The 66,312-nt window shown below is 40.6% G+C and overlaps 1 protein-coding gene across 2 annotated transcripts; it reads left to right on the top strand.

Annotated features, from left to right (window-relative positions):
* Window positions 1–7,595: 7,595 nt before the first annotated feature.
* Window positions 7,596–65,306, top strand: tec (tec protein tyrosine kinase). 2 transcript variants are annotated; one of them, XM_007892721.2, is made up of 18 exons: window positions 7,596–7,745; window positions 17,205–17,402; window positions 27,649–27,753; window positions 35,799–35,880; window positions 36,579–36,707; window positions 37,563–37,600; window positions 38,809–39,038; window positions 46,036–46,101; window positions 51,423–51,477; window positions 55,818–55,897; window positions 57,178–57,308; window positions 57,639–57,713; window positions 58,864–59,035; window positions 59,328–59,544; window positions 60,762–60,826; window positions 61,653–61,771; window positions 62,768–62,925; window positions 63,897–65,306. In XM_007892721.2, exons 2-18 carry the CDS (start codon window positions 17,265–17,267, stop codon window positions 63,966–63,968), a joined length of 1,932 nt encoding a protein of 643 aa, XP_007890912.1. In that variant the 5' UTR covers window positions 7,596–7,745; window positions 17,205–17,264; the 3' UTR covers window positions 63,969–65,306. The 2 variants fall into 2 exon arrangements, with proteins under 2 accessions (XP_007890912.1, XP_007890911.1); XM_007892720.2 differs by lacking the exon at window positions 7,596–7,745 and adding an exon at window positions 13,527–13,825.
* Window positions 65,307–66,312: the final 1,006 nt, after the last annotated feature.

The raw sequence follows: 66,312 nt of genomic DNA, 5'->3' as shown, positions 1-66,312 counted from the left end.
GCAACACTTAATGTTGGGCTACTTTTAGGCTAATATTTGGTGGATTTTGGGGCTACAAACGTAGCTCAATTTCTGGCCACACTGGTGATTGAGGGCAGCAGTGAATGAATAATAATGATAATCCTTGCATTTGATATAGCACCTTACGACGTCGCTGGACGCCTCAAAGTGCTTCACAGAATATACTGTATATTTTGTGGGCGAAACACGGCAGCCAATTGCGCACAGCGGTAACCCACAAACTGCCTGCTCCTGCCACAATCTCAGCTCAACGTCTGCAGTGTTCAGTTGGCTGTTAAAGACTGAAAGGCAACTACGGTGTAGTGTTTGGAAAAAAAAGTTTCCTGTTCGTACATTTTCCACTTCGCGGCATGAAGGTTTAAAATAATAATCCTTGCAATTTGATTCAGTGCTTTTCACGTCAAAGGGATGCCTCACATCTCTTCATAGCAGTTACTGTAAAGTGTCGGCACAGCAATTTGCAAGCAAATAATGCAGTTCATTTTGCACTTAGTAATGTTTCACAAACAGTCATGAAATTAATGACTAATTTTATTTGAGAGATTGTTGGAGACCAGGAGACACTCCCTTCTCTTTCATTTCCACCCTGAATAGGCAAGTGGCAACTTGGCTTAATGCCTTATGCAAAGGAAAGCACCTCTGGTAATGCAGCACTTCCCCAGCATTGCATTGGCGTGTAAGCCAACACTATGAACACAAAGTCTTGATGTAAACATAACCTTCTCGCTCAGAGGTGAGAGAGAGCTACAAGCCAAGCCAGGATGAAACCTAAAAATGATAAAATGATGTACAGTTTTCTGCAATCTGGCAAAATGTACCTTGTGCATTTGGGGAGCTTCAGTGCTTTTTTTCCAGTTTCCCACAAAATGAAAACTCTTAAATTTAATGCCCGATTAGTTTTAATAGACTGTTTTCACTCAGTGTTTGCACCTTTGAATATTCCAACTCCATAGTGGATTTTATCTTCCAAGTAAGGATACCAAGGAAATAATCAATAGACTGGGATAATGTGGAGTCCTGTAGTTAGAGCAATCGCTTTGCAAGTGAGAGACCTGAGTTCAATTCCAGGCAGGGCGAAACCTTGGGCAAGTTTCCTTACTCCACACGCCTAATAATAATCCCTCCAAAACCAAAATCAATAATAAAAATTGGTCATTTTCAATCTACATTTGTGGGACATTGCTGTGCGCAATTGGCTGCTGCGTTCACCCACAAATATACAGTCAATTCACTTTACAGTGTGTTCTGTGAAGCGCTTTGGGACGTCCTCCCGACGTGAAAAGCGTTATATCAAATGCAAGGATTATTATTATATTATTATTATAATGGTAATTGCTGGAATTGTCTGGCAAGCTTTCCCACTGCCTGTCCATCTAGCACCACCCTAGCGAGTGGTCTGCCTCTCCATATCCTACCAATGAGCCAGGCTGACTGGACTTTCATCCCTGGAGTACTGTGGAGCTGAATGGCTCAGGAATCGACAACCAAGACCTCCACAGAGAATTGACTCAAGTCTGACATTCCATCGCCAAACAAGTCACCTTGGTACCAATTCATCTCCAAGAAGATCAGCAGCAGCCAATTGCGCACAGCAGTCTCCCATGAACAGTCGTGGATTGAAGTGACCAATTTTTTTTTAAAAAAGGATTTATTACACCCGGAAAAGCGATCTGCCAATTGACTGATAATTGGGTTCCTACTTACTGCTGGGTAAATAAAGGCATATGGAGTAAAGAAACTTGCCCAACATTTCGCCCTGCCGGGAATCGAACCCAGGCGAGTACCCTAACCACTGAGCTACAGGACTCCACAGTTCATAATAGGTAAAAGGAGCCTATTAGAGGAAACAATGAGAACTGTGGAGTTCTGTATGAGATTGACCTTAATGAGGGTGAGCATTGGAGAAACCTAGTCTCAAAGTGATTAAAGCTTGATGTGGCTTTCACTATGTTTGGGGCAATATAGGGATAATACAACGTGCCTAAATTGCCTAAATATCAATAACAACATGCACTTATATAGTGCCCTCCACGCAGGGTAGTGTCTCAGATCGCTTAACAGTGGTGCAGCCTGACTCCGAGCCGGGGGAGTGGGGAGGTGGCCGTAAGCACTGTCGAACAGGAAAGTCTTCAGGCGGGGCTTGAAATAGTGGAGAGAGGAGGCAATTGGGAGAGGGATTGAGGGAGAGTGTTGCAGAATTTGGGGGCGTAATGCAACATCCGATGATGGGATGGAGGTTGCGAGGGACGAGCAGGAGGCCGCTGCCAGTCGAGCTGAGGTGCCGGGTGGTGGATTAGGGAGTGAGGAGGTTGGAGAGGGAGGGAGGTGTCATGAATGGATCTGAACACGAGTGTGAGGATCTTGAAGTCGATCTGTTCGGTGCTGGGGAGCCATTGAAGTCTGGCCAGACTGGTGAGATGTGGGTATGGAGTTTGGTTCGGGTCAGTATGTGGGCAGCAGAGTTTTGAATGAGCTGGATCTTGTGAATGGTGGAGCTGGGGAGTGTGTTGGAGTAATCCAAGCGGGAGGTGACAAATGCATGCACGAGGGTTTCGGCTGCATTTGGGGTAAGGTACTGTTGGAGGTGGGCAATGTGGCGGAGGTGGAAGAAAGTGGTTCTGGACAGGGATTGGATGTGGGGGAGGAAGGACAGTTGGGGGTCGAACCGGATGCCTAGGTTGAGCATCGGTTCGGTGAGTCTGAGGGATAGCCTGGGAAGGTTGAGGAGTTTAGATCCGCAGGAATGAAGACATTGATGAGAGCCAAGGAGTATGGTTTCCATCTTGTCTATATTCAGCTGCAGGAAGTTTACTTAATTCATCCAGGCCCCGATGTCTGCCAGATAAGCTGATAGAACATCGGCGGACCTGGAGTTGGTACTGGAGGAGGCAAAATAGAGTTGTGTGTCATCCTCATACATGTGGAAGTTTTCCCCGTATCTGCAGATGACATCACCCAGAGGGAGCATTTAGATAAGGAAAAGAAGAGGGCCAAGAATGGAGCCCTGGGGTACCCCGCAGGTGACCGGGTGGGGGTGGGAGGAGAAACCATTTGCTGAGATGAAATGGAGGTGGTTGGTTAAGTAGGACTCGAACCATGTGATTGTGGTCCCACTAAGGTAGATGAGGGAGGAGAGGCGGTGGAGGAGGATGGAGTGTTCAACTGTGTCAAACATGACAGAGGTATCCAGGAGGACGAGGAGGCAGAGGGAGCCCTGGTCACAGATAGAGAGAATGTCATTTGTGACTTTGACAAACGCTGTCTCTGTGCTGTGGGCAGGGCGAAAACCAGACTACAGGGGCTCAAGGAGGGAGTGGGGGGAAAGGTGTGACCGAAGTTGACCTGCAACAATGCGTTGCAGGACTTTGGCAAGGACCTAAGGAACAATTACTTAAATAACTGTAGTGGAATCAGAAAAAAAGCCAGGAACAAAGTTGGCTGATATTTTGTTGCACCTCCCAAAACCTGCTCCTGTTATAGAAATGATGTCAAGTGAGGGAAACACTATGCCAAAAATTTGTGTGGAACAAAAACAGCTAAGGTTTTTAAAGTCTGATGGTAAAAGATTCATAACAGATACCGTTTAACCATCTTTTCATTCCTTGTATTCATCATAAAGTTAAACAAACTATACTATTGGGCTCATTCCCTCCTCCATCACATCACACGATACACAATCACTTCTAACCGATTTGCTTTCATTGAAGCATTTCTTGTTAAAACATCAGTCTCTCAACATATCATTGAATGTTGCAAAGCTTAACGGGAGAGCACCAACAAGTCACATATTGAATCAAGCTGTTTTTGTTTTAAGTGTTGTTTACTGCTCTTAAAATGCAAGTGGCAGGTGGCTTTTCAGTACACTAGGCTACAGATACTATCAATTTTGCCCCTTAACCAGAGTTGTGCAAAATCCACAGCAGAAGCAGCAAGTCAGGCAAATAATATAAAAATAATCTCACTCTTCTGGATGAACAGGCCGAGTTCCCAGCGCCCCAGAGCCAAAAACTAATGTGGCGCCCCTTGTTGGAGGAATCATTTACCTTGCTGCCTCTGGAATTGGGAAGAAAGCCAATCTCTCAATTGTAATTCAATTTGTTTGTATTACTGTTAAAGGGAAAGTTACAGTTAACAACACTGAGGCAATGGTGTGACCAAGAATGGAACAGATACCCTGCAGTTTCACTTACAAATAAACAGTTGCTACACTTCACAGATTACATATTGTGAAGTACTTTAAGATTTTGACAATGTAATAAAGCACAATATCAAATTTAAGAATTATTATTAATATTTTGCCCACAAGTGTACAGTCAATTCACTTTACAGTCTATTCTGTGAAGCGCTTTGAGACGTCTAGAAGACATGAAAAGCGCTATATCAAATGCAAGGATTATTATTATTTATAAATGATTTCATAAAAGCATTTCTTCATAATCCCTTAATATTATGTTCTGTCTCTGCATGCTCAGGCTACCCGTAGAGTGGGAAAGTTCAAGATAGAAAATAAAGTTTGCTTTGAAACTATCTTGTAGATATAACAGCTTTATGATGACGCTTTTGTGTAACAGATAAACATACTTAAATCCCAATTAAAATTTGCCCTGTACATATGTAGAACAAAAATAGTTATGTAATGTTCTAGGGTTTATCTGAGCCAAGGCCTCTCTTTTGTATTTTGTTTTATTGGTGTGATGATAATATATTAAAAATGTGATTAACTGCAGAAAATGCAAGTTCAGTTATTACAGAAATATTGAACTAACCACAGAATAATCGACAGCAATTTACATTTACAGAATGCCTTTCACATAGGATTAATGTTGCTAAATACTTCACAGAGACAACAGTAATCATATTACCAAATTAGAATTACCACAGGCAGGATAAGTCAATTCATTGTCTTTTAATAAAAGCACATCATCTTATGTATAGTCATGATGCATGGATTTCTCTGTTTGGCTTGGATACTCTTGAGCACGATGGTGGGTTTCTGCATGTGTCAGCCACCCGGCTGACCNAAAAAAGCTAAATTTCTAAATAAACCAATAAAGAAAAAAAGGCATGGGGCAATTGTAATTAAAACCACACTGAGGAATGTATGTGGTATTGCAGCTTTAAAACAATCTGTACAAATGTAATTTTTTCATGAAATTAGAGATTTAATCTAATACTAAGATTTCATAGTTTGTCATGTGTTATATGGTTGCGTCCAGCTATTGAATAATTATGTACGTGTTCGCTTTTTATTATTGTTTATCATTATTTGTTATAATAATCCTTGCTTTTGATTTAGCACTTTATCACATCTTTGAGGTGCCTCCAAGCACTTCGCACAATATACACTGTAATAAATGCCACGTTTCACCCACAAATATACAGTCAATTCATTTTACAGTATATTCTGTGAAGCACTTTGAGATGTCTAGAAGACATGAAAAGCACTACATCAAATGCAAGGATTATTAATATTATACTGTAAAGTGAATGACTGTATATTTTGCGGGTGAAACACAGCAGCCAATTGCATGGCATTGTACAACAAACAGGATTGAGTGACCAAATTAATATTATTATTATTTTTGGAAGGGATTATTACCCCCAGAAAAGCGATCCACCAATCGACTAACAACCGGGTTCCTATTTACTGCTAGGTAAACAGAGGCGTGTGGAGTAAGGAAACTTACTTAAGATTTCACCCTGACTGGGAATCAAATCTGGGTCCTCTCGCTTGTGATGCGAGTGCTCTAACAACTATGCTACAGTTGAGGACAGGCGACCGGGAACTGAGGAAGCATTTGATATTACAGTGGTAGTGAATTAGGACCACAATTAACCATAGTCAGTTAAAGGCTTTTTGCAGTTTATACTGAAATGCACATTGATGCTTGATTTCAGCCTAATTTAGTTATGAATAATAAAACTAGCATTTGATATACAGTACGTACCTTTTGACTGCACTTTTAGTCATCTTTCCCCTCCCTACCCTGCTTGTCTGTCACCTCCAGCCCATCCAGCATTGTGAAGCACTTTGAGACATCCTCCCAGCATGAAACACACTACATAAATCTAAATTGTTTTGTATGATTACAATTGCTTTTCTCTGTTTCCTTAAAAGTTTCAAATATACCACGTAAGTCTTTCCTCCTGCCAGATCCTCATTCAGTTAAAATTAAAAATCAGTTATCCTACTCTAACTTGTTCTTTTCCAGGACCTTAATATTTGTAGAATTTATCTTCCTCAGTCGGCATATAATCTGCAGTTTTTTAAAACCCAGGTTTGGTGTCTCCAAACCACTTCCTCTCGAATTATTGTGTGTTTTTGTTATTTGCAATCTTGCTGGTGTACTATGCTGTAGGCCTTTGACCTTTTACCAAATAATAAAAATGTCAATTGAAATTTCTGTTCTTTACAAAATCCTTCTTTCTTGATTGGTTATTGCCACAATGTCGGAGTTAATCATCTGAATCCCCTCGATATGAGTATTAAGGCTGAAATGGCAAGAACAAGATTCCATGCCAAACATGGACATGTTACATGTGACAATATTAAAGTGGAGAGCACTGTCCAGGCAACACTTACTCTATTCACTATTGGCGGGCGGGCCTTCCGCCACTCTATCCCCACGCTCTGGAACTCCATTCCCCAGTCCCTCCGCCTTGCATCCTCCCTTGCCTCCTTCAAGACCCATCTCAAGACCCTCTTCTTCAACCGTGCTTTCGATCTCCCTGCTTCACCCCCACCCTCCACCCTCCCCGACCCCCAGTTTGGGTCCGTAACTCTGTCTGTCAGCGCCTTGAGACATCTTTCCGACGTGAAAGGCGCTTTACAAATGTAATGTTGTTGTTGTTATCCTGATCTATCAGCCTGTGATTCTATGACCACATAAATCAAAACAACCGAGGATTTCAAAACTACAATCCATTACTATTTAGTACATTCTGCTCATATACAAGTATCAACTTAGGCAGAAACTTGGACGTTCTGAGCATCTAAATGTCTAGTTTTAAATTCCTTTCTCTGGATCTTTTGAATTTAAGTAATATTTGTTTTCATATAATTCCATTCAATGAGCATGCTTCACTATATCTCAACCAATCCCCTAGATGGAGCCAACGAGTCCCAGGGATGGAAACATTGACAAGCAATGTGAACACATAGTTCAAATATGCATACATGGTGCTGACTAAGGCCATTTTAGGGATTAACCTTTGACGTTTTAGCTCTCCACAATGTTTCTGATTTCTAGAATTGTACAAAAAAATTACATGGTTAAGTTGCATTTTGCTCAAAGCCAGACACTGCAAGCAACAATAAACAGCACCGTGAACCCCACCAACCAATAACATCCACTGCCATAATCACGGTCTGGCAGCTACACATGTAGAATATAGTTAAATGCTTTGCTATTCCACATCTTTGTGAGCAAATCATTACTGAATACATACCACGAGATTAACACCAGTACACACAGTGGGGGAAGTATGGTAATCAAAAGCACGGTCGAAGAGGAGGGTCTGGAGATTGGTCTTGAAGGAGGCAAGGGAGGGGGCGAGGCGGAGGGACTGTGGCATGGAGTTCCAGAGGGTGGAGATAGAGTGGCAGAACGCCCACCAATGGGGGGGGCGAGGTGGGAGACATGAAGCAAGCCAGAGCCTGTGATCGAAAGCACGGTCGAAGAGGAGGGTCATCTCATCTTTAACCTCATTTAACCTCATCTACAGTAAGTTACATTGAAAGTGTTTCACAGGTGTCTTCTCTTGTGCATTTATTACGATACTTCGCTACATAATTGTGTTTCATACACCTCCACCCATCCCCCCATAACTATAACTATACCTGACTCGTCAGCAGGACCTGCAAAGAGCAGATAAGTTAATGGGGTCAGAGATTTGATATTATTAAGAGGGAACCTGATAGAGGTGTTCAAGATTTTGAAAGGCTGTTTCCACGTGTCGGCAAGTCCAAAACAAGAGGACACAAACATAATAATAATAATAATAATAATAATCCTTGCATTTGATATAGCGCTTTTCACGTCGGAAGGACGTCCCAAAGCGCTTCACAGAACACACTGTAAAGTGAATTGACTGTATATTTGTGGGCGAACGCGGCAGCCAATTGCGCACAGCAATGTCCCACAAACAGTCGTAGATTGAAAATGACCAATTTAATTATTGTTTTTGGTTTTTTGGAGGGATATTATTAGGCGTGTGGAGTAAGGAAACTTGCCCAAGGTTTCGCCCTGCCTGGAATTGAACTCAGGTCTCTCACTTGCAAAGCGAGTGCTCTAACCACTGAGCTACAGGACTCCACAATAAGATAGCCAATAGTAAAGATAATAGGAACTTTAGAAGGAATCTCTTCAGGCAGAGTGTGGTTAGTATATGAACCCAATGTTGTATGCTGTGGTTGAAGCAAAACAAATCAATGTATTTAAGAGAAATCTCAATACCTACATTGAAGGAGAAGGCAATAAAGGGGAGAATGGGAGGGCTTGTGTGGAGCACAAACACGAGTATGAGCTAGTTGGACCCAAATGGCCTGGTATTATGTCATATCACTCTACCACCACAGGACTGTGGAGTCCTGTAGCTCAGTGGTTAGAGCACTCGCTTTGCAAGCAAGAGACCTGAGTTCAATTCCAGGCAGAAGGCGAAACCTTGGGCAAGTTTCCTTACTCCACACAGAGCCTAATAATAATCCCTCCAAAACCAAAAACAGTAATAAATTGGTCATTTTCAATCTACGACTCTTTGTGGAACATTGTTGTGGCGCAATTGGCTGCCGCGTTCGCCCACAAATATACAGTCAATTCACTTTACAGTGTGTTCTGTGAAGCGCTATATCAAATGCAAGGATTATTATCAGTTGCTCCTATTTTTACTACTAGTGGGAGGCAGAGATTGACTTATCCAGAAAGTGCTGCACCTCCTAACTTAAAATAAGGAGGCATGAATATCTGAAAAAGAAATCCTGACAGTCACTGTAAAATGCTGTAGATTTCTATGATTTAACTTCTCTTTCTGTCTTTAAGTCCTACCTTAAAATCCTACTTCTCTGAAAGCGCCTATTGCCACCTCCTCTCCCTCTCTGTGTCAAACCCTGCAAAGAGCTCCAAGATATTATCCTACAAGAAGGTCCTATAATAAATACGAGTTGTTGTTGTATAGGTCTATTGACGTAAAGACAGGTAAATGGAAATGAATGGATTGCTCTTTCAAAGAGGTAGCAACTACAAGTTGCTTTTATATAGCGCCCTTCAAGCGGGGTAGTGTCCCGTAGTGCTTGTCTGTGATGGAGTCTAACCCCGAGCCAGGGGGAGAGGGATGGAGGAGGTGACTGTAAGCACCATCAAAAAGGAAGGTCTTTAGGCAGGAGGGAGGGGAAAGGCGGAGGGATTGAGGGAGAGATGTTCCAGAGTTTTGGGGCATAGTGACTCTAGGCACGGCCACCAATGCTAGAGGGGATGAGATAAAATAGGAGGCTGAAAGTAGCTGAGCGGAGGCAAGCATATCGAATTGGGAGGTAGGGAGGCGTGAGGGCATGAAGAGATTTGAAAACAAGTGAAAGGATCTTGAAATTGATCCGTTCGGTAATTGGGAGCCAATGGAGTCTGGCAAGGGCTGATGTGATGGGGATACAGAGTTTTGTGCAGGTGAGTATCCGGGCAGTGGAGTTTTGAATTAGTTGAATTTTGTGTAAGTTGGAGCTGGGGAAACCAGATTGGAGGGCATTGGAATAGTGCAGCTGGGAAGTGACGCAGGAGTGGACGAGGGTTTTGGCTGCTTTGGTTGTGAGGTGGGGACGGAGACTGACAATGTGAGCACAGACATGGTCAGCTGAATGACTTTCTTCTGCATTGTAAATTTCTGTGTTGTAGATTTCTAGAGTTCTAAGTAGATATGGTGAGCTATCATAACTACACATAATTTACTTTTGTTATTTATACTGTAGTTAATTCAATTTGCTTAATTGCAGGAGTGTTTTTCTCTCATTAAATATGTATATATGGATCCAATGGTTCAATAAGTATTTCTTCAGGTTGATTTTGTTCTTTATTATTTATGTTATGATAAAGTTGAGATGAAAAGCCAGACACCACTTTGGATTACAATTTATACATTTCTACTTCTGCAGTGAAGGAAAGCTTCACTGGAATCAACTATGTTCCCACAGACCCAAAGAACATTGTGAGTTTATAAGAGATTTTATTTAGTGTATGATCCCGATTTGCATCTGGTTTGCATTATGGAAATTATGAACGTATACTCCATTACATGTTTGTGCATTTCCCAGTATGTGCATTATTCCTCTTATTGGTAGTGAGAAAAGGAAACAATAGTTTATTAAGCAGGAGTATTGTTTTTACACAAAATTACAATGCAGCTTTCGATTGTTCCAAATGGATTCATAACACAGTACTTGCTAAATTACTTCCTGATACTGTTGCAGAAACATTGATTCTATAGTTTACTATGGTAGTGAAATGCCTTTTTAATAACTTAACAAATTGCTAAAAACGTTCCCTTTTTTACGGTCATTATATGCTTGTAATTACAGAATACATGTTAATTATCCATATGTGTTCGAGTTATTGGCTTCTACATCACAAATGACCATGACCTTAAAAATAACATTTGGCCAAAAAACCCTAGAATTCAATAAGTAATGTCTTGCATCAGCAAAGACTCAAAATTCCATCGATTTCCATTTTGTCTTAAAATTTAAGATCAGACAGAATTGTGGAAGATTCTCAAAATTCAGTGTTAATTTGGAAGCTGTTTCTTCTTCGGAACTGGAGAGGGTAAAAAAAAGTACATGGGAGTTGAATTCATACCTTAAATGGACTTTATTAATAGTATTTTTTGAAAGCAGTGTACTTGTACTCCTGAAATTGAATGTGCTTCTCATGCCATATGCACCATCTTTAATGATGGCAGGCTCATGTGCTGTACAGATGTTGCAATCGGCCAGCACGCATACAGGTGCACTGTCACAAACACTTGAGGGGCTGTGGTACCTTTAAGAGGCCAATTCAACACAATTATACAAAAACAATTCACACATTCCCAAAACCTCTTTCCAGCAGCAGCTTAATGTTAGACTCATGTGGTGTAGGATTGGACAAGTAAAACCAGAGCAGCTGTTCATATCAGATATGTGCAATACTCCCAAACCTCATAAGAGTGCAGAAAGAGATTGAGAACTGAGGGCCCCAAAGAAAGTGAAGAAAACATCATTGTACATTCCGCAATATTCTCATTGAACCATTTGAAACAAGTGTGGGCCCAGTTCTCATTATATATCCTCCAAGCAGCAAACAATGAGAGTTTAAACTATAAATAGGGAGTTACCAGGTAAGGGACTATGCAGAAATTTAACTTCACTTTACCTTATTATCTGAAAAGAGAAAGATCAAAGGAAATGTATGAAGCCATACCAAGTCAGAAATTTACCACTGTTGAGGTTGATATCATGATTGTTCTACTTGAATTACTGCAAAGAGTGCTAGGTCTGTTGTAGCTCCATTCTCAGGACTATGTTTAGCAGAGCACAAAATTAGCAAGTTAAACCAAGCTACTTTTCATTAATCATTACTGGAGGTACAAGATTCAGGGATTATTCTTTGGTGGAAAGGTACCTGAAAACCTTATTGACTGGACCTTTTGTCAGTCTTAGTAACTTAGAACTGGCAGATGCTACAAAATAGAATAGCTTAAAATAACTTTTTGATCAGTTGCAGTTTTGTTTACAAAGCTGATAAGCAGCAATGTGCAGAAGTAATTTTATTTAGTAACCAGTAATGATCTGTCATGCCACAGTGACTCAGAATTCTCCAAGACAAATATTTGTCAAAAGTTTTATCACAATAAATATGTGCAACTTTTGATAACCTGGTCATTGAATGCATGAAGTCTGAAGGTCGTTGAATTTTAAGGCACAAGTCTTACGACTAACATCATTAAAAATTTGGGGTCTCTGGTGGTGAACTCAGCCTTGCGCAATAACAAATGCAAAATAAGACAGTCACAATTTTGTATAGTAGTTCCTGAGAAGTGACATGTTGGTACAAATTCCACATGGCTTTAGATTTAGTCTATTGAGGTAGCATTTAATAGTGTGCAGAATTTGGCAAATTCTAACTTACAGTGTTTAACATTTTCAGTAGGTCTTAAAAGAATTGATGCAAAACACTTCAAAATTAAACTGGCTCCACGTTGCCATGTTTGACAACGGAATGTTGGAATCGAGTAAACCCTCCGTAGTCATCTCAACAGTCTGGTTGTTTGAGCGATGTGGGTCCACAATACTGTAGGGCATTTCTGATGACAGGCCAGCCAACCTGGCTTATCACCATGATTTGGGGGTGCAGACCAGTCACCGGGAGTATGGATTATTTCCACCCAGCGCTCGATAATCCTGCAAGACAAAGTCGGATTGGACAGTATGGCCCTAGATGGATAAGCAGTGGGAAGTTTGCCAGACAGTGCTCTCAATGACAAGAGGTGCAATTTTGGTTGGCAGCAGTACAATCTGGCATTCCCAATCCCTCTCCTTTGCCAACATGTGCCTAATTCTCTTGGGATTAGGTACGCTGGGTGTATTTCCTCCACACACAGGTACATTTCAATGTGTAAGTGGCATACACACGTGGACCTCTCTGTGGTATGGGTACTTAATTATTATTGTTATTAATACCAATTAATACTCACATTTGATATACAGTAGCAACCTTTCACGTCAGGATATCTCAAAGCGCGCTTCCTAGCATTTACTGTAGATTGTAGTTACTATGCATTTTGTAGTGAATATGTCAGCCATTGTGTGCACAGCAATTTCCCACAAACAACCATGAGGTTAATGATCATTTTTTTTTTATCTGGGGATTTTTAGCCAAAACATCGAAAGTGCCATGGGTCTTTAATGTCTACCTGAAGCCCCTAATTATGACCTTGGTTAAAGCGTCTCATCTGAGTTACGGCATTTCCGATTGTGCAACACTCCGCAACACCGCACTGAAATATGTCAGCCTGGACTGAGTTCAAAATTCCTGGTGGTGGTGGTGGTGGGGTTGAACTCACAACCTTTCAACCCTGAGGGAAGAGTGCTACCAACTGAACCGAGCTGATACCTGAGAATCCCAAAACATACACACAGGCAGCTGATGAAACAAGTTCACAAATGTTAAGCATTGGGGAGGGGGTGGGGTGGGGGGGGGGTTCCTCTTGTGTCAGCCCAGCTGACAAAATATAAATAAACTTGACTAATTCTGGATGCTCTGAAGTGCTGCTTTAATGGAATAGGCACAGGTGCAATTTCTACCCACAAGTTTGCATAGCCCTACACACACACACACACACATACACACACACACACACACATACACACACACACACATACATACAACATGTTACGATGGGAAAGCAAACGGTCACCAGATCACAAGAGCTTTAACCGATAGCAATTCCTGTGTAGGTGGCGGTGCATTCACTTTCCATTAGCGATGCTCAGCCACTGCGTGTCCAGCAGGACCTGATGTCGAGCTGAACCGATCTTGCTGCAGGTACAGTGCGGACTCGGCTTCTGTCCGCTCCAGTCCCAGTCTGCTCCACTGGGGCTGCGCAGCGCAGTGTGTGTGTGTGTGTGTATGTGTGTGTGTGTGTAGTAGCTGTCAACGAGGAGCCAGACAGCCACAGACTGAGCCAGTGCGGTGCTTGTGTGTCCCGTTGCTGTGAAGTTTGCGGGTTGCTCAGAGCGAGGAGGTGGGGGGTGAGCAGCAGGTGCGGGCTGGACAGACAGGTGAGTGGTCAGTGCCTCCTGAGCGCTGCTGAGAGAGGCAGTAACCCCCCACCCACCCTCTCCCCCCACCCCCACCCACCCTCTCCCCCCACCCCCACCCACCCTCTCCCCCACCCCACCCACCCTCTCCCCCCACCCCGGGGGCACCAACCCTCCAGGGCTCCCCGTCCCTTCACTTAGACCAGAGCAGCGTCCAGCCTTTAAATACACTGCCGCACAGTACACACATATATATATATATACATAGAGAGAGAGAGAGAGAGTACTTTGCAAAAGCACTTTACATTGATACCGAAAGTGTAAAAGGCAATGAATTGATCTGGTGCTGCAGGAAGTTAGGTTTGGCTGCAGAGCAACAGTGGGCAAGAGAGGGAGAGAGGAGCAAATGGTGCAGACTTGCTCTCTGCTGCTCTTTTCGTTCGCAAAGGAGGGCTGTGAAAGCGGACAGGGTGGGAGGTTTGGTGTGAAATCGGATCAGCAACACCGGCTTTGTTAGGACAGAGTAAGAGAGAGGAGAGAGAAAGGGCTTGTGGCTGCAGGAAGTCTGCCTCTCCCTCCCCATTACAAGCAGCAGCGACGTGAAGGGGAATAGACTGATGTCAAGTGACTGCACATAACCAGCAGCACAATGACTCCTGATATTTCTGGTTCCTTGTTGCGAAAGACCGGTTGCTGGTTTTGAGTTCAAATGGTTAACACTGGCTTCTCAGTGTTGTTAAATAAGCTGTTAAATACTAAAACTGCTTTTGCTTTTTTTTACACACACGCACGCACGCAATAATAATCCTTGCATTTCGCGTAGTGCCTTGTCGCGTTGTTTGAGACGCCTCAAAAGCGCTTCACGGAATGTACTGTAAAGTGAATTGACCGTATCTTTTGTGGGGCGAAACGCGGCAGCCCATTGAGCACAGCAGTGTCCCACAAACAGTCGTGGGTTGACTGACCACATTTTATACAGGTATTACTTTAGCCGATCTGCCATAACGTTTTGTTCATATTAGTTTGAATTGTTCTGGAAACCTTAAGGATACTCGAACAGAGTTTTCATCGAAATTGACTGTGAGATCTGTATCGTTTGTAACTCTTTGTGGTGTGATTGTCTTGATTGGTACCACGATTGGGTTAGATTATTGTGGGTTCAAGTCCTGCGTTAGATCTCGAGGATAATACTCCATTACAGTACAAAGGAATGCTGTTGAGAGAAGTGTTTAGATGAGACGCTAAACGGATGTCACATTTGCCTTTTCAGGCAATTATTAAACAAAAATTTGGCCACTCGGGTGTCTGAGACACGTGTGGAAACCCATTACCATGCTTAAGAGTATCCAAAGCAAACTGAGAATTCCACATATGTATGTACATCCCCTACACATGGAAATTTCCCCATGTCTCGAATGAAACTTGCACGCTCACACTGTTTAGCTAATTCTGAATAGAATTAGGTGCTGATTAGCAAGAGTTTGGTTTGGAGACCCCGGAGTGTTGCACAGTTTGGCATACTTCCTGCTGCTTGTCCAGCTAGGATGCCCCTAGCTTGAGGGCATTGGCTTGTGAGGTTATCAGGAGCTGAGCGACAAGAATCTTCTATCTCAGTGACTGGTGTGCACTTCTGAGTCCTGCCAGTGAGCTTGGCTGCCTGGTCTGCAATCAGCAATGCCCGGTAGTACTGTGGACCTGTCTATCCCCGAATCGGACGACTGATACCATCACCGAGGGTTGACTTGATTCTGATATTCCATTGTCAGCATGTCACCTTAGAGCCAGAAGGAGACTCCCCCAGTTTTCTCTCTGGATTATTGCTTGCTGCCACCACTATCTCTGCCTCAGATTGATGAGACCCTTATCCCAAACCATCATTTTATCCAGGCTCAATTATTCCAATACTCTGATTGACTTATTTCTCCATGCACAAACTACAGACCATTCCAGAACTCAGCATATGCCCCTCCTTTTTCAATCCAGGCTCCAGGAGCCCATCACCCCCAAACTCGACTCCACTAACTCCCCAATCTCTAGTGGATGTAATTCCAAATATTCATCCATAACTTTAAAATTCCTTCATGCCCTTAACCCACTCCATGTCTGGGACATCTTATGACTGACCTAGCTGGTCCTCCCCACTCAACAAAATCAGGAATTAACAGCATTGCCTTTGGTAGCTGGGGAATGACGAGGGGCAAAGGGTATGGGTAAGAAGGGGACCCAAGCAATTTGATTCTCATTTGTGATAAGAAATATTCTGAATTGAAATAAATGAAACCCATCTTTTTGGGAGGTTCATTTCATTCAGTTTAACTAAATATGAAGTTTCTGCTACTGTAATATGATCACTGTTACCATTGAAGAATTTCCAGTGCTACTAAAGCAGATCTATTGCCAATGATTTGCCTTCACGCTTCCTTCATAGCGGTGCTTTTTGTATTAAATGTCATTCATGCAAATATTGTATTTTAAACTAAATGCAAATTATACCACAATTTGTACACGGCATTGTCACACAAACAGCCAGTTTTATCAAGGAAATTGTTTGCCATGATATCTTTACAAATTTGCAAACTGCATTCCCTTTTGAATAGTGGCATGGGATCATTAATATTCACTTGAGCAGGTAGATGGGACGAATGCAGTGCTGTAGGTGTGCTACATTTTGTAGGTGCTATTCTTCTGATGAGACATTATACCGAGGTCCCGTCTGCCTATTCAGATAGATGTTAATCATCCTAGCACTATTCGAAAAGGGAGTTTCACCTGGTATCCAGGCCAACAATTTGGTCACTCACTTCATGGATGTTTGTTGGACATTAGAGCTCAGTGCTCTCAGGGGCAAGCTATTACGGTTTTAGGTGGTTAAACTTCAGCAGTACTCCAATTCATACTCCTTCCCATTTGTTGGCCCTTACCACGTCTAATACTCTCCAGATTGGGTAAGCAGTCTGACATGGAGAGAGTATGCGTTCCATTCACTGACAAAATATACAGTTCATTCACTTACAGTATGTTCTGTGAAGCGCTTTGAGAAGTCTCAATATGATAAGGCGCTGTATCAAATGCAAGGATTATTATTATTCCACACATAGAAAAGTATCCATGTTTAGATGGCATAGACATATGTTGAACTCTTAGTCTGGTTTGAATACTCGTAATCATACTGATTCCTGCATTTGTTAGTCACAGGGATGACTAAAACTTTTTTTTACCATCACAATTCATTCATTAATAATTCAATACTTGCACTCAAATTTGTTTAATTTTGCAAATCCCTTGTTTATTCCTATGAATTAAGCTTTAGTAACTTTTTTCAAGTTACTAGTGTATTTTAAAGCTTTCTTTTTTAGATTAGGAAACCTGTATTAATGTATTGAATCATTTTTTGTTTCAGGTCCTATCGTAGTGGGCCTTTGGTTTGCTGGTAGGAGTTGAAAAGGATCGAGGGGACGAAATGAACACAGACCCTATTCTTGAAGAGACTTTGATTAAAAGATCTCAACAGAAGAAACGGACTTCTCCACTCAACTACAAAGAAAGGGTGTTTGTTTTAACAAAGTCAAGATTAACATATTATGAAGGTCGCCCTGAGGTAAGGTTGATTATTAACGATTTGAAAATTTATGTAAATTTAGTTTGTCATCCAGTTAAGTTCACAAAAGTAAGGTTGATTTTTTTTTAGATAGAAAATGAATCCTCGATTGTTCAGTGTTTTAAGACAGTTGTGTAAAAGATTTTTTTAAATTCAGAGGGCTAGAGGGCGTTTTTTTTGCTGATAAAACATGACTGGATTTCCTGTCAAACTGTGTCTGTTAATCTCGGTTTAGGGCAATTCATACAACTTCTTCATTGAAGCAATTAATTGTTATGGATATAAGTTAATAGAGTATTTAAATGTATCATAAAGTTATTATTCATTCTAACCATTTATAGCCTTTGTGAAGTTTCAATTTATTGTAAAATAGAACCATTAGGAGCAAGTAAGAGAGAGAGAATATAAAAATTATTTATACTCGGTTTACTGTCAGTCGCACCTCGAAAGTCAATGACAAACTATGTATTTAAAGAAAGTAACTGTTATACCCTCAGAGGTAACTCACACAGCACTAAAATTGCTATTTTCAACCCAGTATTGCTTCTGTTGGCAATGCAATCATCTTATAGGGAAAAACAGCCTTTGTTGTGTGAGGCAGGCTTAGTTAATGGAAAACAAACAATGCTACTCCAGTATCTCGACTGGAGCATCTCTTTGGCTACTCCAGGAACTCGGTGTCTAAATGCACAGCATGGTGTGGTTTTGAGCTGTACATAGAAGAATAATCAGTTTTAGGTTAGCTAATCTCAGACGGGGGAACTTTTGTAGTGTTTGTACTCAGGGACCCTCCGTTATGGAAGGAAGAAAGCAAGCAAACTGGTTTTGTTCCTACTGGCCTTACCTTTTTGTTCCTACCTTCCTCTGCCACCAAGGAAATGCCAACCTAAGCAGAACAGATATTGTTTATTACTTTCAAAACTAACTGCAAGCAGAAGCTTCTGTGGGTGAATGGAAGTAAAATTACAATGGTTTCCACAAGAGTAGAAACTGATTAAATGTTTCCTAATTGTAAAATTAGTTTTGCCTTTAATTTAGACTTGCTTTGGAGTCTCCTAACAAATACTTTAAATGAATATTGTTTAAAAATGGTGGTGGGGAGAGTAAAAGATAATGCAAGATACTGTATTTTGTGTTCTAAGTATGAACGCCAACATGCTTTCTGAAATGAAAATGGAAGTATTTGGAAAAATTCTAATGTAGTCCAGTCTGGATGCATTGACCTCTTTTGGAAAATGAGACCACATATATGCAGTTTGACTCTTTGTGATTATGTAGTCTGGTCTGCATTGTTACGATCCAATTTTGGAAGGATTGTACCCAAAAAGGCACATCTATATCTTGGATGTGCTAGTATGTCTTTTTATGTGAATGAAAATAGTTAAAAACAAAAAGACAATGTGAAAGAAGAGAAACAGAATCAAACAAAGGCTTTATTTGGTAATTTAAAAAAAAAAATCGGTGAGTTAAGGTTAATTACAGTTATCAATCATATTTATTTGATTTATAACACAGAGAATTATCTGTAAAGCAGTTACTCCTCCAACACCAAATGCAAGGAGATGCTGAATTTCCACGAAACCAAAGTTGAGAGGATCCGCTCAGCTGCCTCTGCTCTTCCGACCAATACCCCCTCCCCATCTCCCCCTCACACCCCAGCCCCTACCCATCCCTCCCTCTACACCTTCGAACCTGTCTCCCACTTCTTTCTCACCACCACTGTAACCCCATGAAACCGACCATCTGCTCTCTCAACCCCATCCCTACCCCTCTCCTTAGCTCCCAGCTCCACCTCCTTGCCCCTCTACTCACAGACATCATAAACCTCTCCCTGTCCCCTGGCACCATTCCCACCCATCTAAAAATGGCCATCATCACTCCTTTCCTTAAAAAAAAACCTTCCTGGACCCATCCCTGCTCTCAAACTACCACCCTATCTCCAACCTCTCTTTCCTTCCTAAGGGCCTGCTTCTCAGCTTTGCTAAGGTTGCTTCCCAGCTTTGCTCTTTCCTCTCCCTCCCCCACCCCACACTTCACGAACCCCTCCAATCGGGTTTCTGTGCCGCCCACAGCACAGAAACAGCCCTGGTCAAAGTGGCAAATGACATTCTGTCCATCTGCGCCCAGGGCTCCATCTGCCTCCTTATCCTCCTTGATCTCTCTGCTGCCTTTGATACCGTTGACCACTCTATCCTCCTCCACCACCTCTCCTCTCACTTCAAGTTTTATTATTCTGTCCTTGAATGGTTCAGATTGTACCTCTCACATTGTCTCCACTTCATCTCCACAAACGGCTTCTCCTCTAGCCCCCGCATTGTCTCGTGTGGCGTTCCTCAGAACTCTGTCTTTGATCCCCTCCTCTTCAATATCTATATGCGCCATCTTGGTGACATCATCCGCAGACATGGGGTCAATACAAGATCCTGGTCCTCACCTTGAAAGCCCTCCATGACCTTGCTCCCTCCTACCTCTACAACCTTCTAAACCCCTACCAAATTGCCCACTCCCTCTGCTCAGCGAGCTCCGGCCTGCTTCACGTCCCCCACCTCGCCTGCCCCACCATTGGCAGGCAGGCCCTCAGCCACTCTGCCCCTACCCTCTGGAACTCCATCCCACAGTCCATCCACCTTGCCTCCTCCCTTGCCTCCTTTAAGAACTGTCTCAAGACCCTCCTCTTGACTGTGCCTTTGGTCACCCTCTTTCCGCCCCTGCTCTCCACCCTCCCCGATCCTGACCCCCAGCACGGGTCTGAAACACTGATATGCTTTGGGACGTGCTCCCGACATGAAAGGCATTAAAGAAATGTAATGTTGTTGTTGTTACTGGGTCTTTCTTGATGGCAAATGTATTGTATGATGGAAAAACAGAGGGACCAAGATAGGTCCAGAAGTGTTCCCTGAACTGTGCTGAAGTTGCTGATCTCATAGCTGAGGAAAGTGGCATAACATTTGTCTCAGTATTCCTTCATAGATAGGTTAACATTTGTGTCCAATACTTCATCAGAATTGAAATGGAGGGGGCTGGAAGAGCCTTTGTATAGGAATGAAGGTAGTTTGAAGGCAAACATTAGGAAGAAGTAAAAAAAATTATATAATCTACATAAGGAAGCAGATAATGGATAAATAAATTTTAAAAGGCTGGAAGAATTATTAAAATTCTGAAACTTAAATTGTTAATGTTGTGCTCTACAAAAGTGTAATTTTATATTTTCGTCAGATGTGGAGGCATTGGGAGGTGAACTGAATTTTGCTCTACTATGTTGACTTTTCATGAAAAGAGAGATGCTTTTACTGATGTCCACAGTGCACATCATACAGATAAAACCAAGGACACCTGTCAAACTTTGCAGGTATTTTGCAGCAAAGATTAGCTTAACTTCATTGCATAATCCTGATGTATTTCTTTGTGTTAAGCTTTGGCTGCTTACAGAAGCATTCCACTGGGATAGATCTCATTCTATTTACACGTTGGTCCAGTGGATTCAACACAACATTTTCTCTTGATGTTATTTTCTTTCATTATAAGTTTAACTACAGGTCAAGATAATGACTGCACTATTATTGCTGCAGATTGGACTTAACGTTGAATCACAAAGGATTCTACCCATACTGTCCGACACTAATTTTATCATAATTCACTTTTATGTGAAGGTTCAATGAATAAATTCTCGGCTGGAGCATCACTTTGGCTACTCCAGGAACTCAGTGTCTAAATGCACAGTATGGTGTGGTTTTGAGCTGTACGTAAAAGAATAAGCTGTTTTGGGTTACCTAATCTCAGACATGATAAACCTTTGGAGTGTTTGTGCTCAGGGTCCCTTTGTTATGGAAGGAGAGAAACAAACCATCCAGGATTCCTGCTGCTCATCTCTATTTGCTGATCTATGGTGCAAAGTACATGTACTGTATGTGAAGTGAGACAAAATCAATCTAAGCTCCAAGGTCGAACAGCCTGCCAACATTCACTAATCTAGCTCTCGCATGAAGCATGGCAACTTGGGGAAAGTATTGAAAAGCTGCTGGGGAACTGGACACTTGTACTCCAGCTGGCTATCTTCAGGAAAGAGGGGAGAAAGTGGAAGGAAATTAGAAGGGAGAATTCTCCTTAGTTTGTTGTCTGACTCAAAGTTGGACTATTTTTGTTTTCGTAACTTCCTCATCATATCAGATGCCGCTCAGTCTCTTTTCTCAGAAGAATTGAAATCTGCTCCTGGTTACAAGGACAAAAGAGGAACAGGGCAAGAAGGGAAGAACACATGACAGTTGTATCACAGTAAGAAACCGTGCTCTTAAAGGGACACTCACCCAATGCTTTCCTCTCAATTTCGATATCTATTAATAGTTTCTGTTTAGAGATTCTATTCAAAGAGACAAACTGCACGTAAGGTAGTTATGCTAATATTTTATCCGACAGGACTTTAATAATAATCCTTGCATTTGATATAGCGCTTTTCACGTCGGGAGGATGTCCCAAAGTGCTTCACAGAACACACTGTAAAGTGAATTGACTGTATGTTTGTGGGCGAACGCGGCAGCCAATTGCGCACAGCAATGTCCCACAAACAGTCGGAGATTGAAAATGACCAATTTATTATTGTTTTTGGTTTTGGAGGGATTATTATTAGGCGTGTGGAGTAAGGAAACTTGCCCAAGGTTTCGCCCTGCCTGGAATTGAACTCGGGTCTCTCACTTGCAAAGCGAGTGCTCTAACCACTGAGCTACAGGACTCCATTAATGCTTAATATAGCCTCTTGTTTTCACAGTGCTTCACCAAAAGCATCAAATTAAATTGTCTTGAAAAACAATACAATACAAATTACATTTGTAAAGTGTCTTTCACGTCGGGAGGACATCCCAAGATGCTGAACAGTCATAGATTAGGACCCAAGCGTGAGGTGATCAGGAAGGGTGGAGGGCAGAGAGGGTAGGAGGGTTGCTGAAGAGAAGGTCAAAGAGAAGGGTCTTGAGGCATTCCTTGAAGGAGACAAGGGAGTGAGCGAGGTGAAGGGAATGTGGGATGGAAATCTAGAGAGTGGGAACAGAGAGGCTGAAGGCTCGACCTCTGATGGTGGGGCGGGACAGGCAGGGGACATGGAGCAGGCTGAGCGGAGAGAGCGGACAGGTTGGTAAGTGGATAGCGGGTCAGAGAGGTCGGAGGGAGCAAAGGCCTTGAAGGTAAAGACAAGAATTTTGAACTCAGTCCTCTGAGGGATGGGGAGCCAGTGGAGCTGGGCGAGAGTGGGGCTGATGGGGTCACGGAGCCTGGTGCGGGAGAGGACATGAGCTGCAGAGTTCTGGATGATCTGCAGCTTGTGGAGGGAAGAGTTGGTGAGGCAGACAAGCAGGGTGTTGGCATAGTTGAAGCTGGTTCTATTGAAAGCATATGAGGGTTTCGGTGGCCTGAGGGGTGAGGCAGTGGCGGCCTCACCTAGAATTTATATATAATATAAATCTGGTTGGGATTTGTAATCTCAAAAATATTGAAGCCTATTTGCTGAAACCACCTTGAGGAGATGGTTTCACTTCAACATTCATTCTCACCTACACCTACAATATAAAGGCAGGCGGTGCAAATTCATTTGAAGTTCCCTCAAAAATTTGTGGAACTAATTTTTTAGTTATAGTGAAATTATTTCATGAGAGTTTAAAAACTAAAAATGTTTAGTGATGCTATGTGGGTGCTTGACTGTGCATGCACCAAACTCTCAGCAGTTCCTGGCAATCATTAAATAGGAAATATGAATAGAGTTTCCTGCTTTGAAAGTAATGTAATTTTTTGCCGACTGCAGCACAGAAACAGCCCTGGTTAAAGTGACAAATGACATTCTGTTCATCTGCGACCAGGGCTCCCTCTGCCTCCTCGTCCTCCTTGACCTCTCTGCTGCCTTCAATACCGTTGACCACTCTATCCTCATCCACCGCCTCTCCTCTCACCTCAACCTTCACGGCTCTGTCCATGACTGGTTCAGATCATACCTCTCACATCGCCTCTACTTCATCTCCACAAATGGTTTCTCCTCCAGCCCCCGCACTGTCTCGTGTGGCGTTCCTCAGGGTCTATCCTTGATCCCCTCCTTTTCAATATCTAAATGCTCCCTCTTGGTGACATCATCCACAGACATGGGGTCAACTTCCACATGTATGCGGATGACACCTAAAAATGTTGTTTGGGTCCTTTTTTCCTTCTCTCCTCCATATAATTTACTGTGGGTATTTTGTCATAAAAGGAAGGAAACAATTTATATAGAGTGCCTATATAGTACACGTATGATACAATTAAAATGCAAAATATATATTGATGTATTTATGCCATTGTATCAATGTTTTAATCAGAACTGATTTGCATCAATTTCTATTTCAGTTATTTAGAAGAGTAATTGGTAAACTTTGACATTTGATACATTCAATATAATTGAATTTTGGTAGAACTCTTGTTTATCTGCACAAGCTCCAATGTGGATATTGGATATGACTCTGCAAGGTATTGGCAAAAAAACCTATTGTACGCATGTACTATTTTATGTGTGAGATTTCCGGGGTCATTCTAAATCCTGGCTACGCGATCCTAGGAAGCTGCTACCCAAAAATTATATTAAAAAAATTGGTCATTCAATCCACGACTGTTTGTGGGACACTGCTGTGCGCAATTGGCTGCCGCATTTCGCCCACAAAATATACAGTCAATACACTTTACAGTATATCCTGTGAAGCGTTTTGATCAAATGCAAGGATTATTATTATTATTGTTGGAGCAACTTCACAGAGGTAGTTGGAGACTGTGGGGTACTATAGTGACAGCATAACTCTCAATGGAACAATATATTAGTTGGTGCTATAGCCAGATTATATTTTGTGTGCTGCCAATTATCTGCACTGTTTATCTGCAAAGGTACTGGTCCTATTTAGAGCGGATAATCGACTCTCTTCTGTATACTATTAGTGTGCTTCTCAAGAAGCAGTTGACAAATTAATCATCGGGAAACTTTGTACCTTTTTTTAATTTTTTTTAATCAAAGTCAGCCAAACTTATAGAGATGCTCACATCTAAAACATGCTGTAAAGAGGCGATTATTGTTTGTCTGTGGTTGAAGTGATTACGACTTAAACAGTTTCTTGAGAAACTTTGTTTCCTGCGCACTCAATTTCTGTGTTTTTTTTAAAAAAGGGACAACTTCTATGTCCAGGCCTCTGCTGCCATCACTTCCTAGGTGCTGTGTATGCACAAAGCAGGAGTTAATGTTGTAGTGACCTGATGACCCTGAAGACGGCAATTGTTTAGTGTAAGTGCTGGCGTAAATGAGGTTCGCACAGCAATCACATTGTAATGGAATTGGTCTATAAAGAAGTACATTATAATGGGGCTGCACTGTCTTATCTAGTTACAATATTTGAATGAGAAGTACTCGTGGAAATAAATACTGTTTCCACCAATATTTTAGCACAGTGATGATGATTGTCGAGCCATAGAATAGGAAAATTTTAACAGATTTTCTTGAGCTATTTAAAAACAAAATGACCAAAGTATAGTACTTTTGTAAAAGGTTTTCAATTAGATGTGTTGCAAGTATTATATAAATAGAAAGTTCATTTGCCAGCAGTGTAAATATCTTTAAAAGTGGATCTGAATACATGTCTCCACTTTACCTTTCGCACTGCTGCTGCCTGTGACATATTCTCTCTCTTACTTTGTGAAATAGGTCAAATAAAACAAAAATATTTCTATTACCAAATGTACTTTTCAATTGCAAACCGTCCATTTCCTTCTCCATTTTAAAAATACTGAATAGTTCAATCTCTACATTGAAGAGTTTGGGGTGTATTAACCATAGGCAGGAAAGGAAATCAATCCAGGAATGCTTTATTACCCCGAATTGGTCAAATTCAAAGCAGCATTGGCAAAGGGCTGGAAAGAAATTTTATTCATGTTTTTCCTTTGTACATTTTTACTATTGTCGGTACAAATGGCAGTCATCTACAGAAAGCCTAACCATAAAGTGGGCGTACAGTATTTTACTGACTGTACAGCCGGTCACAAGATTATGAAAGGGTTGGACACATGAAACAATTTTCCGTACATTGTTCAGTAAATAAAACAGAATACTCTGATTGATAGAGGCTTCATAAGGTGGGAGTTCAACTGAATATTTAATAACTGAATGTTTTTCCTCTGGAATTTTTTTGTTTTCTAAGAAAATTGTTTGTGACTCAATTTTGGAGGAAACATCATTTACTTGACAGATTACTAATCATGTTTATAGGGCAAATTGGGAGAAAAGTGGAAATTAATTTACTAAGAATTGATTTGAATCCATTTTAAGTGCTCAGACACTACCCGCAGGAAGAGCATTATATAAATAACATAAGAACTGCTAGACGGAAAAAGACCAGAACTGTACACAGTATTCTAAGTATGTTCTCACCAATGATTTATACAGTGGCAGGATTTTTACCCCACTATTTCGGCTTGCTATTGATCTTTTGATACATCCCAACATCTGGTTTGCTTTACTCACTGCTACAGAGCATTGTTAGGAGAGCTTCAATTTATTGTCAATCGGGATTTCCAGGTCCTTTTTATTTTCCATACATATTATTTTCCTTCCGTTGAAAGGAAAAATGCAAGTTGTTGTTGAGAATTATACTTATATAATAAGTATAATTACTTGTATAATATTATACAACATACTTTGATCTGTCGTATCTAAACCTCTAATTCTTTGCATCCTTTATGCTCTTTATATTCCAACCCTCTCTTCAGGGGTGGCCTTACAGTATAAATGAAATGACCTTAATGCTCTCACTCGTCTACAAATTTCTTTACACCCTAGCACCTCCCTAACTTTCTGACCTTCTTTCTCCCCACTCCACTACCCACTGCCTCTACTAGGTTGTCTCTGACCTCCTGTTTGTCCCTCGGCCCCTCCGCTTTACCATCGGTGGCCGTGCATTCAGCCACTGCGCCCAAAGCTCTGGAACTCTCCCCCAATCCCTCCGCTTTACCCCCTTCTTTCCCACTTTTGGATCACGACTGAAAACCTTCCTCTTTGACTGTGCTTACGTCACCTCCTCCCTGCATCAGGCTCTGCCACTGTTAAGCGCTTCAGGACACTGCCCCGTGTTAAGGACGCAATATAAATGAAAGTTGTTGTTAATAAATTCAACGTCATTAGCCACCATCTCCAGAGATTGATTTTTATCCCATTTCAGTGTCTTAGCGAGTTAACTGGTCCACCCCAATGTTACCGCACTTTTTCTAACATGAGAATGGGGTGAAATGTTAACAATTCATTTTTTTTTGCACTGCTTGCAGTTTGGACCCTCCATAGCCGGAAAAGTAAAGGCTTTTGCTTTCAGTTCTCACCAATGTTTGGAAGGGTGTTGCTGTTGAAATTTGATGCTAAACCAAGTTTATTACTGTTGAAGAAAAACTCACACTATACTTAACCTGACAACAAGCTTATCAAAATATGCTTATCTGATTGGCCAGTTCAGCTTTGCATAACCCAGTGAATGGAACCAAAAATGCATTTACCTTATTTTACCGTGGAGTCCTGTGGCTCAGTGGTTAGAGCACACGCCTTTGCAAGCGAGACACCTGGGTTCAATTCCAGGCAGGGCGAAACCTTGGGCAAGTTTCCTTACTCCACACACAGCCTAATAATAATCCCTCCAAAAAACAAAACAATAATAAATTGGTCATTTTCAATCCACGACTGTGGGACACTGCTGTGCGCAATTGGCTGCCTCGTTTCGCCCACAAATATACAATCAATTCACTTTACAGCATATTCTGTGAAGTGCTTTGAGATATCGAGAAGATGTGAAAAGCGCTATATTAAATGCAAGGATTATTATTATTATTTATTATTTTTTTAAATCTAGGGATAAAGGTTAAGAGCCATTCTGTATCTGATTTCTGAAGCAGTATGGTACTGATGTGATTTATTCAGATGTGTCAATCCAATTTTTTCCCCCTACCTTCCATGTGCACAATTTCCTGAGCAAGATAGGAGCTTAGTAACCTAGCGCATACTAATTTCCTTGTTTGCTCCTGAACATGTGTAATAAAAAGTTAGGTCTGAAGTTTTCATTGGGTTTGCTTTCTTCCAGGAACAGCAAATTGAGTAGTATTAGATTTGGTCACATTCAATAAGCAATAATGTGTGGAAACTGTAAAAAGATTACTTTTATTTGAGCCATTTGTGAAATATACTTAGTGAACATACATTTTTTCCTCTTTCTTCCAGAAAAAAAATAAAAAGGGTTCCATTGAACTACAAAAAATCAAGTGTGCAGAAGTAGTGAAGCATGACAGTGGCCCTTTTCCTTGCCAGAACAAGTATCCATTTCAGGTATGTCAAACTTTATGATTTTGCAAGTTTATTGTCTTGTTATTTGTGTAATTTGTAGTATTACAATGCTGGGGAATACCGATTTAACTAAAAAATTGGATTAAGGTAGTAAATCTGTAGTAAAATGCAATTCGGTGTCTTATAATCTGGTGTTCCATTGCTCTTGACAAGTGCAATTATGGCTGTGTGTGTGGTGGGGGGTTAATAACCATGGCCAGTCTTGTTACTAACTTGAGTGGTTGAAAACATTTATCAATAGTATGGTAATTATTACTTGTGATAATTAACACTTTATATTTCCCAATTTTAAACCTATTAAAGTTCGAAAATGTAACATTTTCAAGTTCTGTTGGTATTCCTAAGTCCACCTTTCTCAGTTTGAGGAGATCAGCTCTCTGATCAATATCACAGGTTACGTAAACATCCCTAGTGAAAAGCATTGAATGTGTTCTGCACTGCTTTCTGTATACTTGAGAATGACTTTCTGCAATTTGTGCAATCTTTAAATTTATTACCCCCTCTCCCTCTTCTGCAAGCTCATCACCCCAATCGTTGCCCTTTTCCACTGTTTCTCTATCCCACAATTGATCAACTTTAGGATCTTCCTCATTCCCTTTATGTGCCTTCACAGCCTTGCCCAACTCCTGCGATCACCTGCCATCCTATGCCAACTCTTGACTGTTTTGTGCCCCCTGCCTGCTCCATATCACCGTCAGTGGGTGAGCTTTCAGCTCACCTTCTGGAACCCCCTTGCAAAATCCTCTATCTTTGTTCCCACCGCTCTGTTTTTTTCAAAAAAATCCCTTTGACTGTGCCTTTGGTCATCTCCCTCCTGCTTCCCCTTCCTCCATCCTAGCTCGGGCTCGCACTCTATCTTTGAAATGTACTTTGAGATGTTCTCCCACTCTGATAGGTGCTATATTAGTGTGAGTTATTATTCTTTTTATTGCTGTTGTTTGCATGCTGTGTAAAACTAAATTGGGGAAGATTTCTGGGGATTGTTGAAACTCACCCAGTATCGTAATATTCAAAGGGGAAAATTAAAGTTTTTGCTTTCAACCTATGCTCCTCCAAGGAAAAAAGGAACTGAAGAATAACTTTGAACTTTGCTGACTCATCAGGAACTGATCCTATATAGACCACAGAAAGATAGAGTTGTATAGAAAAACTTCATATTGAGATGCATTTTTCTTCCTCTAGTTGCGTAATTTCACAGTTATGCTGAGGCCAACAAAATGATTAAGGATTAGAAGGATTGTAATTCATCTTTGTATTTTTTTCTGATAAAAGCAGAATTTCACTCTGGCTAACGCATGCATTTGGTGTCTAATTGCTTAATATTTCTGTGTATGCATCTGATAGAATAGCAAAAATCATGTAATCGTATTTTTTTAATATTGTATATCTGAAACAAAATACCATATTTAAAACTTTAATGTCAAAATATAATATTTCAAACACTTAAATTTTTTGTCCTTCTGCTATACCTTAAGTCACTTTTATTTTTACTAAGCATAAATCCTTACTTTGTATTAGAAGTGGAGAAGGAATAACCTGATTAAAGTTAACTAATAGAAAACAGGATTAAGTGAAGACATTCAGAGTGAGAAGCCAAGAAAGTAGGACGTTGGAAATAATAATAATAATCCTTGCATTTGATATAGTGCCTTATTATTTTATGTCTTAAAGCGCTTCACAGAATATACTGTAAACTGAATTGACTCTATGCCTTGTGGGTGAAACACAAGAGCCAATTGAGCACAGCAGTGTCCCACAAACAGTCGTGGATTGAGTGACCAAATTATTTATTTTTGAAGGGATTATTATCCGCACAAAGAGATTTTAAATACGTAGTTGGAATGTGTAGAAAAATCTCAGTTGTATAACAATTTCAAGAATAATTATTTTTGTGTGACTTGAATGAAGTTTCCTAGGATATTCCACTCTTTGTACGGCAGGGGAATCGAAGCGATTTGTCTATGACAGTCTTGTCAAAGCCACTCAGTTTTGCACACTGCATGAATCCTGTTGCCAAGAACAGTCCGTTGCTGTTCTTGATAGTTAGCCTTCTTGGTGTAAAATAATAATAATCCTTGCATTTGATATAGCGCCTTATCACATCTTTGAGATGTCTCAAAGCACTTCACAGGATACACTGTAAAGTGTAGTGATTGTGTTTTGTGGATGAAACATCTTGAATTGTTTCGTAGAGACGATGGGGAGCACTGAACAATTAGAAGACAAAGGCAAATTTAATGATGGTGGCCAAAATTGTATCGCTAAAGAGTTGGGTTTTAAGGAGTCCAAAAAATTGTATTCTTTATTTTTTAAATTTTATTTTGATGTATTGGGTGGGTTGCCTCCACGGCCTTGCTCCTCTCTACCTCTGTGACCAGCTAACTCCATACAGAGCTGTCCACTCTCTCTGCTCAGTGGGCACCGGCCTGCCCCACTATTTCTGCCCCAACACTTTGTTCATCCCACATTCCCTGCCTCTTTCAAGGCCTGTCTGAATACCTTCCTGTTCAAGGCGTGTCTGAATACCTTCCTGTTCAACCGCATCTTCAGTCATCCTTTTAACCCTATCCTTCCTGCCCTCCAACCATCCCTATCTAACCTCCAGCTCGGTTCCAAATTCTTGACTGTCCAGCGCCTTGGTACATCCTCTCAATATGAAAGGTGCTATACAAATGTAATTTATTGTTGTTCTTGCTGAGTTTAACTTGTATAAGAGAGCTAGGGCGAGTCAATATAAATGTGCAAATAACTGACGAGGATTGGGAAACTGTTGATGCAGCATCTCCACAAGATCTATATGTCTCTGCTTTCAGCAAGGGTAGATCAAAGTCATGTACAAGAATTATCCCACTCATTTATTTCTGCACAGTTGACCAGCTGAGGGGCAGCAAAGAAGTGCGAACTGTTCCAGGGTGGGTTTTCTGGAATTAGAGAGAAACATGAAAATAGGCCATTCGGCCCAACTAGTTCACGTAGATTAGATCAAGGGCTCTTTTAAAGCTCTTTCTACATGTGTACTTTTGTGATATGTTCTAAAGTGCATTGGCCCAAGAACACTGGGCTAAATTTTCTATGCAATCAGACCTAGTGCCTGGATCATGATCGAGCCTGACCCCTTGTATTGTATTGGAAAGTAAGAGTGCACATTCCAGTCCAACAATCTATCTCTGGGATTTCCATGTGTTGGTAGGATGCATGGAATTTTCAGCTTAGCTTGGACACTCATAAGCATGGAGATGGGTTTCTACATGTGTCAGACTCTCGGCTGACACTCCAGAAATTGGAAAGTAATTGTGGTGATATACATTTAAAAAAAAAAAAAGTTTTGGTAATAACACCAATTCCATTAAATGAAAATACTTTGTTTTTTACAAACTGAGGCTTTCCAGATTGGCTCCCGTCAGCACCTCCTCACTTCAGATGCTGACAGGATCACCATCCATAGTTGCACACTCCACCTTGCTAAGCCAATCCGGAACCTTGGGATCTTATTTGACTCTAACTATCCTTTCTAACCCACATCTGTGCCATGAACCACTCTGCCTTCCCCCACCTCTGCAACGTCGCCCGACTTCCAACACGTTTCACACCGCAAGCTGGCGAAACCCTCATACACGCATTCGTTACATTGAGGCTCGACTATGCAGACTCACTGCTTGTTGGCTTCCCCAACTCCTCCCTCGACAGGCTTCAGATCATCCAGAACTCTGCAGCCCGTGTCCTCTCCTGCACTAGGCTCCGAGACCCTATCACCCCCATCCTTGCCCAACTCCCCTGGCTTCCCATCACACAGAGGATACAGTTCAAGATCCTGGTTCTCACCTTCTAAGCCCTCCATGGACTTGCACCCCCCTACCTCTCTGACCTCCTAACCCCCTACCACCCTGTTTGCTCTCTCCGCTCAGGGGGCTCTGGTCTACTTCACGCCCCCGCCTTGCTTGCCCCACTATCAGCAGGCAGGCCTTCCACCACTCTGCACCCACCCTCTAGAACTCCACCCCGCAGTCCCTCCATCTCACCTCCTCCCTCACCACCTTCAAGACCCACCTCTTTGGCCATGCTTTTGATCTCCCTACTCCCCCCTCTGCCCTCCCCCAACACGACCCTCCGCTCGGGTCTGTAACTCTGTCTGTCCAGCGTCTTGGGACGTGCTCCCGACATGGAAGGCGTTATACAAATGTAATTTTGTTGTTGTTGCTCTCCAAGGCTGTACTCCACAATGATCTTAACATTGGAATGTTAAATCCTAGTTCCAGGATTCATTGAGAAACAAAGGAACCGGTTTTGTAAGATTAACATTGCTTCATAATTGGTGATATTCGATGAAACTATATGAACAGGTTAGTCCAGTAAACATTGGCAGCAGTGTCATATTTATATTGTTAACAGTAGTGAAACTAGTGTAACAGGTTGATAAAATGTTTTTATCAAATTCTCCATCCCATTTATATTTCGTTTGACAATAAATCAGATTTTTAGAATGCATGTAATTTCCCTTTCAGTCAACAACAGCAGCAGCATGTACAGAGAGCTCTTCGTGTAGAATAACTCTTTACAATTGGAGCGCTTTACAAATGACTGGAACAAATGCTGAGCAAGGGGCAGGGGACAGGAAAATTATCTTTTATGTGGTCGCAAAGCTAACAGCAATAATAATAAATTACATTTATACAGTATCATTTATGTAGAGAAGACATCTCAAGGCAATGGACAGTCCAGAGTTTATACCTGAGCCAGGTTTGGATTCGAAAGGGGAGATGGGGGTGGTAGGGGAAAGTTGACCGAAGGCATGGTCAAAAAGGAAGGTCTTGAGCGTCAATGTGGGGCAGGTTGAGCAGGGGACACAAAGCAGGCCAGTGTGGAGGGAGTGAGTAGGTTAGTAGAATTTAAAGCCATTTTTAAAACTAACTACTTAAAAAAATCAATACTCAATTTTAAAGAGGCAACATTCAGGGAGCTTTTATGTACTCGGGAGAGAAAATATACTGCTTCTGATCTCCTTTGTATGGGGACCCTTGTGAGAATGGACCGAGTCACAGCTGTGATGTTTTCCGTGGTGAAATCACCCACAACCATTTAATATACTGGATCAACCTGTGAAGAATAGACACTTGGGTGAACCTCAGAGGGCACCTGGCACCAGTGGATCTGTTATCCTGCCTGAAACAATGAATATAGAAGAAACATGTATTTGTCCTTCAGTTAAAAAAATGTACATTATACAATTAATCCTGAATTATATATCTTCCTGGATAAAAATATATCCACTAAGTGGCCTTTCTTCATGTGTGAATATAGAATGTCAGTGGTTTTTAGCTATTTGACCAGAAAATGTCCTGAAGGTGTGATTGATCCCATCCTTACATGTGCATGCGCCACTCCCTCACCCCAAAATCTGTCTCTGTGATTTCCATGTGGAAGCGGGATACATGGAAATCGCAGCTTGGTTTGGAGACATGGTGATAAGGTTCTGCATGTGTAAGACACCCGGCAGACCAAACAGGGGCAGGGGGTGGGGGTAGAGGGTGGGGTTTGGGGGGTTTAAGGTTAGGGGTTAGTGCAAGGTTGGGAGCCCGGTGGGTAGAGGGTGGTGTTAGGCCCTTGGGGGCGTTTGAGAGGTTAGTGGCTGGGGTCCGTGGGGTTAGGGGGTGGAGTCTGGAGGCCTGGTTTAAGGGCTGCACAATCAACCTCACTAAGCCAGACAGGAACCTGGGTCTCTTGTTTGACCCCGAACTGCCCTTTCTCCCCCACATCTGCGCCATGACCGGCACTGCCTACCACCACCTCCGCAACATTGCCAGACTCCGCCACTGCCTCACCCCTCAGGCTGCCGAAACCCTCACCCACGCATTCATCACATCAAGGCTCAATTATGCAAACTCCTTCCTCATAGGCCTTCCCAACTCTTCCCTTCACAAGCTGCAGATCATCCAAAGCTCTGCAGCTCGTGTACTCTCACCCACCAGGCTCCGTGACCCCATCACTCCCACCCTCGCCCGACTCCAGTGGCTCCCCATCCCCCAGAGGATTGAATTCAAGATCCTCGTCCATCCATGGCCTTGCCCGCTCCTACCTCTCTGACCTGCTGACTCCCTACCAACCTGCCCGCTCCCTCCATTCAGCGGGCTCCGATCTGCTCCATGTCTCTCGCCCAACCCACCCTACCATCGGTGGCTGGGCTTTCAGCCTCTCTGCTCCCACAAGCTGGAACTCCATCCCACAGTCCCTTTGCCTCACTTCCTCCATTGCCTCCTTCAAGGCCTTTCTCAAGACCCTTCTCTTCGATTGTGCCTTCAGTTGCCCTCCCACCTCTCTGCCTTCCCTCACCCCTACACCACCCCTCCCCTATGCTCGGGCCCCGACACCTGACTGTTCAGCGCTTTGGGATGTCCTCCCAATGTGAAAGGCGCTCTATGAATGTAATGTTGTTGTTGTGGGGCTCCGGGGCAGGATTGGGGGCCAGGGGTGGGTTAGGGGCCAGGGAGCTTGGGGTTAGGGCGGCGTCCATTTGGGGTAAGGACAGTCGGAGGTGGACAGTGTAGCTGAGGTGGAGGAAGGTGGTCCTGGTCAAGGACCGCATGTGGGGGAAGAAGGACAGTTGGGGATCGAACCAGACACCTAGATTGGTTCGGTGAGTCTGAGAGGTGGAGGGCAGGAGGTGAGTCTGAGGGAGAGTTCAGGGAGGTTGAGGATATCAATTGAACCATTTATCTTGATGGCAGTGCCGTTTTAGGATGTCGCACAAGCCTACTGAAATTTTAGTTGCTGAACCTTGGAGACTATATTTGTTTAGTTTTTTTTTAGCTGGTTGCCAGAGAACAGCCATATTCTGTTCACAGCATACTTCATTCATCCTTCCTATCCCACATCCGTGCCATAACACGGTCTGCCTTCCCCCACCTCCGCAACATCGCCCGGATCCACCACTGTCTCACACCGCAGGCCGCCGAAACCCTCATACACACATTCATTACATCGAGGCTTGACTATGCAAACCCTTTGCTTGTCGGCCTCTCCAACTCCTCCCTCCATAGGCTTCAGATCATCCAGAACTCTGCAGCCCGTGTCCTCTCCCCCACCAGACTCCATGACCCCACCAGCCCCATCCTTGCCCGACTCCACTGGCTTCTCATCACACAGAGGATACAGTTCAAGATCCTGGTCCTCACCTTCAAAGCCCTCCACAGTCTTGCTCCCCCTTACCTCTGCAACCTCCTAACCCCCTACCATCCTGCCCGCTCCCTTCTCTCAGCGGGCTCCGGCCTGCTTCACGCGCCCCACCTCATGGGCCTTCTGCCATTCTGCCCCCACCCTCTGGAACTCCATCCCGCAATCCCTCCACCTCGCCCCCTCCCTTGCCTCATTCAAGACCCATCTCAAGACCCTCCTCTTTGAGCGTGCTTTCGATCATCCTGCTTCACCCCACTGCTCTCCACCATCCCCAATCCCAAACCCCAGCTCGGGTCCAAAACTCTGACTGTCCAGCACCTTGGGACATCCTCCTGACGTGAAAGGCGCTATACAAATGTAATTTGTTGTTGTTGTTGTTGATTTCGCAGTGCATCTCATTGTATTCTGGCCAATATACAATAAATGAATACCAACTCAGTCTGCCATAAATAATCATTGAGTACATGCATGAGAAACAGAGGAATCCTGACACTCTTGGTTCAATAAGTACAACTGATCAGGTCCAATTAATGGTTTGGTCCAAGTGCTGGTAGTGTAATTTTTTTTTGTCTTTAAATAAGCAGGTCTAATTTCTCGAGTAAACTTGACCAGTTGTCGCCAAATGACTCTCAAATTAAAAGTGTTACTCTATCAGTATTGCAACAGAAAATGGATTGCATACTCTGACAAATTGCATCAGTCTGTTTAATGCTAATGGTGATAATAATCAAAAGAGTTAATTATCCTTTTTTATTTTACCAAAATATTAGGTAATCCATTTGGCCTCTCCTTTCCTTCCAGAGGATTTAAATTCCCCTCTGCTATTTCTTTTATAACGTTTATTTTTCTTTCTACAGGTTATATATGATGCTAATACCCTGTATATATTTGCACCAAATCCCAGTAGCAGAAGTACATGGGTGCAAAAGTTAAAAGAAGGTAAATAACTATGAGAAATAATCAGTTTCATAACTTTATGTATCTGCTTGCTCAGAGGGTGGGTACCTATAGGTATTGCTTTGTCCAGTGCAGTAATTCGTACAAAATAGTTCCCAGTCTCATCAGCAATCTCTATTTAAATAAAGATGTGCATTTTTAAATCATTGGTTCAATAACAATATGCGGTATATTTCAAAATAAATGATGAGTACTGAAATAAACAAGGTAATATTAATCCTAATATTAAAGGTAATCATAATTCTTACATTAATCTAATGGGTGTTAGTAGTGAGATTCATTCTTTAGATTTGCAGGATGGTTTCATTAAGGATCTTATTATTACATTTATAAACTTTTTTTAAGATCCAACTACTGCATGGTTTGCACCCCAGGTTTTTAGGCCATAAAACATTGTGACTCATGCAAGATATGTATATATTTCTCCCTAAAGTATTTTTTTTCCACATGTGTCTTAACAGTGGTTTGCTAAAAAGTGTTGTGGTTTCTTGAAATGTGCTTCCACCAACTCCAGATGTATATTCTATCATGCTTGTTAGAAAGTTATATAGTTTCTAGGATTACCAAGAGGGTTAACTCAAATTATGAATTGAACAAATCATTCTATTAAATAGGATTGTAATTAAGTCTATGATTGGCAGTGATGGATTTGATTTGTACAATTTTCTTTTTCCAATCAGAAATAAAGAATAATGAACTCATATTGCCAAAATATCACCCACGATTCTGGGCTGAAGGGGCATGGCAATGCTGTAGACAAGCAGATAAACTTGCCCCTGGCTGTCAGGTATATAAACTCTTTGCTGATGGTAAGTATCCATTGTTAAAGTCTAAGAACCATTTCTAAATGTAATCATTAACTTCAAAACTAGTATATTTATACATTAACATACATTATATTCCTTGAGATTGATTATTTTATAATGTAATTTGTATGTTCCAATGAACTTGCATTTCCCCCACAATCGATTCACTTTACAGTATATTCTGTGAAACACTTTGAGACATCTCAAAGACGTGATGAGGCGCTATATCAAATGCAAGGATTATTATATTATATAATCTCTGATTTGACTTTGGGCAAACTTTACTGGTACTATTTAATTGAATAAACTATTTTAATTTCACAGTACGTAAGTCATAATGTTGCATTTTAGTGTAGTGCCTTATAAGATCAAAGGATCTCAAAGCACTTAATGGGATTTATTATCTCCGGGGATAGTTGACCAGGGCACTGGGAGAATGAATAATTGAATAAAATACTTTTAATGTCCACCTGAACAGGCAGACATGACCTTAGTTTAACTTAGTTTATCTATGCATTGGAGTGTCAATCTAGTCTGTGTGAGCTCAAAGTCTCGACGTGGGGCTTGAACACACCACCTTTTGACTCAGAGGTACAAGTGCCCCCAACTGAACCAGGCTGACAGAATAAATGCAAGTTTCACTTCATGGTATTCTTAAAAAAAACTGTTCATTCCTGATATACTGTACTATTCATGCCTAGTTTCACACTACCTCTACCTCTTGACATTTAATCCAAGTGGTCAAATGACATAGTATCACCTGCACTACTGCAGGATTTTCAGGTCACACAAAAAAATAACACATGCATCCAATTGATAGTACATACAGGTAAAATGCTTTTTGTTTCTTTTTTTTAGTTACTCGAAAGCCACTTCCACCAACACCCGATGAAATGGTAAGAAGCAACAACAATTCAAAGTTTTTTTTAAAAATAGCAATTAGTTAATTCACTGTTGTATGGATCATGGGCTACTGTTCAGTGTTTCCTTTTGGTCCATCTTTTGTAGTGTTATGCTTTCATGATTCCACTTACACATTTCCCAAAGCTTTCACTATATTTCTGTTAATGACTTCTCATCCTGTGCTCACAGGATGATCTTGGAATTCGGTTCATTTCTATTTCATACTGATATACCTCAGTTAATTAAGTGCACAGAGCAAGCTCTGCATCAAAGTAATGAAGGAATATTGTGGGATTGTGGAGTCCTGTAGCTCAGTGGTTAGAGCACTCGCTTTGCAAGCGAGAGACCTGAGTTCAATTCCAGGCAGGGCGAAACCTTGGGCAAGTTTCCTTACTCCACACGCCTAATAATAATCCCTCCAAAAAACAAAAACAATAATAAATTGGTCATTTTCAATTTACGACTGTTTGTGGGACATTGCTGTGCGCAATTGGCTGCCGCGTTCGCCCACAAATATACAGTCAATTCACTTTACAGTATATTCTGTGAAGCGCTTTGGGACGTCCTCCCGACGTGAAAAGCGCTATATCAAATGCAAGGATTATTATTATTATTATTATTATTGCGCTCTTACAAGTGCCCCTGGTAACAGGAAAAAGTGGTACATTCTTCAAATAATCCATTCTATTCGCAACTATTGCAGTTATTTAGAACAAACCTTTCCTTATGTATTTGTGGTGGAGAAGAGTAATCTAAAATTGTTGAACCCGATCAACAATTTTTTGAACTTTTTCTAATAATGCACAGGCACATCCTGGAGTGCTTTCCCACCGTATGTACTTAATGCAGAAAGAACTTAATTCTACCATTTAATTATTATAGCCCAATGATTCAATGGTTCAGACTTTTAAACAAAATGAATAAAATAAATTGTTAACTGCAATCCAACCAAATTAACATAAACATCAAAAGAAAGTAATGTAGACAATCGCATGGGTGTGATTTTGCTCACTGTTCACATGGTTTGTCTCCATAACCACGATAGTACAGGGACATAATTGATCGGTGATGTTTGATATGTTTGGCTAAAATAGCTTTGCTACTCAATTTCCTGGATATGATTTGATTCTCTTTTTTAAGCAATATTTGGAATTTTACTTTTAGGGGGAAAAATATCTTGTTTTTTCATCCCATTTAACAGCAACACAGGGACTGTTCATCATGGACTGCCAATAGGGCCCCTCCACCCCCACCCCCAGATGGTGATGATGACGATGACGAAAAGGAGGATGAAGAAGATGAAGAGATAGTTACAGCAATGTATGACTTTGAAGCATTAGAGAATCATGATCTCAATCTAATGAAGGGCGAAGAATATGTCCTACTACAGAAATGTGATGTGAATTGGTGGAAAGCAAAAGATAAACATGGGTAAGTGTTACTTAAAACTTCACTGGTGTCTGGTTGTCCCTCTGGGTGTATTGTGTAGACCAGGATGGTCCAACCTTTGGGCTGCTGAGGGCCAGGTGCCCTATTTGAGAAAAGTCCATGGACCACATAAGAAATATTTTTGTGTTTCCCTTCCAGGACCATAGCATAACATTTACAGGTTATGCAGGGAGCGGGTGGGCCAGATGAAATGGGGTGGGGGGCATCAGTTGGACCACACTGGTGTACAGTATTTAGAAAAATTGATGTATTATGTAGCTTGGCTGTGATTTTGCTTGCCCTGCTATCTTTACTATAAATTGATGTCTTTCTCTGGATTTGCAAAAATCATGCTTACTGAGGATGAGGAGAGAATTTATTTATTTGTGTATTAATTAATTAATAAATTAATTAATTTATTTCAGAGTTTTTAGAATATAACCTTCTATGTGTTGCCAGATAGTAAAATGAAAAATGAAACTCCAACAAACTGTATTTTTGTTATGTTCCTCCAGTGTGTGCTCTGCATACAAAGGTTCATTATTTCTACACTTGTTGGTACATTTCCTGATCTTGCCATGTGCTTGTAACTATGCAATTTCCCTTTATAAACTGCACATTTCCAAAATGAATAAATTTGCTATCCAGCTTAGAGCATTCACCAATGTATGAAGACATAGTGTACTGGATGCTAAGTTCAACAACTTCAAAGTGAGCCTAATGTTGTCTGTCTATAAAATAATATCTGTCTGCTGCCATTCTAGTGGGCATGTGATCACAAGTCTAAAAATAGTTCCTGCAGTGAAGTGAGAGTTTTTGTTTAATACAGAAGAGCTGCGTAATAATGCAGTAGTTGGGGCTCTATAAAATCCCAACTGGCCTCATAATGGGGCATCATCACTGGTTAGTGTTCTGCACGTGATGCTAACATCACTGGGTGTGCGTGCAGCCTGCTGACATTATCCTGTTTTACTGTTTTGCTGATTTCATCAGGTTGCTGCATGCAGCGGTTCCTGTGGATGTGCATGTACAGCATACAGAAAATGACATTGGTGTTGAGTCAATGACCATTACTTGAAACAAGGCGGCGTGCAGAGAGCCAGCCATGGGCATTTGCATTATATGTGAACCATAGGCTGTTATAATATTTATTGTAATAATAAAGTCAATTCACTTTACAGTATATTCTGTGAAGCTCTTTGAGACGTCTAGAAGACGTGAAAGTGCTATATCAAATGCAAGGATTATTATCATTATTTATTATTATTACTGGACTCTACTGCAAACTATTTGTCAGCATTTGACTTAGTGTTGGACTATGGATCCAGCGTCTCCATCAACATATAAATAAATATATCCGATGCCTGGAAGCATTCTGATATGTGATGGAATAAATAATGACAATGAAGGAGCACAGGAAGTTAAAGGAGAAATGAAAATCTGGGAAATTAAGAGTTTACTATTTAAAAAAACCTTTATTATGATAAGTTTTTTAAAACAATCTATTTTTGATAAGAGGAAAAGAAACATTAACAACTATAGGCTTCCAGTTGCTAAAATGAAAGCTTAAACTCCAACATACTGCAATCTTATATATTTATTTGATAATGATCAGTTATGGGGAAGTGAAGTGCAAAGCTTTTCCTGTTCTTCCCTTAGGCTGTTCCTCAGTGCAAATTTGGTGTTTGCCACTATCAGCCGATTGAAGTAGTATGCTGAAAATATCAGCATACAACTAATTGGTGTAACAAGGATTGCTGGTATTTTCTACAGAGTTATGGTTGATCATTTGCTTAGTTAATGTTCAAGATACAACGTACAAACAAACCACAGGAAACTGTTCATCTGAGAGCTGTCAATCAACGTGTTGCAATTTTTATTTAGTTAGCCAGATGTCTGATATAGTTAGAAACCCATCATCGTGCTTAAGATGTCTGGGATGGAATGTGCACTTTCTCCTTGGAGAGGTTTACCTGTATTATTGAATTCAAGAGAATATTAGTTCTAGGTTGGCAAGAATCAAGGCTTAAGAACCGCAGAGTTGGAGTACATCTGAAGTTTAACCAGTTAAAACTGCATAGTTTGCAATTGAAAATACTGTTTGGACATTTCCTACTATTTGCCCAACTAGGCCCACCCTATGCTTTGGGGCTTTGGCTTGCAGAGTTAACAGGAGCTGAGTGAGAAGAATCTCAGTGGCCAGTGACTGGTCTGTGCCTCCTGAGTCCTGCTGATGAGCCAGGCTGGCTGGTCCATCATCACCTCGAGTACTTCAGACCCACCTGTTGAGGAACCAGACGACTGAGACCACTATTGAGAGTTGACTCAGTTCAACATTCGTTGCCAACCTTGGAAGCCCATCGTGTAGTGGTTAGAGCACCAGCCCCGGAAGCGACCCGCGTTTGATTCCCGGGAAGGGCAAAACCTTAGGCTGGTTTCCTCACTCCACACACCCTGTTTACCCAGCAGTAATTAGGAAACCAGTTGTCAGTCGATTGGTGGATCACTTTTCTGGGGATAATAATCCCTTTTTAAAAAATTTGGTCACTCAATCTATGACTGTTTGTGGGACATTGCTGTGTGCAATTGGCTGCTGCATTTCGCCCACAAAATATACGGTCAATTGACTTTGCAGTATATTCTGTGAAGCGTTTTGAGATGTCTTGAAGACGTGATAAGGCACCATATCAATTGCAAGGATTATATATTAATATTAAATTATTCATGACTTATGTGATTTATTCATTAACAACTGAAAGGAAATGACTTTCTCACATACTCAGCGTTTTTGCCGAATGACTTGAGTTATTTTATTTTGAAGTTCTGATACTGTAAAGTAAAATATCAAATCAGACACATTCTCCACCTAACCTTCCAATGGTTTATTCCCATTATCAAATTATAGAGCTAACGTCACACCTTTCATGAGTGCAAACTTTCTACAGCTGAATGTGGAGAAGACGGAAGCCATACTCCTTGGCTCCTGTCAACGTCTTCACTCCTGTGGATCCAACCTCCTAAACCTCTCCAGACTCTCCCTCAGACTCACTGAACCATTACGCAATCTTGGCGTCCGGTTCGACCCACAGCTGTCCTTCCTCTTCCTCATCCGGTCGCTGACAAGGACCACCTTCCTTCGCCTCTGCCACATTGCCTGCCTCCGACTGTACCTTACCCTAAATGCAGCCGAAACCATATTGCATGCGTTTGGCACCTCCCGCCTGGATCATTCAAACGCACTCCTCGCCGGTCTCCCCAGCTCCACTATTCAAAAGATCCAGCTCATTCAGAACTCTGCCGCCCGCATTACTGACCTGGACCAAACTCCGTACCCACATCTCACCAGTTCTGGCCAGGCTCCACTGGCTCCCCATCACCGAACAGATCGACTTCAAGATCCTCACTCTTGTGTTCAAATCACTTCACTCCCTGGCACCTCCCTCCCTCTCTGACCTCCTCACTCCCCAATCAACCACGTGGCGCCTTCGATCGACTGGCACCGACTTCCTACTTATCCCTCGTGCCCTCCGCGCTACCATTGAAGGTCATGCATTCAGCCACTACACCCTCCCTCAATCCCTCCGTCTTGCCCCCTCTCTCCACTGTTTCAAGTCCCCCTGAAAACCTTCCTTTTCAACAATGCTTACGGTCACTCCCCCACCCACACTGTTAAGTACTCTGAGATGATACCCTACGTGGAGGGCACTATCCAATTTGTTGTTGTTCCTACCAGAAGGACTCAGATGAGAAAAAGTAAATTCTGACAGTTGCTTTGGTTCATTTAGAATGAATTAAGGATTTTTTTAAACCACATTTAGAGTCTTCATAGACTTAGTTTGATATGTTTTGATGTGATTTGTGTTCCATATAATCTGTGTTTGTGAATATTGTTGCATGTTAATGAACGTTTCTAAAATTGGCAATTAAGGATTTAACTACCTGTATGCCTAGATTATATTCAAAGCATCTGCCAAAAAATATTTATTTTATTTTTGATTTCCCGTGATGTCCGTCTAATTTTGTAAAGTAGGCTTTGAGGTCAAAGATCAGTGTGGTTTCATAAAAGACGTTGTTTACAGGACCAGACCTTAAAAACAGAACCCCTTCATATGCCAACGGGGCACACATTTTATATTCAAAGAATAAATGAGTAACTCACTAGTGTCAATATTCACTAAGAATTGTGCCAATATTCAATAAACTACAATGATTTTTCAACCCCCAAACCTTGTTGGGGACAATGTTGGGTGCCTGCAACTTGCATAATTGAGAGCTTTTAGAAGATGGGCTTCCTGTGTCTGTGGTAAATGGTTTGTACGCTAACAATATGTACAACAACAACAAATTACATTTATATAACACCTTTCATGTCGGAAGGACGTTGCAAGGTGCTAGGCAGTTATAGTTTGCCCTTTCAATTATTAATTGTATAAACTTAAACTGTCAGCTGATAACTTAGAAGGTTGGGAGGATGTTAACTGTAAATATGATTAATGCTACAGTGATTACCCCAAACCAATTCTTTACATGACCAATGTACTCGGTCTTAAAGGGGAACTCATCAACTCTTCTCAGCAATTAAGAGACATACCCACTCCTATGACACTTTTTGTGTTAGTGTTTATAATAATAATAATCTTTGGATTTGATATAGCGCCTTATCACGTCTTCGAGACTTCTCAAAGCGCTTCACAGAATATACTGTAAAGTGAATTAACTGTATATTTTGTGGGCAACAAGGTTTTTATGTAACAAACATTTTCCCCTAAATTTTAAATGGATTTTAAGTCAGACGTTACTTGTTATCTACTTTTTTTTCCCAATTAATGTTACATTAAATTTATATAATTACATACAATATTGGATTTTAAGATTAATAGTCTAGACCCTGAGCTGTCCTTTCTCCCTCATATCCGCGCCACAACTGGCACCGCCTTCCATCACCTCCAGAATATCGCCAGACTACGGCACTACCTCACCCCTCACGCGGCTGAAACACTGGTCCACGCCTTTATCACCTCAAGGCTGGACTATGGGAACTCTCTCCTCGCCGGCCTTCCCGGCACCTCCCTCCACAAGCTGCAGGTCATTCAGAACTCTGCAGCTCGTGTACTGTCCCGCACCAGACACCGCGACCACATCACTCCCACCCTCGCTCGCCTCCACTGGCTCCCCATCCCCCAGAGGATCGAATTCAAGATCCTCATCCTCACCTACAAGGCCATTCACGGCCTCGCTCCCTCCTACCTCTCTGACCTACTATCCCCCTACCTACCTGCCCGTACCCTCCGTTCCTCTGGCTCCGGTCGCTCCACATCCCCCGCCCCAACCGCCCTACCATCGGTGGTCGGGCCTTCAGCCTCTCAGCCTTGAGGCTCTGGAACTCTATCCCCCAGTGCCTTCGCCGCCTCCTCCCTCTCCTCCTTCAAGGCCGGTCTCAAGACCTTTCTCTTTGACCGAGCCTTCAGCTCCCCTCTCGACTCTCTACCTCCTCCTCACTCCCACCCTTCCCTCCCCTCACCCTGACCATTTCCCCCCTGCTCGGGTCCTGACCCAACTGTACAGCGCCTTGGGATGTCCTCCCGACGTGAAAGGCGCTCTATAAATGGAATCTTGTTGTTGTTGTAGACTGACAGTCCACTGAAATGTCTAGTGAGTGCTGAATTATCAGAGGTGCATGAATCGACTTTTGGGATAGAGAAAAGATCTCTTTTTTGTGCCTGTTTTAGAATTCCTTAGAATATTTGTGGAGTCCTGTAGCTCAGTGTTTAGAGCACTTGCCTCGAAAGCGAGAGACCTGGATTTGATTCCCAACAGGGCGAAACCTTGGGCAAATTTCCTTATTCCACATGCCTGATAATAATCCCTCAAGAAAAAAATAATAAATTGGTCACTTCAATCCACGACTGTTTGTGGGACACTGCTGTGCGCAATTGGCTGCCGCGTTTCGCCCACAATTATACAGTCAATTCACTTTACAGTATATTCTGTGAAGCGCTTTGAGACGTCTAGAAGACGTGAAAAGCGCTATATCAAATGCAAGGATTATTATATTATTATAATATATATGTATGTATACATTTATTGGGTATTAAATTCAATGGTCATCACTTTTGAACCAAGCTGTTAATACACTGCATATTGTATGATCCACACTGATCAGGAAGATCCCAAATTCAATGTGTACTAAGTTAGCTGAATTCTACTGAGATGGTGAGGTCCTAGAATTGGCGACAGTGCCTTCAGACTAGAAAGGGAGAAAATGGCCAGGGTTGCAGTGTTTGTTTCTTTGCAGTTATCCTTGATGGAACTGTGCAAATATGGACAAGATTGAACTTGACTATGATGGTTCAACTATAGTTGAATAGTTCATCGATGCTCACTTATCTAGGTTTGTTCACCAAACAATAACCACTTGGACTCACCAGTGCTGAGGGATTGTCCAGATATCCCCCTTTCAACAGGGGAGAGGCAAAAATAAAGGAAAGTGAAACCAACTGGTTCTAGAAAATGGGTGTTCAAATTGACAACCAAGAACTTAGAATGCTTCAGATGTAGGTTGGTTCCTTTACTGAATTAAATTGTGACCATTAATTCATGTTTTCAGCTTTTTATTTTCTTAAACCAAATAAAAGTTAGACTAAAATAGATCTTGAATTAGGTTTCTTCTGTATTTTCACTTCGGGGTTAACCTCGATCTGTACAGTCATGAGAATAAGATGGTTGCATTTTTGTGACACTCGATACCACAAATTTGTTTAGTTGTGGTGGAAAGGCAACTTTTTTTAGTGGAGGTGTGCTTAAAAAGAGAAAATATCTAACCAAAATGTGAGGAAATTATTTTTTGAAGGTACATATTAGGTGATTTATAAGTGATATGGAGTGTTTTATTAGATATTTAAAGAATTGCACACAGGTAGAATAACTGGTTTAATTTCCATAATTATGATAAAAGTACAAGGTACAATATATATATTGATTCAAGTGTGTTTTCTTCCAGGTGCGAAGGATATATACCAAGCAACTACGTAACTGAGAAGAAATCCAATAATCTAGAAAAATATGAGTAAGTCAAGAAATCTTAAAATAAATCATAAGTGTAATTCTTTAATGCAATTTCAGCACTTTGTTACTATGTAACAAGTTTTTTTTACAGCCAGCAGATCTATTGAAATTCCTGGTTTTGTGGGCTGTGCAGTTCAGTACGGTTACAGGTTGTGCAATGTGCTGAAGAAATTGTAGATAATAACAATTCTCGGCCATAGGATGGCCTCATGGGTAAAGGTGCCATCCTGTAAGTCCTGGCCTTTCCTAAATTAGCTGATCTCAGCCAGAGAAATAGTTGGATTAATACAATTGTTCTCGTCACCCTCTGTTTAGGCAATGAAAATTGGACAGTATTTCTGCTCCTGATCGCTGTCTAGTTTCACTTGTGACATTAAATGTGGACTCCTGTAGCTCAGTGGTTAGAGCACTTGCCTCGCAAGCGAGAGACCTGGGTTCGATTCCCAGCAGGGTGAAACCTTGAACCAGTTTCCTTACTCCACACGCCTGATAATAATCCCTCAAGAAAGAAAAAATAATTTGGTCACTGAATCGATGACTGTTTGGTGGACACTGCTGTGTGCAATTGGCTGCTGTGGTTCGCCCACAAATATACAGTCAATTCACTTTACAGTATAATCTATGAAGCACTTTGAATCGTTTAGAAGACATGAAAAGCACTATATCAAATGCAAGGATTATTATTATTATTATAGTAACCTGTGCTGGAAAGTGCATGTCGAGCGAGGATGGCACTGCAACTGACCTGAGGATGCTGGATGGGCACTTCCTTATGTCACAGTCACCTTATTATTATTAACGCTCTACGTCTTATTAAGGGTATTAATGTAGATATTCTGTATATATTGAGATTTTGTGCAAAGTGGGATGTTTTCGCTTTAAGTGCATTTTTGGTCTTGGGACCAAAATATGATTTAATGGTCAGCCTTGGCACCATGACTCTGGGTGAGTCACTGAAACAAAAAGGTGGGAAAAGCTAATGTAGGTTCTGGAGGGGGAAACTTACTGATACATTGAAAGGGGAGGACTTAGGACAGTATAAAAGGAGTGGGTTCGCTGAACTCGGGGTTGCTTTTCACCTCGAGGAGGTACATGACTGTCTTGAGAGCCTCGTCTCCAGCTCAAGATTGTTTTTTCTTTGTTAACTCACTTTGGGTAAAGCTGCTAGTGTCATAATTTAGTGTCACTGTATTTTCTATTTCTTAATGTTGCAATAGTTATCATGTTCTGGACAGTGTAAATTAGACATAGGGTTAAGGACCAATAAAACACCACCATTGAGTTTTCTATAAAGTGCTTCTCGAATCTCTAAAGATCAAGGAAGGAGGAAGAAAACACAAACAGGTTATTGCTATCTGGTAGTGCGAAGGACACTGATGAATGCATCCATTTGTTGTGCAATAAAGTATTGGGATTACTTGTCGTCGTGTGTATATTCTCATTAGTGGAGTTTCACTCAGAGAGGGAACTTGCAAGGTACAGGAATGATGGCAGAGGCCACCTAGTGCACCATGCGGTTAGTCATAACCGCGGGTATACAATTAGGTGTGAGAACCGTTGCACCTGGAATGCAGCAGAGATGCATAATTATGGCTAAAGATCAGAGATGCATTCCAGGAATGTGTGCATCCAGCATCAGGTCAGTTCCAGCAAGGGTAAAATATAGATCAACTGTCACCTTGGCTATGCGTTAAAGATCCCCCGATGGACCTTAAATTCAATTTAGGCTACCACTCTAAACTAGTGCTGGAGGAGAGCAGCAACAACAACAACAAGATCCTATGAATGAAACATTAAACCAAAATTGCGGCTGCCTGTTCAGCTGGACGTTAAAGACCCCATAGCATTTTTCTGAAAAGAGAAGGAAGTTTCTCTCAGTATCCTATCCAACAATTTTCATTTTACTTCATGGCTGTTAGTGGGATATTGCTGTGTGTAAATCAGCTACAGCATTCGCCTGAAAATACCCGGTTATTTACCAGTACATTCTGTGAAATTATTAGAGACATCCTCCGGACATGAAGGTTGCTATATCAAATGCAAGCATTATTATTTAATTACGAAAGCCTGCCAAGACTCACTGAAGATGACATAAATATTGGCCACTTGAGCAAGGTATTGGACAGTGCTCAGTGCTCATGGAATTTTCTTTTGGTCACCCAGATATCCCATACAAATACAATCCCATCACCATGTTTAATCGATGGCCATTTTAAAAAATGCCTGTATAAAAATAATCCAATAATTGACATCCAACATAGGTTCAGAAAAGGTAGGTCTTGTCTGACCAATCTCATAGACTGTTTTGAGAAGGTGACAGCTGGATCACGACAAGGGAGCTGGACGCTGTGATGGTAGGTTTGATATACTGGAGGGATGAGATCAGAAGGGCCTTCTTCATCCAAACCAATATTGTAGTCTTGTGACATTGCGAGAAAATTGCATTTTACTGCTCATTTAAATTCAGTGATCTTAACTTTGCATGTTAAAGTAACAGACTGCAGTAACATTAGAGTTTCTGGGAACACTGTCTGTTCTCACTTCCGCCTTTCAAATACAGGAGTTTAACTTTTGAGAACCAGGAAACTGAGATCAGTGTTTTTAAAGTGACACACTTAATATATGTTTGGATTTTGTTTTTGTCTGTTGGGTGTCCAAAATGGACTCCTATCTTCTATGGGTAGGGAAAGTGGGATCTACTTGAAACTGAGCTTGGTTCTTGGTGGATCTCCAAAACAAGATTGCAGAATTGCTTGATGTTATATAGTTTTTTAAAAAAATTAAGAAAGCCTTTTCTCTGCTGAGAAACCACCTCAATTTAGGGATCTAATTTTCAATCTACACAAGATCAAGAAGAGAAGTTTGGATAAAGAAGAGCCCTCGACACTTCTGAATGTTAAATTTTACATTACTTCCCTACTATTATAATTTATTCCGCTGGTCATAAAGCCAAGCCATTTTTTATGACCTTGTCCACCTATGCTGCTACTTTTAGATTCCTGTGAATCTGAATCCTTGGATCACTTTGTTCCTCCACCCCTCTTAGATCCCTACCACTCAGAATATAATCAGCTTCTACGTTTTTCTGACCACAGTGAATCACTTCACATTTCCCTATATTAAATTTCATGTGCTATATCACATTTCACCTACCCATTCTCCAAACCAATATGTGTCTTCCAGTTTGTTTTTAAAATGAATAATAATCCTTGCATTTGGTATAGCATCTAATATCTTTTAGACGTCTCTAAGCGCTTCACAGAATATATTGAATCTATATTATGTGGAAGAAACGCAGCAGCCAATTGTGCACATCAGTGTCTCACAAACATGGATTGAGTGACCAGATTTTTTTTTAATGAACAGATTATTACCCCCGAAAATTAACTAACAACCGGGCTTCTACTTACTGCTAGGTAATCAGAGGCAAGTGGAGTTAGGAAACTTAGCCAATGTTTCACCCTGCCTGGGAATCGAGCCCGGGTCCTCTCACTTGTGAGGCGAGTGCTCTAACCAATATGCTACAGGAGTCTAAAATGTGAATTGCTTGTGTATTTTGTGGGCGAAAAGCGGCAGCATCAAATATGATGGAGATCATACCTTACAAGTTCTTGTAAGATAGTGTCGGTTCCAGGCAAGAGTAGACTCTTGATCAATCGAGCCTATCTTTCCTATTTGTCCAAAAAATATTTGGAAGCAACTTTCTCATCACGTAATAATATTATTAAAACTATGAATTTCCTTACTTTTGATGCAGTACTTTATCATGTTGTCGACATCTCAAAGCACTTCACTGGATATACTATAAAGTGATGTGGCTGTGTTTATTTTAAATGTGGCAGCCAGTTTACGCAGAGCAATGATTGAGTGAGCAATTGAGGCCAGGCAGTGAGAAACTCCCTTACCTAATAACATAAAGGGTTTTGTTGAGGAACCAAGAACTACATAGAATGTTACAGCACAGGAACAGGCCATTTGGCCCAACTAGTCTGTGCCAGTATTTATACTTCACACAAGCCTCCACCCCTCCTATTCCCCTCTCCTATACATCTCTATTCCCCTCTCCCTCAAACAGAATGCGGAGACTTGTCTAGTTCTTTGTTGATACCCTTTACACTTCTTTAGTCCATCTAAGGCTGGCAGAGTGTTCCACAAGCCTCTTAAACCTTTATATAAAAAGTCTCCCCAAACCATGGCAGAAGTGACTTTTGTCATTCTTCCAATCAACAGTTGGCAACTGGTAGCTCACTGCCTTCGCTGTCGTGTTTCCTGTTTCAAAACACTTTGTTCTTACTTATACTATCTGGTCATGACTGCTTTTACCACAACAAAATGCGCAGCCCAGCTAAGAGGCTATTTTAGTCATTCTCTGCTTGAGGCTTGAAACAAAGAAGTCAATGTGCAAGATGCTTTTAGTTCTAATCTGAGTCTTAAATATAACATATATTTATCATATTATTACTATTATTATTAAAAAAATCTTATGCCTCTGCACATCCAGGCACCAGGTACTAACTGAACGTGCTCAGTGTTTAAGATTGTAGAACGCTAGCTGTCCGCTGGCCTAGTTGAATAAGAACGACTCATTGTGTGACACTAAATAATGACTCTTGCATTTAATGTAGTAACTTACCACATTATTGTGGTAGCGTAGATCAGGACATTGCAACAACAACAACAACAACAACAACAAGATTCCATTTATAAAGCGCCTTTCACGTCAGGAGGACGTCCCAAGGCGCTGCACAGTTGGGTCATGACCCGAGCAGGGGGGAAATGGTCAGTCACTCTGTCTGAAATTAACTGACCTAGGAGATCTTACTAGGGCAGCAATTGGGGCACAAGAGTTGGCTTCAGGGCCCACAAGTTAGAAAGGAGAAAATCAGCCACATTTCCTGCTTCTAATCACTAAGTGGTAATCTCCTGCTGCAAGATTCAGGGATGCAGATTTTGGGTGAGTTCAGGATTAGACCTGACAATGATGTCAGCATGTTGAATAGCTTCCTAAAATTTTGCTATCAATGTTCATACTTAAGTTCTGGCACCAGTAGAACTGTGTACTAGTAAAAGGAAAAGATGAGTTGAATATCTTCAGGAGTTGAGGGGAGAAAATATGAGTTTAAAACCCACATAAAAATCCCATTCTATTCACAGGATTGATGCTGATGGCTCACATTATCTAAAATAATGTCAAGATTATCGCAATTTAATATGGTTGTCTTTCGTTCTGTCACATTTTGTTGTTAGATAACAATGATTAAAACATCAGATATTCTGAACTCCTGCCTAATTTCTAAATAATTTTCCTATGTTTTTATATAGATGGTATTGTAGAAATGTTAACCGGAATACAGCGGAACAATTGTTGAAATCTGAGGTAAGGTATTTTTTAAACATGTATATGTGTCTTTTGTTAGTTGGAAGTCACAGTTTTTAATGTTGGAAGGATGTTCAGGTGAAAGTTCGAAGAAGGAGGTGAGTTTCTCCTGGTGTTTTGGCTAACAATCTTCCAGGTTAACTGATCATTCACCTCATGTTTGTGAGATAACTACAGCCTTCTGACTCAGAGATGAGAGTGCTACTCACACATGGCTGACACATAATGTTACATAATTGGAGTCCTGTAGCTCAGTGGTTAGAGCACTCGCTTTGCAAGTGAGAGACCTGAGTTCAATTCCAGGCAGAGCGAAACCTTGGGCAAGTTTCCTTACTCCACACAGAGCCTAATAATAATCCCTCCAAAAAAAAAACAATAATAAATTGGTCATTTTCAATCCATGACTGTTTGTGGGACATTGCTGTGCGCAATTGGCTGCCGCGTTCGCCCACAAATATACAGTCAATTCACTTTACAGTGTGTTCTGTGAAGCGCTTTGGGATGTCCTCCCGACGTGAAAAGCGCTATATCAAATGCAAGGATTATTATTATTATTATAATGTCGTGATGTGATGTCATGAAAAGTGGTTCACAACTATGGAAGCATTCTTTAGGTCGCGCTTATAAAAAAATAAGACATTTAAATAAAAAGGACCTTTCACTGAAGGTAGGTGGTTTCAAAGAAATGAAGCCAGTCTTGTCTTGACATCTTGCCTGGTGGTTTAATGAAGGAATAAACCATCAAACATAAACCACTATACTATATTTGACATTTCCTGTTTCAGTATCTGAAGACGTGCATATGTAATCCCATTAATGGGTTGACCTGGTATCTCAAAAAAATCAGGTCAGCCATTTTAACAAGATACAGTACACAACCAATATGTTTGCTCTGCATTCTGTTTACATATACTGTATAATAATTGTGAAAAGAGAATTTAAACTAATGGTTTAGTTTTTTTAAAACCTGTGGTTTTGGCGGCAGGCAGAGTGACTGGTAGTTTGTCAGACTGAGAATATGTATATGTATACTGTGAACATTGTCTTGAAATGAATTCTCACAGGAGTAATAAGGGCAGCCTTGTTCTTTCTCAACACAGCCTCTATACCCAAACCTCGGATGCACATTACAATTGTAGCACTAAAAATTAACCAATATCTACATTGTCATGTTGCTACTAATGTCACTCCTGTGTGTTGTGCATGCAATTTTGTGTGCAAGAAGCACTGCTGGTGGCACTTTCTTTGCACAGTAACATGAACTATGCTTCCTGCGCTTAAGCGCACAGTGCAAAAGACGTGACATCAGCGGAGTCCTGACAGTTCAGAAAACAATATTTTTTTTGCACTGGAAACCTGCTAGTCGAAACCGAAAAGCAGACGTACAATACAGGGCGTCATAAGGCGCAGGACAGTCGTTGGGGGGGAGGCGGGATTGGGTAAGGGAGGGTGGCCGAAAGCACGGATGAAGAGGAGGGTCTTGAGATGTGCCTTGAAGAAGGGAGGGAGGCAAATGTGGGATGGAGTTCCAAAGGGTGGGGGTGGGGGATATACCATGCTCCTGATTAGAGCGATCTAATAGGACAAGACTGTATTATAACGGTGGGGTTGTGGGGGGAATCTTCCAGTGGGGTTGTCCTGGAGTAATATTGGATCATATCCATAAAATGTAATTTAAACATTTCATGGAAACTCCGTCTTCCAAAATCGACAATGGAATACAGCTACACGCTTTCGTTTTCAGATTAATGAAACTACTGGGATAATATGTTTTTCTGTTTTAATGACACTAGCGGGCGGTAATAACCCATAGCATATTTCAAAGAAGATCAGGGAGTTCTCCTCTTATCCTGGTCAATAATCGCCTCATTCAAATCTGTCAAATAAATCAGTTATTTATCACACCGCTGCTTGCTCACTTAACTACAATCTACATTTCAACGTAATATAACGTGCAAAATGCTTTGAGATGTTTCAACGGAAGATGCTAGGCAAGTGTTATTATTGCTTAGTAGCAGGTGGGAAGACGAAAGTTACTGACAGTATAACAAGTGTGGCTACAGGGAGAAAGGAAATGTTGTACTTCCTTTAAAAGTACAATATCAGATTGAGGGTTTTCCGCAGAAACTGCTGCCCATACGCTAGTGAGCAGCACAGCTCAGCATAAAATGCATGAGAGCATTGATACCTTGCTCCCGCCGTCAGCTTGAAAACACATTCCTACTCACTGAGTAATGGTTTCACCAGTTAAAAGTGTGAAACTTGAGCAGGAACTGCTTACCTCTCTGCTCACCAATCAAGGTGAATAACAAGCTGTGGGTATATGAGCTTGTGTTCATGAGTCCAGTTTCCAAGTCATGCCTTCCAGCAGCTGTTGTCCAACCCTCAAAATTTCCTGATTGTCAGCTTCCTTGATGTTCCACAGGTCCATCTCTAATACTACATGTCAGGCTAACTAAACAGTCACAGGCAGCACAGCCAATCTGGGAATGAATTTCTCAACGTGCTTTAACTGGTTGTTGCAGCCAAGTGACCTTGGCAGGCGGAGTGGCTCCCCTAGACATGGAACAGGCCAGGCCCTGCTGAGCAGAGGGAGTGGACAAGTTTTGCGGGGCTAGCAGGTCACAGAGATAGCGAGACCATGGAGGGCTTTGAAGATGAGGATTTTGAATTCTATCCTCTGAGGGATGGGGCTCCCCTTACAACCGAGACGGGCAGAGCGGCTCCCCCGGCAACCGAGACGGGCAGAGCGGCTGCTCTAGTAAAGATGCATCAAAATAACAAACAACAACAACATACTATTTATATATCGCCTTTCACGTCGGGGCGACTTCTCTAGGGGCTGGATAGTCAGGGATTTGGACCCGAGCAGGGTGGTAGGGTCAGGAGGGGTGGAGTGCTGGGTTGGTAGGGGTAGGAGGGTGGCCAAAGGCACGGTCGAAGAGGAGGATCCTGAGATGTGCCTTGAAGGGGGAAAGGGAGGGAGCAAGGTGAAGGGATTGTGGGATGGAGTTCCAAAGGGTTGCGGCAGAGAGGCTGTTGGTCTGATCACCAATGGTGGGCTGGGTCTGGCGGTGGTCGGGGAGCAGGCTAGACACTGCTGAGCAGAGGGAGCGGACAAGTTGTTAAGGGGCTAGTAGGTCATAGAGGTAGGGAGGGGGCAAGATCACGGAGGGCTTTGAATGTGAGGACGAGGGTTTTGAACTCTATCTGAGGGATGGGGCGCCAGTGGAGCCGGGCGAGGGTGGGGGTGATGGGTGATGAAATTTACTTTAATTGCACATTTTTCTTAACCAAAATCAGTACACATTCTATAATGGTAATTATTTATGTACATGTGAGCAAGTCCTTGCAAATGTCAAAATCAAAGATCTTTAAACTGTTTTTAACTGTCTTAATTGTCAATGTAAAACTGTATTTTCCAATATTTCTTTTTTGCACTATACTTTACTTTTAGAAGGACAGTTGTTCTTAAATGTGAACCAACATTTTTCAGTTGTGCATTGAACAGAATGGTTATTTTCCATTCAGTTATTTGCGAGTGAGTGGTGGCATGTGTGGGTGTTTTACATATGTCGTGCAGGTAATTAGTCAGCTACGTAGAAACGTGGTAGAATCATTTCAATTTACGCAGAACTACATTTCAAGCTGCCATTTCATTTTTACAATGTTTAATATACTGTTGTATGCTGCGTAGATGGTGAAGCAGTCTGCAATTCTGTCTCGTATATAGAATTTTAAACACCGAATAAATAACTCATACTAGTTAAACCAGAGTTCCTGCAGCAACCATTAACCTATGGAAATCTGTTGCCCATTGGTGGAACTCCTTCATGCCTTTCTCGATAGTCATGACTGGATCCACCACAAGACGGGTCAACTATTATATTTTCCAAGATGTGAATTTTCCAAATTAGAGTTAGAATTGGAGGATACACAAACTGAATAAGTCTCCAATGGATTGTGAGGGAGCTTTGGGGTATAATGCCAGATTTTCTTCTCAGCCCCTCTGTCAAGTTACCCGAGACATGAATGAAGACCCATCATGATACAGTAGGGTTTCTCCTTGCGCCTAGAGCACAATGCTTGGCACATCGGATATTGACCAAAGATCAGATCAAGCCCAAAAACAGATATTGTGTGGTTCTACCCACCTTTGCTCCAGTCATGACTGGCAGTGAGTGACTGATGGAATGGAAACATCAGGTGAAAACAGTGTCTTACACCTTGGCTGAGGAATTTTTATTTTGTCATCTTTTCCTTTTTTTTGGCATCTTGCCTTTTTCTAAATAGCGGAAGGTTGCTTTGAAATTCCAATGCATGTATAATTTGTCTTGTAGGATAAAGAGGGAGGTTTTATTGTCAGAGACTCCAGCCAAGCTGAGACCTATACAGTATCTCTGTACAGCAAAAGTCAAGGGTAAGTTTTGATTTTTTAAATTTTCTTTTTTGCCTCTAGATAAGCACTAACTGTGTATTTTAAAATATAAAAAAAGGAAAAATACATCCATTCGGGCCGGTTGGCAGGACTTGGAGGGACAGACCAGTCACCGGGAGTAGGGAATCGTCTTCCCATTTAAATCCATTTAACCCTGCAAGCCGAAGCTCTATTGGGCCAGGTAGCTGCAGTTGGATAGATTGACAGACGGTTTCAGTGGCAAGTTATGTAGTTTTAGTCGGTTAAACTCCAGCAATACCCCCAATTCACATTGTCCTCAGTTAACACACTCTGGGGTTCCCAAGCCTTGGCCATTGCCAAATTCAGCCCTAATACTTTCTAGAAATACCCTGCACAGAGGAGGGCATGTCCCTCCAGGGAGAGAGTGTGTATTCCATTTCAGACGCTGGGAAACTTCCATTGCATAGAATTACATTACATAGGAACTCTGTGATTTCCTGATGAGCAGCACAGCTCAGCATGAAACACGTGAGAGCTTTGCCACAATCCTACCCACAGCTTGGACACACATCCCTACTGATTGAGCAGTGATTCCACCAATGGTAGAGCTGGAGCAGTAGCTGCTTAGCTGTAGCTGCTTACAAGTAGCAGCTTAGTTTCCTCATTAACAGACATCTGCTTCATCAATTGTTACCAATAGATGGCAGCACAGTATTTTTTATTGTGGCGTATTCATGACACAAAAAAACTACTTTGCCAATCTAGGAATATATAATACTGTAAATTTATCTAGAAAATGCATTGGCAAATATATCATCATCTAAACTTGTGCAGTTTGAACTCTATTTCAATCATTTAGAATTGCTAAAAAATACCAATAAGTACAAAGTAACTTATTTGTTTGAATAATTTAGACTATGTAGGCAGTGAAATTGAACCCCAATGGGGAGAATATTTCTGGTAGAATATTGAACATAACATAAAGGTTAGCCTTGCTTTGAATTTGTGCAACTGAATCTTTAATATTGGCTCTACAGCAAAAGGGTCTGCTAATGTTTAACATGTAAAATCTCACATTTCCTGTAATAATATAATGTTCCATTTCACTGCAGTATAGAATATGATATTATATATGTCTGTCCACAAAATAGTCAATCCACTTTACAATATATTCTGTGAAATGCTTTGAGTTGCCTCAACAACATGATAAGGAGCTATATCAAATGCAAGGATTATTATTATTATTATATTATGATCAAGAGTGAGAAGTAGTCTTTAAAAAATGACTTGTTTTTTTTTAGAGAGGGTGGATCAACACGGCATTATCATATAAAACTGAGCCAGACTTCACCTTGTCTTTACTATCTGGCTGAAAAACACTTGTTCAATAATATTCCAGAGTTAATTGAGTATCACCAGCACAATGCAGCAGGTATTTGCCAAACTATGAATCCAGTGTTATTTGTTACAGTATTATTTATTTGCACTTCATGCAAACTTTTAGAATAATTCTCACCACTTTTTTATTACACTGATTTCCTTTTTAAAAATTGTACTTAAGCATCCAGCTATTATCGTTTGCCCAATTTTCATGTTTTGTGACTTGATTTCCAAGTAAGTTATTTGTTGATGATACCAAGAATTAATGCAGTGTGAAACAGAAGTGATTAATGGGTCAAAGTGTTTCAGATTTTAAATCAATAAAAGTAGAAGCAACTCTGTTAACATAATGCTATAATTAACATGAACCATCTCGTCTTAGGTCTTATCACAAGGTTGCGATATCCAGTAGGCCGTAAAGGACGAGCTGCCCCTACAACTGCTGGTTTTAGCTATGGTAATGTACCAAGTCATTTTTAGGCGGGCCAATACGTGTTGATATTTTTGCATGTCTTACTGTGTGAAAACATTGGGCAACATTTTATTACTTAAAATTGCACCTAGTTGAAACTTCCTGTTTATAAAGTGGAAAGTAGTGTAATTCGCTGAGGATTTGTTCATTCTGTGGTTTTAGTGAACATGTCATTTTTGGTTTGTGTGTATGTGTGTGTGTAGATAGAAAGCCAAAACACTGATAATATTACTGACACAAAGAGTGCCAATGTATCCCAGAGCAGTACTATAAGAAATGGAGATGCAACTTCAAGCTGGCTGGAGAGCTGATGACTGGAACAAACTAACCGCCTAAAATTATACAGTTTGCATTACTTCCGTCTAAACTAAGATTAATACACTGTGGCAATGACCCTGCAGAAAGGCAAAACCGTTCAACCACTCAAGCTTCCCCCTTTAATGCCCCTTTTCTCTACTGTATTTTTTAATTACGTTTCTTTTACAGTGCATGGATTAGTATTGTTTAGTACCTAGTTCCTATGAAAAAGGCTGAAGAGACAAATCACACTAATGTGAAATTTGTTACCAAAGCAACCATATCTGCTAAAGCTAAAATCATTCTCATGCATACATTATTAAGTGGATTATTTCTGTGTTGTAAATTATATTTGTCCCATTAAGCCCATTTTCTACCAAATCTCTCCTATCATTCCATCCCACTGCCTCCTTTGAAAAGCTTCTTACAACACCCCTCCACCACCCAACACCCCAAAATGCACTCGGGCAATATCTCCATAATTATCCTTCCTTTCTCCACAACAGTAGTTTTGAAACCTGATCTCATTTCTGCTATAGCTAACATTTCCCTGCATCTTCACCAATGCTTCAATGTTGCCTTGCAGGTAGGGTTCATAACTCTACATGCAATATTATAACTGGCCTCACCAGTGTTCACCTAAAAAAATACAGTCACTTCACTTTACAATATATCCTATGAAGCACTTTGAGATGACCTTCCGACATGACAAGCGCCATATAAAATACAAGTTTTTTTTTTACCAGTTTAGGATGACTTTTGGACTTTTAGTCATATACATTCAGTTGTAACCTTGTATTCAAATGATTTTCAAAGATGTTGATTATTGTTTACACAGATAAGTGGGAAATAAATCCATCCGAGTTAACCTTTATGAAAGAGCTGGGCAGTGGACAGTTTGGAGTTGTAAGATTGGGAAAGTGGCGGGCACAGCACAAAGTAGCTATTAAGGCCATTCGTGAAGGTGCAATGTATGAAGAGGATTTCATTGAAGAAGCTAAAATCATGATGTAAGTAATATTTTGATTTTAGGTATGTCTGATACTGCTGGTGTATTCTGCAACTCCAAACAAAACATGTCATTCTTGACGTGTTGTACCAGGTTTGTCATAGTAAACGTTTTAATGTTTTATTCAGACACTTTTCCATGTGCTAGCCTGGTTCAGTTGCAAGCACTCTACCGTCTGAGTCAGGAGGCTGTGGGTTCAAGCCCCATGTAAGGACTTCATAAACATGTACTACACAATTGGTCATCCTTTATGAAGACTTCAGTGTCCAATAAAATTATTGTTTTGTCTCTAGGAAGTTATCTCATCCTAAATTAGTACAACTGTATGGAGTCTGCACACAGGGGAAACCAATATATATAGTGACCGAGTTTATGGAACTTGGCTGTTTACTCAACTATCTACGGCAAAGAAGAGGCCAGATTCAAAAGGAAATGTTACTGAGCATGTGCCAGGATGTGTGTGATGGTATGGCGTACTTGGAAACAAACATGTTCATCCATAGAGACCTGGTAATACTTCAACTATTGTATATAGCTTAATACAAATTTTACACCAGAGATCTGTATGAACCATCAATGCATGGTGCGGTTGTAGATGCTAATCCTGTAGGCTTTTGTGATAGTCGATGGCTGTTTCAGTTTATGGTACTAGGTATGAAAAGTGAGTGTGGCATGTATGTACTTATATTTTATATTTAATGTACTTTTATTCTCAGACACTAAATCAGAGGTAGCAAAATAACTACAGTATATTTGTGGAAGTGTAGGGTGACTTGCACAATAGAGACGTTGCTGAGGAAGCAGTAATGGTGGTTGGGGAGAGGAAGCGGAAGAGGGTTCAAGACAGACTCACTTATCGTTGATTGTGTTGATCTGAATGAAGCAGGACTGGCTGAGTTATTGTGTTAAAATAACTCTTTAATAACCTTTAACAAAATACATGATCAACTCACTTTACAATATGTTCTGTGGAGTGCTTTGAGACGTCTCAATATTAGTGATAAGGCACTATATCAAACAAAAGGATTATTATTGTTAAAAAGGTTATTTTAGTGTGGTAACTCAGCCAGTACTGCAATTGTCCAGATGAACCTGATTGCACTTGTGTCACTAGTCAGGGTTCCATGAGCAACAAGTAACTTGAGTTACTTGTTCGAATGGTGGGAATAGTAGCTGCAGTCTCAATACTCCCATTGTATTTAAACTCGGCAGTCCATCACAGTAACATAAATACTACTGTTGTTAAAATGTTCGCCAATAAAATACAGAGTCCTGTGAAGTGCTTTAGGAATGCCAAACTTAGAGATTCCTGGTCTGGTTTGATATTAGAACGTTATTGTAGCATTGATCATAATTTCTTGAGACAATTTTCCACAAAATACTAAAATATTATACAATTATATCAGTGGTGGACAGTCTTTAAGGTCGGACAAAAATAAATCTTCTCGCTGTAAATCAAGAAATATTCAAACAACAAAAAACTGAAAACATGCTACTGATCAAACAAGGAATTACCTATGCTCATGTGAATGTTCAGGACTGCTTGCTGACGGCCCACAGTTACTAAAGGTGTTGTTGCACATAAATGGTGGCTTTTGTGTTATTTTGTGGAATGTCATTTAAGGAATGTTCACCTTTGCAATTTGAAAAAGGGATTCATCGTGAATAAAGTTGTCGAACATATACTTTAAATACATTTGAAATGCAACTGATTTCTTTCTTTCTAGGCTGCCAGAAACTGTTTAGTGAGTGAATCACATGTGGTGAAAGTATCTGATTTTGGAATGACGAGGTAAAATAATGAATCCCTACAAATCCTGTTGCACAGTGATTTGGTTTTCATTAGTTTTCATTTGTATTTGTTTGGATTATTGAATTATCGATCATCATTTTTGAATTTGTGAGGGACAAAAGCAGTTTCAAGACAAAGTGCCGTGAACATTTTGTTTTCTATCTGGTGTAGAGGAACACCTTTAATTTGGTGAAGAATTTTCCCTCCCAGAGAGATGCACAATTCTGATACTCTGCTCGTATCAAGATCTGTTCTCGTGAGGTAGATGAGGGAAACAATTGAACCTCTGAGCAGCTTCTTGCCTTGATAGGGAAGTTGCTTCGCGATGACCCGGTTACCAATCTGAGAGCATTGAAGTTAGTGAAGGATAGGTTAATGCTCATTTGGCATTTCTGTATATTCAGCTGGTTCTAAACCCTTGCAGACTAAGGCAATTCCAGATCCAAATAGGTAACAACTTCAAACAGAAAAGTATCAGTGAAAGAGAAATTAAAAACATTGTAAGTGGTAAACTCCTTTAGAAAGGGTTCAGAGCAAAGGAACCAGGAAACGTAACCAGGTTTCCTATCACTGAGTTATTGAAGAATATGAGTGCGTGAAAATCTGATATAATTGGAAAAGAATAAAAGGCAAAAATCACAAATTAAACATTCTGTGAGTGAATTTGGCAAAGTCTTTGATCCAGCAGATTTGATTGTAGTTTAACTTTATGTTTTTGTTGTGTAATGATTTTATGCTTTTGATGATCCTTTTGGATTTTATGTGACTGATCAATTCACGGTTCCAATTGATGTGATTGACAGTTACCTTAATTTGACATTTCCAGGTATGTCCTTGATGATCAGTACACTAGTTCATCAGGTACGAAGTTCCCAGTGAAATGGTCGCCTCCCGAGGTGTTGCATTACTCTAAATTCAGCAGTAAATCAGACGTATGGTCATTCGGTAAGATACATTTTGATTTGATGTACAAGTAATCTTTTACTTCCCTCGATAATATTTCTTTCTATTCAGATTCACGCAAAATGTCAATTTAATGGCATTTCTGACATAAGAATTCTAAATAAATCCTCTTCAATAATGCAAAAAAAATCTGCAATGTAATCATTATGTAATAGTTTACCATGTAAATTCCATCAACAATAACAACACAGTATATTATGTGAAGCACTTTGAGACGTCTAGAAGATGTGGAAAGTGCTATATCAATTGCAAGGATTATTATGTAAAATGTAATAATCCTTACATTTGATATAGTGCCTTTTCACATTGTTGAGACGTCTCAAAGATATACTGTAAAGTCGATTGACTGTGTATTTTGTGGGTGAAACAAGGATAATTACGAGCAAGCTGTAAGCACAACTACCCCTGTGCCTGCTTTTTCAATTTTGATGGGTGAACGGGGTAGCCCATTTCCACAAGCAATGTCCCACAAACAGCCATGAAGTGAATTACCAATCTTATTTGGGGAATTGTTGGCCAGGTCACTGGAAGAAGCTCTCTTTTTCTGAATGCTGCCACAGGACCTTAACAGAATCATCTTTGTGTCTATCATAAATAATAATAATAATGGTCGGAGCTAAAGGAAAAAAAGGATAAACCACAGAAAAGTGATACTAAATTTTTATAGAACACTGATCCAATCCAATGAGGAATATTGGATAGATATTTTGATCGCCTTATTGCAGTAAGAACATTGTAGAGATACAGCAAAGGGCAACTAGATTGATAGCTGGAATTAGTAATAAAATATGAACCATAAATGTTTTTTCCAATTTTGTACATTCCTGTTACTATACACTGGTTATGTTGGGCAACCCAAGTTATGTTGTCCTGTGGTATTAAAAAACCTTTTACATTAATGTCCAATATTGATTTGATGAAATTCTATTTGATGCATTTGGCATTTTACAACAAACACTTTCCTTTTCTTATTGCCAGGTGTTTTGATGTGGGAAGTTTACATTGAGGGAAAAATGCCATTTGAGACTAAATCAAATGCTGAGGTGGTTCAATTAATTACATCTGGATTTCGACTCTATCGTCCGAAACGGGCATCGAATGCTGTGTATGAGATCATGACCCAGTGTTGGCACGAGGTTGGTGTTGAGGCTACTTTAATCAGTTCGGGCTATTATAACAAACTTTAATTTTAAATTACTGATCAATTGTTTACATTAGTTGCTGTTTATCGAATATTATCCATTATATTTGGATGTAAGTGTGTTATAACTCGCAAGATTCATACAATTAGTGTTTGTGAAAGCCAATAGCACAGAATGAATCGAGTGTTAGACTGTGAATGGAGCAAAGGAGAATCAGAAAAAAATTATTTTAAAAAAATTAAAAAAAAAGACTTTGCAGAGTTAGCTTTGGCAAAACCCAGGGAGGGGAGTTTTAAATAGAGCAGCACAAGAAGAAAAATCCAGCACAATAAATATTTGAAAAAATCCAGAAATCAATAGAAAAGTTCTGGCATGATTTTTAAAAATTAGTTCCTAGAAATTAATTTCCAAAATATGCTAAGATTCAAGAAATTCTATATATTTTAAAATTCAAAAATTATATTCTTAATCTTTTGGCAGAATTTAAGTAAAATACTTTTGAGCAAATGGATATGTCTGTGTTTTTAAGCATTGAGTGGAGTTTTGTTCTCTAACTTGTTTTAGCAGTTTAAACATGGTGATAGTATGACTGGACCAGTTTCAGTGTAAAACAAATCAATCTAGTGCAGTTGCTACTATTCAATTAACATTGAATGGTGTCAAACAAACTGGAATAGAGCCTATTGGGCCTGTTATCATCTCACTGAAATAGGAAGCTGAGACAATCACATCATTTGAATGGGAATGCCATGAATATTAAAAAAACCAAAGTGTAAACTAGTATGGAGAAACCACAGGAATTGGAATAGAGAAGTGAACTCCAGTAGGGAGTTTATATGTCATACATTTCTTATTCTGGAAAACCACATTTAGATTATTTTGATATTCTGAATCCTGCACTATTTAATATTTAATTTTATACATTTTCTTTCATTCTAGTTAGAATTCACTGTTTCTCTTTCCAGAAACCAGAAGGACGACCAACTTTTTGTGAGTTGTTGCTGATGATCAACCAGTTAGTGGAATATGACAGTTGAAGAGACTTGCAATTGGTTTTGGACTGCTCGGAACTACGAGAAAATCGTAAGAGCGATGTTTCAACAGAAGCCTCTTTGGAGTGATTTGAAACCTGAATGGATTGTCTCATACGGATTTCTGAAAAGATTATAATCCATTGCACACTTAACAAAGATTACTGCAGCCTCACAATTTATATTGTATATGTTGATGCAGATCTTCATAGTCCAATGATACATTGTAAACCACTATGCACTGAATTGATGAGAATTCTGGTTCTCCTGCTGGTTTTCCATGATTATCATCTTTTATGATTAGAGTACACAAAACAGTAATGACCCCATATACAGTCAAATCTGTGTTCAGCAGTCTCTCAGAGGATAGGATTAAAGTGGCCTTTATATAAGGGTGGCCTCTGAGTAAGGGCTCATTGGTTTGTTGAACAGACCCTACTAGAGGTGGTTCATTATGGAAAATCGTTCATTATGGGGTTGTTCCAGAGTGGTTTTTGACAGCAGGCGTTGTTGAATAGAGGTGGTTGCTTTCACAGGTTTGACTGTGATAGTTTCAAACTGGAGCTATTATTTAGTTAAGTAAGTTTTGTATAACTGAACAGCTCTGAAGGTGTGAAGGTGTTTTTTTCTCACCAGTCAACTTTCTCCTCACTCCTCTCCTCAAGATATTGGGTTCCCCCCACCACCACTCCCCCAACTAGGTTTGGTTCACCGGGCGCTGGTTGCCTCTCGTAACTTACCCAAATTATTACATGTGTGACTTGATGGGCAGTATTAGACATAAAAAATTATATTCAATTTAAAAACATTTCTGGTTAATCTGTTATGATGATTCCATGTTCGTAGCCTCATTTTTATATTAGGCACCACTACATTTTCACAAAACTTAGGGCACTTTTTCCAGTAGCAAAATGTAAAACTAATATAGAATTATTGCTAGTGAAATATTTGCATAGATATAATTTGGTATCTATCAAAGAACAATTGAATGAGGAATGCTCTGCTGGAACTAAAAAAGCATTTTTTAGTCAAGTGTTCATACCCTCATTTCTTTTGTTTTAGAAAGAAGAAAAATCTTGCAATTTTATAACCTTATCATGCTAAAATATCTCAAGAGCTTTACAGATAATTACTGTCAGTGAAGTGACTGCTTTTGTAGGCAAGATCCCACAAGCAGCCACAAAGTGAATGACAAATTAATCTGAACGATTCAAACTGATGAGATTTTCTTCATGCCTTGGCCACCAAATTAGAATGTCCACTGAGCATGCAACTATTATATATAAACATGTCTAACACACACAGGCACACTGAAATGATTTTGATTAATCCTTGCATTTGATTAAACAAAGTAAATAACAGAATGGTTTGAAATTTTTTTATTAATTTGAGAGTCTTATAGTACATTAGCTGTAATGTGGAGTAATAGCATCCATGTTTGAAATAGGTTCCTTTTCAGCCAAGTTTACAAACTCAGCCAAAGCACATCAGAAAAATGTTTCCCCACCCATGGATATAAAGGTGTGTGTAAGCCACTCTGCCCATTGAACCTGTTCTGACGTTTTATTAAATCCATGGAAAATCTTTTAATTTCACCAAAAAAAAGAGGGAAACCTACCTAGCAATGGATCTTTCCAAAGATGAAAATATGTATGTAGTTCTGCATTGTTTTATAATATTTATTAAATGTTCACTTATTTTAAGCAAAACGTTTTAACTTGCCAAGAATAAGGAAATTCCAACACTAGAAAATAATTAGGTGGTGGTTATATTTTTGAAAAATTTCTAATTTAGAAATTTGTTTATACTGTACTGAAAACATTTTAGGGTTTGTTCTAGGTGTAAGCTCAAAATGTGTTTGGGAAACGGGTAGATCTCTAGATTAATGAGTAAAATGCCTTGAATTACTTTCTCTTGCTGTCCAGTTTCCTATTTGTTTCATACATAAATTCAGGAATTGGAAATGTATGTTTTGAGAAAAGGATGATCCCAAAAATGATCACACATAAATAAATAAATTCTCATTGAGTGATTAATTTTGAGAGTAAATGCAATAATTGTATTTATCTGTTGCTCATGCTGGTAATGACACTGAATTATTTAACAAAATAAGAATGAAACTTATAGCATTTTCTGTTGTACTTTTTCTTCTTTTGACCTTGTAAATATGGCAAAATAAAAATAATGAAATGAGAAATCTGATCTAATCACTGCTTCATGAATAATTTGAGTATAAGAAGATCATCAAAGTGAGAGATGATAAAAAGGCAACTATTTTGTTACATTAGTAGATTATTCCAAACAGTTTTAATTTTTTTGTGTAAAAATACAATTTTGCAGTTCCTGAGCC

Source organism: Callorhinchus milii, unplaced genomic scaffold (genome assembly GCF_018977255.1).
Source record: "Callorhinchus milii isolate IMCB2004 unplaced genomic scaffold, IMCB_Cmil_1.0 Scaffold1, whole genome shotgun sequence".
Taxonomy (NCBI): domain Eukaryota; kingdom Metazoa; phylum Chordata; class Chondrichthyes; order Chimaeriformes; family Callorhinchidae; genus Callorhinchus; species Callorhinchus milii.
This window is presented reverse-complemented; position numbering and strand designations above follow the sequence as displayed.

Coding starts and splice junctions, on each gene's coding strand:
- tec (XM_007892721.2), top strand. CDS start 17,265: ATGAACACAGACCCTATTCTTGAAGAGACTTTGATTAAAAGATCTCAA. Junction 17,403..27,648: donor ATTATGAAGGTCGCCCTGAG/GTAAGGTTGATT, acceptor TCTTTCTTCCAG/AAAAAAAATAAAAAGGGTTC. Junction 27,754..35,798: donor AGAACAAGTATCCATTTCAG/GTATGTCAAACT, acceptor TTCTTTCTACAG/GTTATATATGATGCTAATAC.